Source organism: Andrographis paniculata, unplaced genomic scaffold (assembly GCF_009805555.1).
Source record: "Andrographis paniculata isolate CXL003 unplaced genomic scaffold, ASM980555v1 Contig83END, whole genome shotgun sequence".
In the NCBI taxonomy this organism is placed as follows: Eukaryota; Viridiplantae; Streptophyta; class Magnoliopsida; order Lamiales; family Acanthaceae; genus Andrographis; species Andrographis paniculata.
The window spans coordinates 2,935,010-2,995,957 of NW_026137621.1; the positions used below are offsets into that span (position 1 = coordinate 2,935,010).

Consider the following 60,948-nt stretch of genomic DNA (forward strand, 5'->3'; position numbering starts at 1 on the left):
GATGCTTCTAGAATTTTAAGTTGTAAATTGGAACTTCAAAATCCCTCCAGCATTAATTACCCGGAGGAAAACTGATTTTTCCACATCCACATCTTTTGTTCTTCAATAGTAGCTTTTATATACTCCTTTTTGCCCCACCTTTTATATCTAAATAATTTAACTAAAATTAAAATAAATTAATAATTATACAATTTAAAATATAATTAAAATAGATAATTATTTTTTTGTAAGAAATGAAAAGACAAATAAGATAGAATTGAAAAAAATAAAAATAATGGACAAATAAGGTGAGACGGATAAAATAATATTTTGTAAGAAAATAATAGTATTCTTTTAGTCCAAACTACTGTATCCAAGTTACTATAGACATGACATTTTATAAAAAATATAATTGGTAAATAATTAAGAATATATGAATAAAATTAATTATTGTATAATAATATAATATATATTAAAATTAAAATAATTAATTAGTTTAATTAAAATAAAAAAATTATAAAATAAGATTTTTAAAATGAGATAAAAATATATAGCCTATATAAAAAATAATATAAAATATGAGATATGCAGAAATGTCATTGTGAACTGAGACCTAAGAAGTATATTTTTATATAAATCAAGATAGTTATGGGGAACATTGAAATTAAATTTAAAAAGAACTTACTTTTTATTTACCAATTTTTGGATCAAGATGGTCCATTAGTAATTATTTTCTTTTTGTTTGGAATTTTGGCTTTGCTTTCATGCTATTAATCTATTTTTACTTTTTTTTTTTTCAAGAAATCATCGTAAAACATAAATATATATTACCAAAAAACATATTTTAATTAACAAAATTTCTATTTACAAACCCTCTGTGAAGAGGGTATTCGGACTTTCTTTAAAATCAATTGGTTCTAAGTGGAATAATTCTTCATCTTTATAGACTAGGGGAGTGCTGATGTAAGATAATATTCAACACCCCCTCCTAGATGATAATCTCACAAATTCATACAGGATCAATACGCATCATGACTCTGATACTATATTAAAAAGAAATTAATACTTTCAATTTAAAATCAATTGGTACTACATGGAGTAGCCCTTCACCCTTATAAATCAGAGGAGCCCCACCATATCAATTTCAATGTAGGACAATATTCAACACAATTTTCATACAGTACCAGAGTCTTAAGTCTCGAGTTTAAGTCCCATCGTCCCCCATTTGTCGTCGTCCACAGAGAAATTTTGTTTAGTGATGTTTATCCCCTTGCCCGTGAGGGAGGGTATTGGTTGACCCCGTGTGTAGATAAATAAATAAGTGATACGATATCATAATAATTTAAACTTTTAGGCGAGTCGCCTACTTTATCTAACACCTTTAATCCAAAAAATCCATTTCGTTTAGTTTCCAATGGCAATTTGATAACAATGTACTCTCTCCGTCCCGTCACAAATGATCCATTTTTCCTTTTAATACGTCCACAAAATATGACCCCTTTTTATTTTTGGTAACTTTATCAATTTTAAATATATTTAACAAATATAAATCAATTTAATTAAACTTCTAACATTTTACCTATAGGACCCACTCAAAACCCCTTTATTTCTATCTCTCTCCTCAATTAACATAATTTTTTTTTATCTATATTTAAAACTCGTTATTTTTTATAAAACTAATTTATGGTTATATAAAATTTTATTATCTACAAAATGATATCCATATTGCATATATTTTTTCGAGATATAATCTTAAAATATTTTAAAATACTAATAATATTATTAATATAAAAAATAATAAACTAATATAATAATTTATTATTAATAACTTATACACTGCCTAAAAAAATCCGTGTCTCTAATAAAAGAATTCATCCATAGCGGGATTGATGGAGTATTTAATAAGCATGTAACAAACTGTAAAAGAAGTTTAAATAATACTCATTCATCCCACTTAATTTGTCATTTCTTTCTATTTTCGTTCGTCCTAGATAATTTGTTATTTTTTTTTTGAAAATATAATTATATATTTTAATCAATTTTAAAATATATAATATATAATTTTATTTTATTTTAATTAAACTAATTACTCATTTTGATCTTAATTTATAATTATTTTTTATTAAATTATAATTATTTTTATTAATAGAATTTTTAATTATTTATTAATTACACAACTGTAAAATTCAATACATAGCTAAAGTAAAACAAATCAAGTGAGGCAGATTGAAATAATAATAATAATAATAATAATAATAATAATAAGATTTCAATTATTTGGATTTTTTTCCGGGAAAAATCACACCAACCGATGAAATAATTTACATGAAATATTAATAATACACAAAACGTACATGGAGCCATGTGCTTGCACACAATTTGAATTTTCTATCGTTAAAATATTCCGCAAGTTTAGGGTTTTGTTATTTTGGTTTAAGTTTGGATTATTTATTTGAATTTTAATTAAAATAATATTTTAATTTAATATTTTATAAAATAAAATAAAAAATAATTTATTAAGAATCATCGGCCTTAATTATTAATTATGGTTTGAAAATTAAAATCATATAAATCTTTAAACCTGACAGTCTTTCCGTCCATTAACAATATATCTATTTTTTTTTTTATTTTGGACAAATAATTTATTTTTTTTAGTAATTGTACTATCTACCTAACATTACAAATACTCTTTCAATTTAGAATATATTACATAGATGTCATTACTTTTATATCATACAGTACTAATAGGGTTAATTTAATTTTTTTTACCTTTATTTCTACTTTATCTCAATATAATACTAATATTTCTAAAATTTCGTGCAAAAAACAAATAGATATATAGATATGGGACCAAGGGAGTATATTAATTTTCTTTTTATTATTTTTATAAATCTTATTCCCTCCGCCCAAAAGAGTTGTCTTGTTTTTGCATTTTCGTTCGTTCCAAAACAATTGTCTCGTTTCCTTATATAGTAACTGTGGTCCCTATTTTATAACAAAATTATTTCTACTTTTCCAAACTATCCCTAATTATTACTCTAAACTATTTATAAAAATTCTTCAAAAAGTAAGAATATTTTAGTATTTTAGATTCTATTTTATATCAATTTTTAATTAAATACTATTATTCTTTAATTCTCGTGTCAATTCCTGATAAGCCGTCTCTTTTGGATGGAGGAATTATTATTTTTAAAAAACCAGATAAAACCATTTTTTTATGTGCAAAATAATATAGGTATCTATTTGTTTGGCAGAGGATCACATGCTGAAATTAATCATACAACACGTTGCCGAAAGTCATTAAAATAAATTATTGTAATTATATTAATGATACATTTTAATTATAAAAATTAAAATAATTCATTTCTAAGTACTATTAAACATGGATGCTCAATATAATTATTCAACCTGTGATCCAGTCTGTTTGATTGTATTTTCTTTTTACTATTTATAATAATTAAATCATTTTTTCCAACAATGTCACATTATACATCTATTTCTTGTTTACTATATTCTCTCCGTCGTTTGTTAAAAGGGTTTTTCGGAATTTTACAGTAGATTAAAAAATAATAATATTTTATTAGTTAGATATTTTAACATTTTTTTAATATAAAAAGTAAGTATATGTACAATGATATGTTTTAACTTTAAATAAAAGTTAACAGTATTTTGGTATGAATGTATGATTGTTTTTACTAAAGAAAATGAATATTTTGAAATAGTACGAACGAAAATAATAAAAATAGTATTTTAAATTGAGACGAATGGGGTATTTCATACAAAAAAAATAAAATATATTCCCTCCTTCCGGTTAGAAAGTATACATATTTCTATTTTGGACGTTCAATTACAAAGTAAACATTTCATTAAATACATCATTTTTTTTCCACAAATACCCTTTACTTTACATCACATCATTACTTTTATACCAAAAAGTAAGGGCAAAAATATCATTACACTACTTTTAACTATCCACTGTAATTAAAATACTATTATTTCTTAAATATCGTGTCAAAAATAAATATTTTTACTTTATATGTGGACAGAGGGAGTATATATATATATATAAACATATTATCAAGTACTCACGTGTATTACATCAATCAATTAAAATTTTTATTATTTAAAAAACACATAATCACGAGAACACAGTTAACCAAAACACAAAGAAACAATATATATATATATATATATACTAAAAAAATAATTAATAGGAATTGAAAAAACTCTAAAATAATATTCCCTCCGTCCCACATATCATGTTCACGTTGCTGTTTCTGTCCGTCTCACATTCCATGTCACTTTTATTTTTTGAAAAATAATTATACACTTTAATCTCATTTTAAACTTTTTATTTTTTATTTTTTATTTATTTAATTTTAATTAAACTAATTAGTTATCTTAATCTTAATTTATAATTTTTTATATTATAGATAATTATTTTCACTAATACATTCTTAATTATCTACTAATTACACCCCTCATAAAATACCGTATCTACAGTGTAGCAGACACGGTATGTAGGATGGAGGGAGTAATAATAATAATACTCTTCCGTCCTTTGTAATTATATTAGATTTTCTTTTGAATGTCAAGTTAAATTTATTCCTAATTTATTTATTATAAAAAAATTTATTATATTTTTAAGTTATTACGTTATATTTTTTTTTTATTCAATTCTTTAATAAAATTTTTATAATAGCTCATTTTAAATTTTACCTATCTTACTTTATATATATATATATTTATATATTTTAATTGTACCTAAATAAAATGACATAATTAGACATAATTAGCTTGAACGCAAGAGAAATAATTTTGGATAAATTATATAACACCTCTCGTGTGTTTGTGAAAATGCACAAAACATATTGTATTTTATTTATTGCGTGAAACTCTTTTGTGTTAACGTAAAGTTTGCACATAATATCTTCTTTGTCTAAAATTGATATTTGATTATAAATACGAACCTAAATTATGCAAACTTTATACAAGGAACGAGATAAAATATCTTAAATGGTCTTTTTAATAAAATAAATAAGTAAATAATTAATCAATTCTTCATTTTAATAGTTTTATAAAAATTGAATAACAAATTATCTTAAAAAAACTACAAAAATGGATGATTAATCGATTATTTACTTATTTATTATATTGAAAAATGACTAATGAATATATTTACCTCTTTTATTTGCATAAAATTTGCATAATTATGTTCATATTTACAATTAAATATTAGTTTAAACAAGGAGGGTGTTCTGTGCAGATTTTACATTAAAGTTTCACATAATAAATAAAATAAAAAAAATATTTTGTGCATTTTCACTAAACACGAGAGGGTGTTTACTACAAGAAAAAATTATTTTTTTGTCTTTAAATCTATTTTTTCCGTTACTAATGACATTAGAGACGGAATCAGGAATGAAATTACGTTAGCTACGTGAACTTTAGGGACGGAATTCCGTTACAAATATATTATTTTTTTGCAGTGGTTGTATAATTTTCCCAATAATTTACGTACAACTAGCCAACTAGGTATACAAAATTAACAAATTTAAATCACCCAAGTAAAAATTACTTTTGTTCCATACTTTTTTTATTATATTTGTATGTTGCGTAGTTAAAAATATTTATTTTCTATTATAATAAAAATAATTAAATATTAATATTAAAATATTCTTAATTTTTACATAAATTACAAATATATTATTATACATATGTTTAGTTATTCTACTCCCAATGTATTGTGCCCTTTCTATATCGATCAATCACCATCCGACATGTGTATTTAAATTTTTTATTTTATTAATTTTTTTGTTTTAAATTTTTTATTTTATTAAATTTACATACACATGGCAGATGGTGATTGGTCGGAATCCAATTATATATATATATATATATATAGAAAGGCAATCAACCTAGCTTATAGGCAATTAGGTTTAATCGGGATTTACCTAAAGCGCACTAATCGAGCAGCAATTGCAGGTTTCCACGTTATCTATGTATATATAAAGGATAAAAAAATCAAAATCATTTTACACATATCCACACGCTAATAAAATACTAATTCCATGGACTTCTATAAATCGGCTCTTCTTTCACATGTACATTCACTTCCTATCATCTTCCCAATCTCAATCTCAATTTAAATCTAGATCGATCGATAAATTAATAAGTAATTAAGATGAAGAGCATCAAGAGCTTATCGACAATGCATGCCGCAGCTGCGATACTAATATTGCTTGCGGCACACATCAATAATGTCCAAGTGGCCGATGGCGCGCCGAATTGCGACGTGCAGGCACTGATGCCGTGCAAGACGGCGCTCTTCTCGCCGGGTACGAAAGCCGACAGTAAATGCTGCATTGCCTTAACCCAGCAGCTTGTAGATAGTTGCTATTGCAAGTACAACAACAACCCCATCATTAAGCCCTACATCAATAGAGCCAACGAGATCCTTGTCGACTGCAAACGCAGTGTCCCCAAAACTTGCTGATCTTTAATTCATATATATATATATATATGTGTGTGTGTGGATTTGGTATGTCTGTTTTCTGATGTTGTATCTTTTAGTTTAGTTTGGGATGAATAAAAGAACCTTTTGGTTTGGGTTTTGCTTACTTGTGTTGTGTGTGTATGTACGGTATTACTCTCTCTATCCTGTAAATTTATGGTGTGTATGTTTGGGCGTTTGGATTTTGAGTTGGGATTTAAATAATAAAAATTTTGAATTTGAATAGTTGTATGACGTGATATAAATAGTTGTTAATGTAATGTTTTGAATATAAAATTGATTTTTAGTATAATATAAAAAATGAAAAATAGGTGTTTAATACGATGTTTTGGGGGAGAGGGGGGGAATGGGATGAATAGTGGATTTAAAATCCAATCCCCCAAACAAACACACCCTTAGAACATTTGGATACGAGACGGGGATTAAAAATAAATAAATACTACCTCCGTCCACCAAGGAAGTAAACACATGTTTTTGCATTTTTACTTAACATTAAAAATATCCTTATATTTGTATAATTTACTCCAAAAATATCATTGTATTTATATTATAAGAGATGTATTTTTGTCATTTTCTCTTTATTTATATTACGTTTTGATATAATAATTAATAGGTTTTGATTGATCTCAATAACCAAAAAAATACTTCATTCGTCCCAAAATAATAGAGACATTTGTATTGGACATGAGAATTAAAAAAATAATAGTATTATATTGATAGATTAAGTAAAAATATTTTTAAAAGACCAAAATACTCCTATTTTATGTAATTATTATGAAAAAAGTAGGAATAATTTTGTAAAAAAGTAGAGACCTAATTACCAAATATAAAAATGAGACTGTTATTTTAGAACGGACCAAAATAACAAAAAGAGACTATTATTGTTGTGAAACTGAAAAAATATTATATTATATTATTTTGTTTTACAAACATCACATAAAAATATTATAATAACATAAAGTCAAAAGGTTGTTACACAAACTCAAACAGAACTAACTTTTGATTTAATAATTATATTTTAAATTGAAATAATTATTTAATTTGACGTCTTTAAGTGAAAAAATTACCATTACTTATTTTGGAATATAATACAAAATTAACAAGCAATATATATAACGACAACAAAGAAAAATCTATACATAATTTTAGTTAATATTGAAAACTATTAGAGCTTGAACAATAGCTCGATGAAAAAATCAACAATGTTGTAGATTCATTCATAACCTCAATTCATTTATTCAAACCCAACAAGATAATCAAGGAAGACTCTTTCCGTTTAGACAGAGATTTTTGAAAATTTTTGAAATTTTAAAATTTTTTAAAAAATATAAAAAAATTAGTATTTTTTATTTGATATTTCATGAAAGAAAATATATACTTAATGTGATATTTTTTAAAACATAAATATTATCAAATGAGTAAAAGTTGATTGTATAGTTCTTCCATCCCCTCTATGGTGAAGAAATTCTATAACGTTCTATAGTTCTTAGTAGCTTCCTTCGAACTTAGGTCCCGTTTGAATTAGTTGTTTAGCTTTTTACTTTTGTTTATAAAAAAGTTATTTTATGTCTATTTGTATTGATTTGGATCCGATCTCAAGTCCAATATTCTTCTTCATATCAACTTCGAATTCAAGTTTAAGTCAATGTGTAAATTCCACTAATAATTGTAAAAATCTGGAAATTAAATTTTAATGAATTTTCCAATTTAAATATAAAAATAATTTATTTTATAAGAAATTATAATGTCAAAAATTATACTAAATCATATAATATTATTTTTTCATACTAATTCTAATTGTATGTTAAACTTACGCATAATGTATTTATAGTAAATATTTTTATCCGCTCATAATTTCATTATCTCTACTTTAACAAATAATAACTAATTTGTTACTAATTTTTCTACTCACCCCACTATTATTGTTATTATTATTATTGTTGTTATTTTATGAACTCTTTAATAAATTTTCAATAATACTCCCATTTTTACATTAAAATGTTCTTTTCGTCTGCTTGGTAAATCTATATTATACTTATTTTTGTTATTCAAACATCAAGTATTATTTTATTTTTTTTAGTATATATGAATTTCATTACATATTACAAATATACTTATATTTATATTTATTTATATCAATATTTTTATATTAACTTTACCCATTGTAAGATAAAATAGTTTTTATGCACAAAAATTATCACTAATAATTATTAAATTTTCTGCAAAATGTAAATTGTCGACATAATTTTATACTAATTAAAAATAATTAAAAGCTAAACCAAACAAGACACAGAAGTAATTAAGCAAACCCCAAAACTAAAGGGTCATTTTATTCATCCCAAAAGAAATGGAAAAAGGAACAGCTACCAGCACATATATATTTAATTAATTATTTATTTATCTAATGAGGTAGCTAATTAAGCTAGCATTTTTGGGTAGGGACTTTGAGTTTGCATTTGGTGAGGATCTCTTTGGCTCTGTCGATGTGGGACCCAATGAAGGGGTAGTACGTGCAATAGCAGCTATCGATCAGACTCTGATTTAGGACATTGCAGCATTTTTGTTCGGGATCGGTACCCGCCGCGGAGTTGAGCGATTTTTGACATGGCAGCAGCACCAGCACGTTGCAACCGGCGCCAATGGCCACTTGGACATTGTTCGCCACGAGCAAAATCAGTATCGCGGCGGCATACAATGCCGATACGCTCTTTTTGCTCTTCATTTTGATTAATTTCTCGATCGAACTATCGGCGTTTAATTAATTTTCGAGATTGAGATTAGAGATGAAGATGATGATAGTAGATAATTGTGAATAGGTGAAGAGCCAATTTATAGAAGTACTCCATGGAATGAAAGAGACCCTACACTACAAAAATAATAGTATATTTGTAACGAAATTTCGTTTCTAAAGTTCACGTAGCTAACATAATTTCATCAATAATTTCGTCTCTAATGTCATTAGTAATAAAAAAAATAGATTTAGTGACGAAAATATTTCGTTACAAAAATGATATTTTCTTGTAGTGAAATTTTGTTTAAGTAATTACTCCATTCGTCCCGACTACGGTGGTTTTTTTACTGTAAACACGATAATTAAAAAGAGTTATAATAAGTAAATAATTATCGAATAATAAAAATAATTTTAAATTAAAATTAAGACTGAGATAACTAATTAGTTTAATTAAAATTTAAATAATTATAAATTAAAAATTTTAAAATAAAATTAAAATGTATAATTTTTTCAAAAAAAAAAGTGACGGAATAAATTAGACAAATGAAAATGAAAATATGGACATGATAAATAGGATGGAAAGACTATTATTTATTTTTTGTAAGAAGTTTAATAAATATTGTATTTTAATTATAATCAGTAATGGTTTGGTATGTAAAGAGTATTTTAACTTTGTGTTCCGTAAGGGTTGGTGGTGTAGGAGTTGGACTTGTGACCGTGAGATCATGGGTTCAAATCTCCACACCTAGTTCGTCTAGTGTGACTTTCCTGTCGGGCCTGGTTTGCAGGGTATTAGGTTCGACCGAGAGTTTACCGGTGTGCAATTTCGGATAGCGGCTGCGGATTTTTACATTATCAAAAAGAAAAAAAAAAGTATTTTATTTAGTGGTTCATATTTAGTAAAAAAAGAAATAAATATATATTATACATTTTATTTAAACAACTAAAAATGACAAACCGTATATTTACCAAATGGACAAAAAAAAAAAAAAAAAAAAAGTAATTAATTACTTTGGTGTACTTTTTAATTTTAAGAATTTAGTAATTTTGTTTACAGTTTTTTTTAATTAATTACTTTGGTGTACTTTTTAATTTTAAGAATTTAGTAATTTTGTTTACAGTTTTTTTTTTTCGAATTGTTTACACTTGATACTTACTTTTTATTTTATTGAATCTCAAATTTCGTGAGAATTTATTAGATGAAGACATGTTACATATCTAGTTGGCTAGTAGTACTAAAATTATATACTCTCTCCGTCCCATAACTAAAAATTTATTTGCTTTTTTGCATGTAGTTTTAAAAATATTAGTATTATATTGGAATATAGTAGAAATAAAGTAGAAATGACTAAAATAATTTTATTAGTATGTGTAATATAAAGGTAATGACATTTGTGTAATATATTATAAGTTGTAAAGGTATTTGTAATGTAAGGTAGACAATACAGTTACTTGAAAAAAAAAATGGATACTTTGTTATGGGACGGACTAAAATAGAGAAATAGATACTTTGTTATGGGATAAAACGAGTATTTGGAAAACTTCACCCAATAATTTATTGAGGGGTGAATATTATGAAAAATATATTGACTCCGTTTATTCAATAATTTTAAATTAATCTATTTTTATAGTGGTAATAAAAATTGTATAAAAAATATAAAATATATTATTTTAAATTATATATCTTACTTTTGTAACGATTATTTAAATATAATTTTTTAAAAGTACTTTTTACTTTTTAGTATTATTCTTTAGAATCAAAATTTAAAAAATAATGTTTGAAGAATAGAGTCATTATTTACACACATGTATACAATATACATAATATATATTTTATTTTTACTTATAAAAAATTAATATTTAATACAGAATATTACTATTATTTTTTCTATAACGTGGGAATTTGCAGTCGTTATCCGAAAATACGCACAAGACACATTAGACGAACTATGTGTGGCAAGTGACTTGAGACATCGGGAGTTTGAACCCGTGATTTCACGATCACACGCCAAACCCCTACACCACGGCCATCGCCGACAACTTTGACCCAATTTTGGATGCACGAAAAGATAAGAGTAGCTATAATGCATTGAAATCCGGTTATAAGATCACTTCAAATCTACATTTCATTAATAAATTAATAAAAAAAGAATCTTACCATGTGATTTTCTAGATCCAATTTGTTGTTTTTAATTGACCTTAATATTCAAAATAAAATGCTCTGTACATCCCAGCTAAATTGTTTCATTTAATTTAGACACAAAATTTTAGGTATTGTTTAATTAGTAAATATTAAAAAAATATATTAATAAAATAATTATATACGAAGATTAAGATAAATTTAATTAAAATAAAAAAATTATAAATTATAAATTTTAAAATATGATTAAAGTGTATAATTATATTTAAAAAAAATGATAAAATATATGAAAATGATGAAAATAGAAAAATGAGATAAATTAAGTGAGAATAGTACAAAATAACTATGATCACCCATTACTTTAATTATTCATTTTTGTATTTTTAGATAAATATATTTTGTATAGAAGATTCATAAAATTATATTAGTAATATAAAAAAAATAATATTTTATATTAAATTATTATATTTTTTAAGTGAATAAAATATATATATTATATATACAGTTTTAATATGCATGAGTATTGTATTTTTTTGTATAATATTTATAGATAATTATTTCTTTTTACTATTTTTCTCTAATAAACTGTTTAAAAAAATCAATTGAAACTACTCCACTCCAAGCAATTTCATAATTGTTCGAAATATTTTTATGATTTTCAATAATTAATAACAAAAATCTCGTAAAATCTAATACATTCTCTATTTTTTGTTTTTAGATAAATATATTTTTATATCAAATATAAAAAAAGTGTATTAATAATATAAAAAAATAATATTTTATATTAAATTATTAATTTTATGCGAGTGAATATAATATATAATTTGTATATGCATATTATATAAATTGTATGAATGTATATAATATTCATCAACATTATTTCGTTTGGTTAAGTTTGAGAAAAATTGGTTTAAATTTGATATTAAAATAATAATCCTTTCGTTCCATAAGTAAATATTCATTTTTTTTACGTAGTTTAAGGTATATTAATATATAGTAGGAATAAAGTAGAAATGACTAAAATAACATTATTAGTATTGTGTGATATAAAGATAATGACATTTGTGTAATATATTGTAAGTTGTAAGGGTATTTGTAGTGTTTGATAAATAGTACAATTACTAAAAAAATGAAATGAATACTTTGTTATGGGGAAAATTGCAAAAAGTATCTCACACGTATACTTCATTATCACTTTTGTCCTGTATTTATCTTTTTAGCAAAATATATCCTACATGTTTTCAAAAGTCACTATTTCTATCATTTGACCGCGCGTGGCCGCGCGTGATTGCGCGTAAGGGCGCGTGGTGTGAATTTCACGTGCGAGAAAATGACATAAATAACGACTTTTGTAAATATGTGGGATATATTTTGCCAGGGAGATAAATACAGGACAAAAGTGATAATAGGGTATAAGTGTGAGATATTTTTTGCAATTTACTCCTTTGTTATGGGACAAAGAGAGTATTTGATGTGATATTTTGTGAGAGATAAAAAAAAAAAAAAAAAAAACTTAGAATTCAAATAATAAAATTTGAAAAATTTTTGTTAAAGAAACATAATGTCAAAAAAAAATCTATTGGATGAATAAAAACTATTACAAATTGAAAGTTCGTAAATGATTTCATAAATAAATAAATAAAACTGTTAAAATACTATTATGAGTAGTATTTTAAGGTTTGATTTTGATCTGTACTATTGGGAAGAAATTTTTCTCTAAAAATAATAAATTTAATATTTATGTTTTATTTAACATATTATATAAAAAATATTTTTTATTTAAAATATCATACTCCCTCCGACCATTTAAAAGTATATATTTGTTTTTTATATAGAGTTTAAAAAATAATGCTAGCGCAAAAATAATTTTACTTTTTTTATTTTTTTGTGTAAAAATAATAATACGATGATAAAACAGAGGTATTTATACAAAAAAAAAAAAAGTAAAATTCATAGTTATTAAAAAAAATGATTAGATTGTAATTGTACAACTTAAAATAAAAAATTTATACTTTGCAAATGCACGGATGGTGCATCAAATACCTGCTTAGATCACATTAAATATTACTCTCTCCGTCCCACATACTATGTCCACGTTGCCGTTTCTGTCCGTCTCACATACCATGTCACTTTCCTTTTTTGGAAAATGATTACACACTTTAATCTCATTTTAAACTTTAATTTTTTTAAAATTTTAATTAAATTAATTAGTTATCTTAATCTTAATTTATAATTATTTATATTATAAGATAATTATTTTAACTAATGCATTCTTAATTATCTACTAATTACACCCCTCATAAAATACCGTGGCTACAGTATAGCAAACACAATATGTGGGACGGAGGGAGTATTTTTTTTGTGTGCCAAATTATGTCACTCTTCTTTTTTGTTAATTTGTCCAAATTTATGCACAATCTATTAATAGTAAGCGATTTTATTCATCCACAATTATATTGTTTTTACTTCAACAAATGATAAATAATTTAACACTACTTTTTCTATTTATCAAATATATTTTTATCACTCATTGACTAAATTTTACCTATCTCAACTTAATATTAAAATGTAATTATTTTTTAGTCTTTCATGTCCAACCAAACTTATACTCCCCCGTCTATAAACTAATATTCTATTTTTTTATTTGAAATGTCCAAAAATGATTTAACTCTTTCTATTTTTATACATAAAATTTACTTTTTTATCCTTACTTTATTTATTTTTTTATATCTATATACAAAATAAAGGATTATTTTGTCAATTTACAACCAAAAAACTAATTACCTAAAAAAGCGTGTAAATATCACTTAATACATTAGAAAATGGACGGAGAGAATATAATTTTACGGGAGGAATGGAGTATAATATTTTTTCTTAATCACTTATTATAGTATATTTTTTTCTCAATAATAATTTATGTTTTAATTTCTTAATTAAATTTATCTATTAAAAGTTTTTAAATAATAATATGATTTTTTTTTTTGAATAGTTAGTTAATGAAAATATAAAATATATCCATAGTTTCAAGTCTTTTTTTCATAGCTAACTTATTTTTACACTGAGGTTCCTCAATTGCAATTTTGTAAAATATTTATTAGTTTTGTTAATTATAGCTTTATTAATTTAACATATATTTAATCATGAGTATTTAATACAAATATTTATTAAATAATTTCCTGGATCTGGAATCTTGTTTGGATCCGATCGATCGAGTCCTGACCCAGATCCGTTTTACATGATTTAGATTGGGTATGTCTAGTTTTGATCCGAAATAAATCCGATTCGGATTATCTATTAATATATTTATATAATATTATAGTCGATATATAATAGTCTCCATCCCACATAATTTGTTTATATTTTTTATTTTCGTCCGTTCCACGTAATTTGTATTTTTTTTTAAAAAAAAAATAATTATACGCTTTAATCATATTTAAATTTCATATATATATAATTTTTTTATTAATTTTAATTAAACTATTTAGTTTTCTTAATCTTAATTTATAAATATTTTTATCATACAATAATTATTTTTACTAATACACTTATTAATTACTTACTAATTATATTTTACCTAAATTTTGGTACCTATGTACCCAAAATATATGGGACAGAGGGAGTATTAGATGTTTAATACATCTCTTTGGCATTATAATTTTATTCTTAATTAGATGAGTTTTGTATTTAAATTAAGATGGCCCATTATTTCAAATTTAATTGCCGTATTTTTTAAAGTATTGGTGGAATTTATACATTAATCTGAACATGAATTCGAACTTGATATGTATAAGGATATAGAACCCGAGATGGATCCAAACTGGACGAGATTCGACAGCACCCGGATCCCTTGAACAATTTTTAAGTTCCAAAAGCTGGTGATAAATTTATTTATAACTAAGGTTAACAAACACATGTGTCATTTTCTACTTTGTATTAATTCATATTAATTACTTTGACATTGAATTGTTATTATTACAAATTTACCATTTGATAATTGTTGCGATTTTTTATTGTATAGTTCATAACACTATTGTGCATTTTTTCCGACAGAGTAAATCTCTTATTTTCCAAGAAATTATATTTATTTGTCCATTAGATAAGGATGATGAGACTCAAACTCGAGACCTACAACTCTGATATCATATTAGATGATTTTATGATTGTCTCATTTAAAAGTTTGAATTATTAGAAACACATTTCATTAATTTATTTATCTAGATACGGAAGTTAACCAAAAATTATTATTAGTAGTAATAGTCCTTTAGAGTATGTTTGTGTTTTGAATTTCAAAATGATAATCATGAATAGAAAATATATATTTTCAATGTATTGTTTTGTTTGTATAGTTGTCGGATGTTTAAAATAACCGTTTCACCTAAAAGTTTAAGCTATTAGGGAAATGTATCATTAATATATTCATCCGTAAGTGAGAGTCCCCAACAACTAGGAAATAACGATATCGATGTCAAAGTAGATGTGAAAACACAAACAACAAACCCTATTAATTAATCCTCTTAGCAAATTTAATAAAATTAGAAAGATAGATGAACAAACAAGACATACAACACCATAAAACATAAAATTCAAATCAAATCTAAAACCCCCAAGGGATTGAAGGTTATTTATTCATCATCCTTAAATTAGAAGAAGGAGTAACAAAGGATGAAGCATTCGTGATAATACTAAATCAAACGATCGTAAATCAGCACTTCGGGATTTTGATTTTGCACGCGCTGAAGATCGTCTTGGCTTTGGCGGCGTATTTTTTGAAGCTTGGGTTCTTGAGGTACTTGCAAACGCACTTATTAGCCACCTGCTGCTTTATCGTCGTGCAGCACTTAGTGGTGGGCTTGGCTGTTGAGAAGAGCGCCGCCTTGCACGGCAGCAGCTGCAGAATGCTGCAAGTCGCTGCGTCGCTGCTCGCCACTTCGCCGCTAATTATTATTAGAGCAATTGCACACATTGCCAGCCATGCTTTCTTGGTGTTCATCATTTTTTTAGGGTTTAGTTTGGAGAATCTCTAGGGTTTTTCTTTTTTTTTTTTTATCGGAATCTCTAGGGTTTTTCTTTGTTTGGTGATATGTGGTGAGTGTGGAGTTTGTGTGGATTGGACATCTCAATTTATACAATGAGATTTGGGAATTTCGAGTTGGATTGTATGTTAAGTGATTTGTACATATTTTTTTGGCATACTTTCGATGTAATTTTTTGGTGTTTCTTTACGCATTCGATGTATCTTTATGCATTCACTACAAAGAATTAATATATTTGTAATAGAATTCTATCCCTAAAGTTCACATAGCTAATGTAATTTCATTCCTAATTCCGTCTCTAATGTCATTAGTAACGGAAAAAGTAAACTTAGAGAAAAAAAAATTTGTTATAAAAATAATTTTTTCTTGTAGTGATTCAATAAAAATAACATTTCCTTCATTCCAGAAAATTTGTCTATTTCACTGTAGAGATAAGAATTTATAAACAAATATAATTAATGAGTAAATTAAATAAGAAGTATATTATTAAAAGTAGCTATTGTATAATAAAAATAATTCTAGATTAAGATGAAGATGATTAGATAATTTAATTAAAATTAAAAAAACTATAGATTATGAAATTTAAAATGTAATTAGTATGCATTACAAGAAAATATCAATTTCGTGACGAAATTTTTTCGTTCTTAAATCTATTTTTTTTTTTGTTACTAATGATATTAGAGACGGAAGTAGGGATGAAATTACATTAGGTACGTGAACTTAAGGGACGGAATTCCGTTACAAATATATTATTATTTTTTGTAGTAATCATTTTTTTTTAAAAAAAAAAGACAAATTCTGTAGGACCGACGAAAATAGAAAAAAATTGACATTTTATGTGAGACAGACGAAAATAGAAAAAATTGACATTTTATATGAAACGGACGAAAAAAAAAAAAAAAAATTAACGTTTTATGTGGGACGGAAATAGTATAATGGTTTTTTTTATTATTTAAAATGAGTGGCTAGGGTGCTAATTTCAATTAATTAGTATATAAACAAATATTTTTCAATATCTGATTGAAATTTAAATAGCATGTACAGTGAGAATTAGATTATATGATTAGTTTACTAAATATTTTTTTATTTTAATATAATTATATATTTTAAGAGTAATATGTATTGTCAATTTATATTATCATGTATTATTATAGTGAAATCAATCATGGCATGTATTTCCTAATAATCACATTAATCACAGTCTTCTTTAACATAAAATACAATGTGATACATTATATATGTATGTAATTAATATATTAAATAGAAATAAAGTATTTAATTTGATCATTAGTTTTTGAGGAAAAGATTTTACGAATAAGATAAAAGTAGAACTAAAAAAAATAGACCCAATATTATTTAATAATGTTGCATAATCATATAAGAAAAAATGCATGTGATAAAATGATTATTTTACATAATAAAATATTTTGTTGACTAAAACCATGCAACTTTCTTTAACAATATGATCATTTTCTTCTTATTATTATTATTAGTTAAGTACAAAATAAGCATGGTCGAAGTAAATAATAATAATAATAATAAGTGAGAAAATAAAAGATAAAAAAAAAAAAAAAAAGAAGAAGAGCAAGACTATGCACGTGGTTGCATTAAACTTTGCAAATTTAGTGGGGATTATATCGTTGACTATTGTGATTTTTTTTTTTTTTTTTTTTTTTTTTTTTTTTTTTTCTGAGGGAACCTAAGGGCGTTATCCGATATTCAAAATTGTGCACTCGATAAACTCTCGGTCTAATCTAATATCCTGTAAACTAGATCCGACAGACTATTATGATTTTTTTTACTAAACCAAATGTTGGTAAAATATGTTTTCTCTCCCCCGTAAATTATGTAAGTTTGGTTGGATATAAAAAATAAAAAAATAAATATATTGTAATATTAAAATAAGATAGATAAAAATTAATTTGAGAGTATAATAGAAAATTTATTAAAAGATTAATAAATAGATATTGTAATAAATAGAAAAAAATAGAAACAAATTAGTTATTATGTATTAAAACAAAAATAATAAAATTATAGGGGAATAATTTTGCATACATTTTTTTCTTAAAAAAATTACATAACGGCGGACCGAGAGAATATATATATGTATATTTATATAAAAGCTCTCATAATTTTTTAAAAATTATTTGTTACTCTTACTTGTGAAATTTAGGATGTTAGGTTTTTTTTATCTACATTATTTTTAGTTTTTGTTTAGAATATTTTTTAAAATTATATAAGTGGATTAAAAAAAAAGAATTATGTAAAAAAAATAAAAAATTGGCATTTCACGCTAGAAAAAATAGATGAATATTGTACCTAGAGGAAGAATTATTTTGGTTAATAAATGAAATGGAAATAAATTTATATCTTATATATTGGAGTGCAAATCCAAGTTTCACATTGGAAGTTGTGAAGAAAATTATACATTTTATAAGTCTCAAATGAACTCCACTAATAAGAGGCCTCTTGGACAATATCCAAAAACAAATCCGTGCGAGCTTAGCCCAAAGCGGACAATAGAGTTGACCTAGTCTCAACAGTGTTATCAGAGTCCAGTTAGATGGTGAAGTGGACTGGGTTAGTTGTGGTGGTGGGCTCGCCCTCGAAACCTTTTGGAAAATATCCAAAAACAAATCCGTGTTGAGTCGACCCAATCCAATATTATATACTTATTATCATCATTTTAATGATTTTTATATATACAAGTGACAATTCATAAATTAACACATGGAGGTTGACAATGATGCTATTAATATAAGACCATTAGAGCAAGATTGTCATACATTACGTAAATGACCAAAATTATAAAAATACTTTTAAAATGACAAAAATTGCAATTTTTTCTAGATAATTTATTGAGATTGGAGAACACAAAGACTTTTTATTTTTTTTTATTATTTTTATTTTAGCTTTACGATAAATCTAGGTTTTGACACATTTTATATTGTACATTTGACTCTTAATTTGTTATTATTAGAATTATAGTTAAAAGAATCGAAGTTAATTCTAGAACCCCAATAATATTATAGCCACCAACAATAATAAGAAAAATTTATAGTTGTTTTCGTTACTTATGTTGTGACATTTGATTTTAAAAAGTTACAAAAATTATATTATGACAATATCTGTAATAATTTAAAATATTGGAAATATTTTGGTTATTTTTGCCGCAACTTAAAATAGTTAAGAAAAAATTTCGTGACAATTTTTGTGACGAAATAGTCAAAAGATACGGAATAGAAATATCTTAGACATTGTCGTTACATAAGCCGTTACTTTAAATAGTCACGGAAAGTTATTTGTAACTTTTTCTGCAAATATTACTTACGGAATAGTTAAAGCAAAAAGTTGTGATATAAATTTGTCACGAAATTACTTTCTGTGACTTTTAATTGTCACGGATTAAAATTTACGATAAATTTTCGCAATTATCAACTTTTTTTCTAGCTATTAATAGCAGGATAAAGATATGCATAGTTTACTCAAATAGTAAAAAAATATGGTCAATTTATTGGAAAATTGATTAATTATATAAGCGATATATAAAATTTAATTTTGAATTAAATTTATAATTTTCGAAATCGATTGTTTGGTGAGTTGAAATGCATCTGAGTTATATAATGATTATTAAAAGTTCAATCCACCCGGACACCCGAGCATGAATTTTATCTCCGGCTCAAAAGTCTTGATCGTGGTCGCGGGTTTACGCTTGGGTTCGGTGAATGCTAAACTTGACGAAATCTATCATGCACCGAAACCAAATCGAAACTACAAAATATTTTATTGAAGTCCAATAAAATAATATTTATATATAAAAAAAATATACTTAAAAAATTATAATAATATACATGTATGATAAATGATTGTTTAAACAATTTATATGATTATTTGAACAATCTATTTTTAATTAGAGTCGATAAGAGCATTTTCAACCTACTGCATTTACGATGATTTTGGGGAGTTTGGGCTCTAACCCAACTTGATTTGTAACTCCATAAATGAGGTTGAATGTATGAATAGCACTAGACCTGTCAAAACAGGTTAGTGGGGCGGATTAGCCCACAATCCACCATAATCCGCAAATAAGTGGATTGTTTGCAGACCAACTCACTGCGAAGTGGATCAAAATTTCATCAACCCAACTCAACTCACAAGCGGGTGACGAGCTAAGCGGGGTAGCCCACGGATTTTTAAAAAATATTAATATTATAAATATTTTCGTAATTAATATTTAAAAATAGTTGAAAATAGTTTTATTTTAGAATTCAAATAATAAATATTATAAAATAAATAACAAATATAAAAAATTCTTGATTTTAAATATTATTAGTTATTGTATTTTAAAAAATTAATAATAAGAACTATTTTACAAATAAATTATAATTAATTTTATGAATCTGTGAATAGATTCTACAATAAAAAATATTACAAGACAATAAAATGGAAGACGAACAAAATAAATAATAAAAAATCGAAATAAATAAAAATGACATTGATATCTGAGTTAGAAAAGAAAGCAACGTGTATATAATATTGATTAATTTATTTAAACTAATGATAATAGAAATATTAGTTTATTCATCTTAACTAAAAATATATTTTTTTCAGTAAATTAAAAATAATAATATTTTATTTATTAAATTAAAATGTACAAGATAATTTTGATATTTTTTTACTCTTTGTACGTTATTTATAAATTAATTGTATTTATAATGGTATATTTGTAATTTATATAAAATTAAAATATATTCTGATATTAATATTTGATTACTTTTACTCCCTCCGTCCCGCAACAAGAGTGGCGTTTGTTTTTTGCACGTAGATTTTTAAATATTAGTATTATATTAGATTGTAGTAAAAAAGACAAAAATACTCCTATTAGTATGCTGTAATATAAAAGTAATGCCATTTGTGTAATATATTGTAAGTTGAAAGGGTATTTATTATGTGAAGTAGGTAGTACAATTACTAAATTAGGAAATGGTAACCTTGTTTTGAGACGGACGAAAATGGAAACCTTTCAATGGGACGGAGAGAGTATTATAATTTTTTTAATATGACAGTAAAAACTGATAAAAAAAAAATATATTTAGTTGAGTATTATATTTACTTAGCCCGCAGGCTAACCCACTCTCAACCCACGACCCGCGTGGGTTGGCCTGTTTAGGCCTGCATTTTAATGGGCTTACAAAATCGTAACTCAACCTTCCTTAAAAGTGAAGTGGAGCGGGCCAATCCGACGGGCTCAACCCATTTTGACGGCTCTAAATAGTACTGTATTTATTTCTATCTTTTGAGTTGAATTTTTTTATAATCTTGTTATTATTTAAGAGTGTATTATATAATCTTATTTTTTAAAAGAATAATGTATAATTTTATATTTTGAAAAGTGATATTTAATATTATTTTATTTTAAAAAAATAATACAATATATATTTTTATTTTTTAAAATGATATATAATTTTATTTTTAAAAAGGGTAATGTGTAATTTTTTTAAAAAAAAATATTTTGTTTTGAAAATAATTATACTCCATCCATCCCATAATTAGGTATTCGTTTACTTTTTACACGAAGTTTTAGAAATATTATTGAGATTTAGTAGGAATAAAGTAGAAATTACTAAAATAACCTTAGTATTGTGTGATATAAAAGTAATGACATTTGTGTAAAATATTGTAAGTTATAAAGGTATTTGTAATGTTATGTAGATAGAGTACAGTTACTTAAAAAAAAGAAATGAATATTTTGTTATGGGACGGATTAAAATGAAAAAATGGATAATTTGTTATGGGACAGAAATAGTATTATATATTTTTCATAAAAAAATAAGTGATAATGTAAACAAGTTAAATAGTACTCCCTCCATCCGCTTACAAAGTTTACATATTTCTATTTTGGGACGTCCAATTACAAAGTTTATATTTCATTAAATACCCTACTTTTTTCCACAAATATTTTTACTTTACATCACATCATTACTTTTACACAAAAAATAAGGGCAAAAATGTCATTACACTACTTTTAACTACTCACTATAATTAAAATACTATTATTTCTTAAATACCGCGCCAAAAGTAAATATAACTATTGTAAATAGATGGAGGGAGTATTAATTTGAATTTGAAGTTAAATATTAAAAACAAATATATTCTATAATTATTAGTCAAAATGCATATAAAAAATGAGTGAGATGTACATCTCACACAATTGTTTGAATACATACAACTTGTCTTGTAACACCTTTACAATGTCCCTTAAAATATGTTTTTCATAGATATATTTAAATATTTGTTACAAATCTTGCCATGTGAATTAGAAGATCCAAGTTAACTTTTAAATTCGAGTTCTAAGATACAAAATAAAATACTCCCTCCGACCCGGTGAAAGAGTGGCGGTTGCTTTTTGTACGTAAATTTTTTAACATTAGTATTATATTTGATTGTAGTAAAAAAAAGACAAAAATACCCCTGTTAGTATAGTGTAATATAAAAGTAATGACATTTGTGTAATATATTGTAAGTTGGAAGGGTATTTATTATATTAGGTAAGTAGTACCATTACTAAATTAGGAAATGGTAACCTTATTTTGGGACGGACGAAAATAGAAAATGACAACCTTTCAATGGGACGGAGAGAGTAACATAATTGAGCGAGTCATCACTAATATTCTTAAAAATTGGAACCATATGTTATAAACTATAACAAGTTGGAAATATTAGTGTTATTCGATTGTCAAAGATCACACTAAGACGTATTTGGCCATTAGCTTATAATTTTTAATTGTTAGTTAATTCGATTAATTGATTTGATTAGCTAGATATATTAGCTATTTAGTTTTTAACTGTTATAATTCGATTAATTGATTTGATTAGCTAGATATATTAGACATTTGTACTAAAGTGTCTATTAAACAACTATGTAATATTAATTGTTTATGCGTAAAGTGACAACTAATTTATGTTATATTTTATTTTTCAAATATAATTGTATTCTATCGGTGTATGTAATTTTTAAATTTTTTGTTATTAATTATTAGTGATTATAAAAGTGTTATTAAAATATTTAATTTTGTTATATTTGATTTGTTTTGTGATAAAAATAATATATTTTTATTGAAAATATGGGTAATTATGTTACTGAAAATAGTGTAAAATATAAAAATTTAAATAATTTGTATTATGTACTCCCTCCTTTCCAAACACCATGCAACATATGTGTTTGACACGGGAATTTAGGTTGAGAGTATTAAGTATGGTAATTTGAAATAATTTGGATATTAAGTTATGTGATTGAAGAGAGAAATAATTATTTATTTTTTTCTTTGAGTGATGTGATGAGATAAAGTAAAGTGTATATTAATATATGTATATAAATATTACTCCCTCCGTCCCCGATACTGTGTCGACTACACTGTAGACACTGTATTTTAGGAGGGGTGTAATTAGTAGATAATTAAGAATGTATTAATGAAAATAATTATCCTATAATATAAATAATTATAAATTAAGATTAAGATAACTAATTAGTTTAATTAAAATTAAATAAATAAAATTAAAAAATTTGAAATGAGATTAAAGTGTGTAATCATTTTCCAAAAAAAGAAAGTGACATGGTATGTGGGACGGACAGACAACGTGGACATGGTATTTGGGACGGAGGGAGTATTAATTGTTTCTAAATTTCAAAATGTTGCAGTGAATTTGGAACAAACAAAAAATGAAATGTTGCAGGGTGTTTGGGACAGATGGAGTATCTTTTTATTATTTTAAAATTTTTATATTACAAAAAATAATAAAATTAGTGTTTAATATTTTGCTTACTTTTAAAAAATTTAGATATTTTAAAAATAAAATAATTTACATGTAAAAAATTAATAATTTTAAATTTATAAGAATAAATTCATAACTCACTAAAAATGTTAAAATAGTTAACAAAAGATGTAATAAAAAATATATGATAAACTGTTTTTTAGTCCCGTACTTATATTTTTGTCTCGTAAGTGAAGTTAAGTGGAAAGTTTTCGTTGTTTTAGTCCTCCGGCGCCGGGGACGCCCGCTTGGCTCGCTGGAAGCCACGTGTCCACCAGGTGTCCCGCCAGATATCGACACTTGGCGGACACGTGGATTTTATTTTATTTTTTATTTTTATTAATTTTTTTTTCAATAGGACCAAATAAAAAAATTAAAAAAGACAAATAAAATAAAAAATAAATTTTAATAAAAATGAAAAAAATGCACTTGTGTATTAATTCACTGATGTAGGAAATTTGCTCGAGGCATCTTAGTCAAAATGGGATGTCCAAGTTGTATAAACACGGTTGTTGTATGTATGATTTTAAGGATGTATTTGGTAAAAAAAAAAAAAAAAAGAAATTTCGGAAAAATAGTACTATCTCCGTCCCATATCTATATATCTATTTACTTTTTGTACGGAGTTTTAAAAATATTAGTATTATATTGGAATATAGTAGAAGTAAAGATAAAAAAACTAAATTGTCCTTATTAGTATTGTATGATATAAAACTAATGACATTTGTGTAATATATGTAAATTGGAAGGGTATTTGTAATGTTAGGTAGACAATACAGTTACTAAAAAAATAGATAATTTGTTATGGGACGGACGAAAATGAAAAAATAGATAGATTGTTAAGGGACGGAGGGAGCAGTAAAAAATGAAATTATAGAGAAAATGAATTCGCTAGAGAATGAGATTGGATTATTTAATTTGGTAAAACAGATAATTCAGTTGAAAATTATGCATAAAAAAATATAAAGCATAAAAAAGAATACACTATACTATTAGTTGAAAAATATAAATCGATCGCTAAAATTATAAATTGAATAAAAAAAAAATATTATTGTATTTTTAATCTGATAATTTATTTTAATAATTATTTAGATATGATATTTAATGAGATTTGAATAATATAAGAATCATAAAAATTAAATAATACTAAAAAAATAAAACATAGCAAATAAATACAGATTATATTGTAAAAATTATTGTGTGCTTGGTGAAAAATTAAGAGCTTTTTATATTATTCATGTATATATTATATCTGAACATTTTAAATAAACTATTCATATTAATTTATTTTTTTAACATATTTAAATTTTTATCTTTTTTTTATTATTAAATATTTCATCAGATTAATTTCAAAGTATTTTTTTATTATTTTATCTGTTCACTTAAAGTATTTTTTTTCTATTACAGTAAAATTTACTAATCACATATTAATACAAAAATTACTATTTAACTTTTATATAAATTACAAATATACTATACACATATAATTAATTTATATATAAAGTAAAAATAACAAAAATATTAAAATCATCTTATAAACTTTCACTATTTATGGTGTATTTGTTTGGAGATTGGATTTTAAATTTACTGTTCATTTTATTTTTTCTCCCCAAAATATCAAATAAAACACATATTTTTCAAATATTATACTAAAAATCAATTTTACATTCAAAACATCACATCAACATCTATTTATATCACATCATACAACTATTCAAATTCAAAATTTTTAGTATTCAAATCCCAACTCAAAATCCAAATCCCTAAACAAACACACCCTAAATAATAAAATAATATACTACCCCCTTCCAGCCAGGAAGTAACCAGATATTTTTGCGTCATTATATTTAACATTAAAAATATCTTATATTTGTATAGTTTAGTCCAAAAATATGATTGTATTTGTATTATAAGATACTAATAGATGTATTTTTGTCATTTTCTCTTTATTTGTACTAATTTTTTATATAATAATTAATATTCAAATATCAACTCAAAAGATATCACAGTCTGGACGGATATAATATTAGTTTTTGATCTATTACAAAATCTCAAATGATTTTCTCCGAGTGGATGAATGAAGTAACATATTGTACGTAGTAGTGAGTTAATGTTTGTAATGTTTATTATATACTTAGGGTGTGTTTGTTTGGGGATTTGGATTTTGAATTGGTATTTGAATAGTAAAAATTTTGAATTTGAATAGTCGTATAAACAAGTGTTGATATGATATTTTGAATGTAAAATTAATTTTTTAATTTGATGTTTTTGTGAAAGAAAAATGGGATGAATAGTAAATTTAAAATCCAATCCCCCAAACAAACACACCCTTAATCAATCTTTGTTAATATACATAGAAACAAATTATTTCTATACCTTTACATTAAATTAAAATTTAAACCAAACAAACAAGCTCATCCTAAAAGTCTTAATTGGGCTTTTACATAAATGGGCTTTATAGAATTAAGGCCAATAATATTTTGTGATATGCCACTTCAAGCCCATTAAGGTCAATATACTTATATATATATATATATATTTATATGTAACCATTTCAGCCACAACCTCGATAAGCCTCGAATATTCGCGCACGACTGCAGAAAATTTGGGGGAGAAATCTCCGATCAATTAGAATGTTGCGGCATCTGACCAACGCGATCCGCGCTCAGCGGCTGGGTGCCCCTGCGACCGTCGCTGGTGGCGGGCTGCAGCGGATGTACCACGAGAGAGTGGTGGACCACTACAACAACCCCAGGAATGTCGGTTCGTTCGACAAGAACGATCCCGCTGTTGGAACGGGTCTTGTTGGAGCACCGGCGTGTGGCGACGTGATGAAATTGCAGATTAAGGTTGATGAGCAGAGCGGGAAAATAGTTGATGCGTGCTTTAAGACGTTCGGCTGCGGCTCCGCCATAGCCTCCTCCTCCGTTGGTACGTTGATTGACCGAATTGTGCGGTTCGTTGTGTTTTGTGATATATATATATATATATGCATTTTTCGTTTCTGAATTATTTCGAATTTGGTTATTGTGTTTGTGTTGGAATGGCGAATTGGAAAGGTTGAGACAATTTGGGGAAATTCCTTAGGGTTGGATGTGATTTACATGAAATTTAACCCGCTGGAAATTTGAGAATTCGGAAAACTTATTGTAGAAGTTGTATGGTCAAATTTGATCATAATCCGATCCAATTGTTTGCTGCCGTCGCTGAATTATTTAGAATCGTTCCTTTCGATTGTATATTTTATATGATATTGAACTTATGGTATGAGGATTAAAGTGTGTCTCCATTCCAAATTTATACAGGGAAGGTGAGGCAACATGATTCTTTTCCTACTGGGTGTGATTTTATCAAGAATAATTTTGTGCTTATGAATTTATTTGTCCTTCGTTAAGTGTTGGCAATGGAAATTTGCGCTTTGTTGTTTTGTTCATTACTATTTGCAATTGAGAATCTGTAGTCATTATCTGTTTTATGACATTGTATAAATTTATGTGGAAGCTTGTATGTTACATATCTCTTGGATAAGTCGGCGAAATGTTGTGTGTGATTTTCTTTTACTTGCTGCTGTGTATTGCCATCCATTAGTTAAGAGTTTGCTTTCACCAATTGTTGGAAAGCAATGTATTCATTCCATTATACTCACTCCGTCCCACATTGGAAGTCTTGGCTACTATGAATTCGAGAATTTAGAATGACTATAATTAGTAGATAATTAAAAATATATTAGTGAAAATGATTAACCTATAATATAAATTATTATAGATTAAGATTAAGATAACTAATTAGTTTAATTAAAATTTTAAAAAATTAAATTAGAAAATTTAAAATGAGATTAAGATGTGTAATCATTTTTAAAAAAAGTAAAGTGACATGAGATGTTAGACGGACAGAAACGGAAACATAGACATGGTAGGTGGGACGGAGGGAGTATCATGTTTTCACCTTGCGGATGAGATTATTGGAACTTCGAAACATACTTTGCTGGTTTTGTAAATTGTAATCCATTCTCACTCATATGTTAAAAAGAATGAACTTGTATGCCGAAAACTTTAAAATATGATGATCTTATATTCTTATTCTCTTCATGTACTGCTTTGAACTACTGTTGAAGTAAACCTTTTCCATTTTCAGCAACTGAATGGGTGAAAGGCAAACAAATGGAGGAAGTACTGTCAATCAAGAATACGTAAGTTAAATGCTTTTCTGATTTGTTTCCTGCATAGTTTATTCGCTGTGGTTTTTAACAGTATGCCCTTTCCATATTGCTTTGGAACAAGCTTTCAGTTAATTTTTATATTTTTACTAGGCACTCTAACGAATTTCTTTTATATTTTTACGTTGATGGTTTCAACTGTCTCCATGCTGAGCTAATTCTCTTGCCTTAAACTAGCAACTATTCAATCTTACTTTATAATGCTGAAAAAGTTTGTATATTCAATAATTTTCATATTGAGGTACTCCACCCTATGTACCAATATTCCTTCTACACCAGTTATGGTATGCGATGAGGATCAATTATGTCGTTCCATTTCTTGAGTTTGAACTTTCCATACTGATAGAAGAAGTTTGCTATGTACATATCCGTTATTTTAAACTTTATGTTATCCTGTTATAAGAAACATGTGGAAAGAACTCTTAAAGAGGAATTGCCTTTTTGGATGCATGTTTCTCACTAAAGAGGCATTCCAAATTACCCAATCTATCAAACCTAACTTTTCCAAAAGACATATGCATTCTACGATATTTATATGTGTGAAATAGCATGTGTTTCTATTTCTTAACATCATTTTGTTTCTTCTTATATGTGATATATTGCCTAATGATTAAATGATTTAATAGAAAATAGAAGTGATGATTCTGTGGTGCAAGACAAAGGATTTTGTGTGAATAGATTTGAGTATGAATTTAAATCAGACACTTATTGAATAAGAAGAATTCATGCGTGGTAGATTAGGTGTTTTGAAAATGTTATTATCTTGCAAGAGATCTAAACTTTGATAATATTTTATAGCAGATTGAATGATTGTTGTACAGTTGGTTTTATGCATTTATGCAAGGGACTTTATAATTTTGAAGAGCACATATTTGGTTGATTAGGTGTTTTGATAATATCATTGTCTTGCAAGAAATCTGAACTTAGAAAATATTTTACTATTTAGTTAGGTAAGAAAGTTTTTATTCATTTACTGTGGCCTAAATAATCCCAATCATTACATCCTTCTAAATCTTCCCTTCCCATTCCATCATGGAAGAAGGACGAAAAATTTCTGTTGTTTGGTAGTTAATAGTAGGGAAGAAAAAATTATATTATATTTAGGTAGAATGAATTGAAGAAAGGAGAAAAGTGGTTAAAAGTTTCATACTGAAAATTCGTTAAAACTTTTCTTGAGACAATACATGAATTTGTCCAGATGTTCTTGTCTCTCTTTAAACAATACAACACTATTTTTATAATTCTACTCCCTTCTCTTTCCTTCTTTTCCTTGGACACTCTATTGAAATTGATGAAAATGGCAGATTTGGAAATACTTCTCGCAGAAAGCTTTCCACCCATATTTGGACAGATGCTTGTGTGCCTTGTTGTCTTTTATTTTCGGAGTTATTATTTCTTTTTCTATTTTTCTTTTCTGTTTCCTATCATAAACACTTAACCTAGTTATAAAATTAAGACTACTTCTTTTCTGTATTAATCACTTGATCATATAAAACATATTAAATACAAATAAATAGAGGTTAACTAGTGTTTCATAATTAATTTATACAGGCAAATTATACTTGTCAAACATTCATAAACTTCTTGGACAATTTATGCTGATGTATAAAAGAAGTTGCTTTGATTGTTTCTTTAGGGCTTTGAAATAATTTGCGTCTTTCAAAAGATATATATGTGATAGATCTTCTTTCTTTATAAATCATATTAGCATTCAGAATGCCACATAGTGATCGGATGGTGCAATGGGTTTTATGTGACTTGAGTAGCAAGTTTACATAAGGAACATTATTGCAATCTGATTTCTTCCTTGATAACTGACAGAAAGGATTATGTTTGGTGAATTTTAGTATACACATGTCTCTGTATGTGATTTTTGGTTGGAATGTAAACCGAACAAATCAGATGAAGTTCAAGAAAATGTTTGTAGAAGTAACAAATATGTAAGGGAGAAAATGTTCGCAAACGGTACTGTAAAAATAACTTGCAATAAATATGCCTAATCTCGTCTGGTAAGTACTTTCTGTGAAGATAATATAAAGCCCCGACGCACCTCTAACATTACTCATTGCGTTTTATAAATTAAAGCTTCATTTAATAGGATTAATATCAACTTTTCATTTTCACTAACACTACATGCATCTTTTTCATTGTCTACTTGATTAAATCTCAGAAAATTTGGTTGTAAAATTTTATTTTAGGGAAATTGCAAAACATCTTTCTCTTCCGCCAGTGAAACTACACTGCAGCATGCTCGCCGAGGACGCAATTAAAGCAGCTGTGAAGGACTACGAAGCGAAGCAATCCAAATCGAAGCCTCTGTCTCAAGAGGCTGCTACCCCTGCTGGGGAGAAAGCTGCAGATGCTTGAACACTTGCTGTAAGTATACCGTATACCCAACTTTATTGTGTCGTAATGCTTTTTATACTTCTTGTTGACACCTTACGTCTTTTCCGGGCGTGTCCCGTCTCTCGTTTCTGTAATATTTTCTTGGGAAGTATTAGTTGTTATTACATTGTGGATTTTTTAAGTGTCTTAACTAGAGATCATATGGTTATTCTGCTTTAGGGAGTATTGTCATTTTCTGTTTTTTATTTTTGTCCATTGTCAAGTTTGGATACAGGTTCTTGGAGGATGTGTGTGTGTGTTTTTTCTTTTTAGTTTGAATTGGGAAGATTGGGCTTGAATTTTGTATTTAAATAATATTTGTGTGATGCTTTGTAAAAATAAATGATGTGTTTTTGTTTTCGAAAAATGTTGAGTCCAAATAGTAAAATTAGTTTTGAAAATTTTGGAAATAGTTAAAAATTTAGCATCTATGCGATATTTATAAGAGTAAATAGAAAGCTAATGTGTTATAATTTATTGTATTTAACATAGGTCACATTGGTTATATTTACCTTCGGTGTTATTGTATTTAACATTAAAAATTTTTTTTATTATTATATTTTGAAAAAATAATTGATATTCAAATATGAACGGAAAAAAGTAATTGAGATCCTTAGAATCGTACGAAGTAATAGTAAATGTAATTATACAATGTGATATGTTATATATTGTATTTATATTTGAGATGTGAGTTATATTTTGTGATGTTGTATATAATCCATTTATTTTACTATTTTGCTAAAATTAAAATATATTGTGCCGAAATTATAATTATATCTTTTTACATGTAATGATACTTTATTTGTTATAAAAATAGTTTCTACTATTTAACTTTTATAATTTTTTATAATAAAAATTATTTTATTTTATAAAATATTATATTTAAATTACTGTTCGAATAAAAAAATTAATTTAAAATTTAATAAAATAAGTAAAAGTTAATCAATTAAATATATTAATATTTATTTGTTAAAATATTTCTGATTCGATTTATTGTTTTATTATCAATTATTTTGTATTAGATATTTTCTTTTTATTATATTTTTCAAGTAAAATTTTTATTTACCAATATAATTTTCTTTCTTTACAATTTCTATCCTATCTCATTGCAATTTTATTTTATGTACCAAATACACTGTAAATCTTAAATCTTATTGCTGCTGGCTCTCCCTTCCTCTCTTTTTATAAAAGTTTGTAAGAAAATTAAAAATGATTGTATATGAATAAATACATTTATTTATTGAAAATGGATAGAAATAAATAAGTTTTAAATAATGATTTTGAGTGGGTCTTATATTATAAATCGGTCATGCCACATGGTATTTTTTATTTTTAGTAAATTTATTTATTTTAAATATACTTAACAAAAATATAAATCAATTTAATTAAATTTGTAACATAGAATTATTCAAATTCTCTTTATTTTTATTTTTCTCTTCAACAAACAAATATTTTTATTTATATTTACAACTTTTTATTTTTTATAAAATTAATTATAAATAGATATATATTTTTCATATTTGTATTATGTAAAATTTTTATTGAAATATAATATTGAAAATATTTATAAACAATATTATTATATAAAAAAATAAAAAAATAATATTATAATTTATTAACCTAAACTAATTAAAAATATTAAAAACTGAGAGTATATTGTCAATTGAAGTTAAGATGACAAGCAAATACTAAAAATTCTAAGTTTTGAATGTCACTATTCATGATTTTAATGTTTAACTAAAATTTGTATAAAATTACTTTTTTCATCCCATCTACTATGTCATAGTAGATACAAAAACTTAAAAAATATATGATTAATAAATAATTAAAAAAAATTATAAGTACAAAATAAATAAATAATAAACCAAATCTTATTGAAAAAGCATCGTGTGGTCAATTGACTCTTTAAAGCATTTCAATTTGGGCGTGACTCAGTCAGATTTTCCACAAAGAATTCATCAATTTGTTGAAAATGGATATTTGTTTCCTACCTCAATATTTCTTCTAATAAATCACAATTTAATTCTTATCTATATCTATCTTTATATATATATATATAAATAAATCAAGGACCTATCAATAATTCCATATTTTATATTGGATTGTTCAATGTGTTCATTAAAACTAATTATAAACTATGGATCCGTTCACGCAGCATTTTTTAATGAAATAAGTTTTAGTTAGGATAGGAGAAAATGTGTCAGATGTATAAAATATGCTCAATTCGTCCCAATACAATAGTCTTGTTTACTATTTTTGTCCGTTTCAAAACAATAGTCTTGTTTCCATAAATAATCGTATCACCGTAAAACTATCCCTATTTTTTCATTTTTATTACACAATTGCTACTACTTTTTACACTAATATTTTTTATCCATATTTTTTACCAACTACCAATATAATATCAATATTCCTTAAATCTCGTATCCAACCCAATTAAAATTATATTTATAGGACGGAGAGAGTATCATTTTTATATTGAATATTTAACTTTTTATAATGACTTTTTTATTTTTTTTATTTTTATAATGAATGACTTTTATATAAAATATTTAGTATTATTTATTATTATCTTTGAAAGTTTACAATTTAAAAAAAAAAAAGAAATAGTGCCGAAGTACAGAGCTAATTTGATTAGTTCAAATTTATAAACATGTTGTATAAATATATTTTTTGTGCTTAACTAAATAGTAGCGCATATTATATGAATTATTATTATCATTATTATTACTTGTAACATTTATATTAGATTATCCACCTTTCATAATTCTCATGCTAAAATTTAAAAACAATCATATGCCTTGCTAATAATTTCCAACAGATTTACTCCCTCCGTCCCATATCTATATATACATTTACTTTTTACACGAAATTTTAGGAATATTACTATTATATTTGAATGTAGTATAAATAAAAGTAAAAAAATTAAATTGCCCTTATTAGTATTGTATGATATAAATATAATGACGTTTGTGTAATATATTGCAAATGGAAAAGGTATTTATAATATTAGACATACAAAAATAGAAAAAATGGACAAGTTGTTAAGAGACGAGGAAGTATTACTTTCATGTGATCGTAATTTCTAACATTCATCAATATACATGAAAATAATCAAATGTTTATATATATCCAAATAAAATGTTAATAATCATTGAAAAGAATGTCGAACAAATCAGTAGTATGTATGTGTATATATATGTAATTAGCAGCAGAGTTAGCAAAATCTTCCTAATTGAATAAGCATGACAGTCATGTCATCTCTCGACCCTCTCGACACAGAAACATCCACAAGCTTCCGGCACGCCGCCACCGGCCGAGGTCGATCCACATTTACGCACATCGGCCGCGCAATATCTATAGCTTCTTGATTGCTTACCTGCGCGACCAAAAACCATCGATCCGATCAATATTTCAATTGTATTCGACAATTTTATCTTATCACTTATTTATTTTAGCTTAGGAATCGATCAAACTCCGGCGATATAATATTATAAATTTATCATATTTACGAAAATTTACTTTATCATAAACATTATAGGAATTGGTCTCCGTATTAGAATAATAATCTTGAATTTTAATCGTCCAAAGTTAACAAGTGATTAGATCAGATAAAATAATATTCTTCCTATCCCTTATATATACTTTTCTTTATTTGGACTCATGTTTTATCGTGATATATAATTTTAATTTTTTTAGGTTTTACTAATTTTTATTTACCTTTTATTTTGAATGATTTTATAATTATATTTTAAAAACTATAAAAAGTTTTTGCGAAGTTCTAAATTTAAAATAGAAAAGCATAATCCATAGCAACTTAAAGCTCTAAACCTCATTAAAACTCCGAAATTAAGCGTAATTGGACGAGACCACAAAATATCGTCCACCAAAATTATCCCACTATTCATTTTTTTTTATTGTCCACTAAACTTATATCAACCCATAATTTTATTATTTTTAATTTAACAAATAATAACTAATTTGCCACTGTTTTTTCTACTTATCTACTATTTTTATTATCAATTTTTTATTAAATTTCCTATAACACCTCTTTTTTTTTTGTTTTTATAAATTTTTATCAATCTTTTAACATTCAAATATCTTTATTTCTTAATTTTCGTGTTGAACCAAAACTTATCCATGTGCTTTCTGCAGTTTTAGAAATATTAGTATTATATTGGGATTTAGTAGAAATAAAAGTAAAAGACTAAACTAACCTTATCCCATAAACCATCGGAAGCCATGACAAGAAACTCGTGCTCGGGTCCGAGCCGGACAACCCGACTCTCCGGCTCGGCCGTCACCCATTGTTTCAGGTACTCATCTCCAATGCTTCGAGACACCGCCAACGACCCCAAAACTCTCCAAACACCGTTACGGCATTCCACAAAACCGCCCTACAAAAATACACTCGGCCGTCAGCTCCAAATCGCACAACGCGCCAATACAAACATATACATACATACATACATACATATATATATATATACACATCGAGGCGCTGACCAGAGCTTCGATTCTGTGCCTCTCGTCGTCCCGAGACGGGCAGTGATCCGACGTCAATGCCTCGGCAACCCCACCTCTGCTGCAGACTGCTCGACAGTCACCCGCATTGGCCACTACTAGATTACCGTTCCTGATCAGCGCCGTCACAGCGCACGACCCGCCCGGACAATCCGTTTTCAGAAACTCCGAATCGGTTTTGAAATAACCATTCTTCACAGCTTGTTCCGCGTCATCGTCGTCGTCGCCGCCGCCTCTTCTCCCCAGTTCGGTGATGATGTTCTTGTCCAAATTCCGCGCCGCAAATTCGGCAGCTTTCGAGCCTCCGTGCCCGTCGAAAACTCCAAACAATGCCTACATTACCATATATATTTAACCAATTTTCAAACTTGAAGCTCTTCAAATACATGGAAATTTTTTAGAATATCATATCAAATACTAATTTTTTACAATTTCCTATATTTTACAAAAGTTTAATTTTCTCATAAACGAAACTTCACCGTCTAGACGAGCCTACAAATCATTTTCCCTAAAATCAAACACATGGCAGCATCGAGAAACCGCAGATTACATACAAATTTGCACAGACAAGATCCTTACAAAATGTCCAAAACATTCGAACAAACTTAAGGAAGGTATTGCCGAATATTACCTGGTCGGAATCGCCTTGAAGCCCTACGGCAGCAGAGTATCGATCTTCCATCTCGCCTCTCCTCCCTCTCTTACAGCACACGGCATAGCCATCTCCCTCCATCTCCACCGCCTCAACCGGCGGCGGATCCGCCGCTACCGCCGCCGCCGCCTCCTCCACAAAGAACGCCGGAATATCCAGCCTCGGCGGCCTCTTCCTCTTCAGGACGGGGGATGAGTCTCCTCCGGTCAAGCACGTGACGAGTCCGCTCGCCTTGTGCAGGCGAATTAGTCGCGGGGAAGACGACTTTGGCGAGCAAATTGAAGCCGTCGCCGGAGTAAATACCGGCGAGCTCGAAATTGCGACGGTGCAAGACGACATCTGGATCGCGATGGACAGGAAAATCGTGAAAATGTCTCCAACGTTCGAATTTTGGGGATTTTAGGGTTTGGAAATTGGGAATTTGGGGTTTTTATAGTGAGTGGGAGAGCCGTTGGAATATCCGTACCGTGTGGAGGCTCATTTATTATTATGCGGTTTGTTTCTTTCTTTTTGTTTTCGATTTCTTTCTGCATTGACTCTTCCTAAATCTGTAATGTTAGAATGATACTTAGGCGTGTTATAGTAGTATTTTTGTAATAAAAAGTCCTTCTATTTATTTAATTTTGATTTGAAATTAGGATGGCAATTTGAATTTTAATTATATTTTAATATTATAATATTTTATTTAAAAATAATATTATTATGTGCTCACATAATATATATCTATTTTAAATTATTTAATTACAAAGTAATTATTTTAAAAATATCATATTTTTTTTTCTATAAATACTCTTACTTTATTATCATATTTCTATATTATAAAACAAAAACAAATTTATCTTTAAATTATTATAAATTTCAAGCAAAAAATAATTATTTAATTTCAAAATAAACAAAAAGATATTGTTCCCACTCAATCCCATAAGAAATGATATTATTTTTTATTTTTATTTTTGTCTGTCTCAAAACAACAATATCATTTTATAATTTAACAGTGGTAGTATTTATATAACATAATTAATATTTTTATAACTTTTAATATATCAATAAGGGTATTTATGTCTTTTAATTATAAATCAATATAATATTAATATTAAAAAATTTACGTACAAAAATAAATGATATTAATTTTATGTGACCGGGTAGTATTTTAATTAAAAACTTAAATGAATAGTATTTATTATTATTATTATTATTATTGTTATTATTATTTAAAATAAAAACAAACACAAATCTTTCTACTTTCTTGGGAGAATTTTCCATCTAAATACTCTCTCCTTAGGATAAAAAGTGAGTCGTTTATTTGAATTCGATACCCGAAATTAAAAAAGAAAAAACAAAAGGTTAATATTTTATTAAAATGTGAAAAAAAAAAGTTAATTTAGAGAATTTTTTGAAATTTAATTAATAATTAAAAAGTTAAAAATAAAATATTGTAAAAACAATAATTTTATTGTAAATAAACATTAAATAAAAAATAATAGATAAATAATAATTTTTAATTTTAATCAAATATAATAATAAAGTAAATTTAAGTGATGAACGAAAAATAAAAATAAAAATACATTTGACAAACATACAAAATAATTCTGTTTGGTTTATAATGTACATTATTACTATTTAAATTACTAATTTGTCCAATTTTTATTTTTATTTATAAAAATATCATCATATTATATAATTTTTTTTTTTTTCTATAACGTGGGAATTTGCGGCCGTTACCCGAAAATGCGCATTGTATAAAAATTTAAGGGTATTATTGATAATTCAAACTTAATCGAAAATGCATATTATTTTTTATTTTAAGTTTGAATTATATTTTCATATTAAATATGATAAAATATGTTGATAGTCTAAAAAAATAAATTATAGTAAATTATTTTTAATGAATAAAGCATATAGAGTATATTTTATTTGAAGATACACATTATATTTTTTATAATATTGCTTGAAAAATATGTCAAAAAAAAAAAAATGTTGAAAGAACACATGCTTATGTAGTAAATACTAATATAGAAAATATTTGATTTTTGACTTTTGCTTGACTTTGATTTTTTTTGTTTTTTTAATTTGAATTTTGATATTAATTTGTATAAAAAATAATGTATTTCTATTTTGTATAAATACAAAATTTAATAATAATTATTTTGATTTGAAACAAAAAATAATAAATTCACGATATTTTAGAAAATAAAACAATAAATAATAAAAAAATTAATACACAAAAAAAATTATGAAATATTTTATACAGTATTTTTGAAAATATATTATTAACAAATAATATCAATATATATATATCGAACCTTAATTTTGAATTCATATATATATATATATTTATATAATATTTACTTGACTTAGTCGAACAAGTATCTATAGTGACTTTTGAAAAGCCAAAATAAAAATCTAATTGATGGAGTCAAAAACCTTTTAAAGGTTGTGTTTTTTTTTTTTGTTTTTTTTATTTTTTTTTTGTTGGATTTACCATAAAATTTTATTACTCATATATATATATTTAAAAAAAAATCAAATTAAACAAATTTTTTTTTTTTTTTTTTTTTTTTTTATCTACAAATCTTACTTGTCACATATAATTAAATTCGACTGAAATTTATCCAAAATGTACTAATCAGATTCTACGTTATTAAAAAAAAAAAAATCTTTATAAATTATAGCCCAATTGCTACTTAAAATTTACTATGTTTTAATCTCCATAAAAATATATATATATATATATATATATATATAAAACTATTATATGGTTCCTGCCCCCATTCTCAAATGAACTATATGGTGTTTTATAGTAAATAAAATAACAATAATATTTTTATTAATTAGTGATAATATGTAAAATATTTTGATATTTTTGCCTACTGATATTCTATATAAAATAATTGTATGCATAATACAATATTTTTAATTTAAAGAAAAATTAGGGATATTTTATATTAATATAAAATTATTTTTTAAAAATAAAATAGATATTTTTGAATGTCACAGACGAAAATGATAATTAGTGCGAAATAAATATATAATATTTATTAAAAATCATATCGAAAAAAGAACAAAATCTTTATCTATCATTATTTCATTATTCATTCTTTAACACTCGCTGCTATTTCTTCTACTTGACCAACTACTTTGTTATTAATTATTTACTAAATTTCTTATAATATCCCACATCAATTTTTACTCACTATATTAAAATTTTATTATTTTTTTATTTTTTTGTGTCCGGAAATAGTGATATAATTAATCGGGACGGATTAATCATATTTTATACTTTCTCCGTCATTCAAATCTATACTTATTTTCTTTTTTTTTGGTTGTCATTCAAATTTATTTTCGTTTCATTTTTTAGTAAAAAAATACCACTTTTCTTCACAAAAAAAAAAAAATTATATTTTTATATATTTTTCTTAAAATCCGTGTCCTGTCAAATGAGCATGCAATTTGGTGACTGAAGGAATATTAATTTTTAACTTTTCATAAGTAAATAACACGTGTGTTTCATATGGTATGGAATTATTAGTTTATCCGTGCCACAAAAAATATCTATCTTCTTATAAACATTAGAATTTAGGTAAAATATAATTAGTAAATAATTTAAAATATAACACTCCCTCCGTCCCAATACAATAGTCTTGTTTACTATTTTTGTCCGTCTTAAAACAATAATCTTATTTTCATAAATAACCATATCACCATAAAACTACCTCTACTTTTTCATTTTTATTACACAATTGCCACTATTTTTTACACTAATACACTCACAAGGGCAAAAAAGTCTTTCATCTATACTTTTTACTAACTATCAATATAATATCAATATTCCTTACATTTCGTGCCCAACCCAATTAAGACTATAATTTTGAGACGAACGGAGTATCAACAATAATTATTATATAATAAAAATAATTATAAATTAAAATTAAAATAAAAAATATTTTAATAAAATTAAAATTATAAATTTAAAAATTTAAAATAGAATTAAGGTATATAGTTATATTAAAAGAAAAACAAATTATATAGAATTGATAAAAATACAAAAAATAAATACTTTATATTGAGAAACTCCTTCGGCCCAAATAAATTGTTCATATTTTTTATTTCAATCCGCTCCAACGTAATTAGACATTTATTTATTTAAAATATAATTATACATTTTAATCTTATTTTAAATTTTATAATTTTTTTAATTTTAATTAAATTATTTAATTAATCTTAATTTATAATTATTTTATCATATAATAATTATTTACTAATTATATTTTATTTTATATTTTCGTACAACAATTTATTTGGGACTAATTGAGTAATTTTCAATAATATTATCGTAACGGAAACGCAAACTAACGACTCAGAGGGTAATTTCGTCATTTCACATGCCTGGGGGAGAGGCCCACAGATTCTGTTCTTCTGCATCGTCGTCATTCACAAACCGCCCAACCTCAAACTATAAATCTATGGCTGATCAAAAATCAGTTAGCCCATCACCCACCGAATCTCCTCAACAATCCACAGGCGCTGTTTGCTTACTTCCTTTCTGTTGGCTCGCCTCCTTCTCCTCTCCTCTCTTCGCCATCTCCAACTATTAATTGCTTCTCCTTCTCCTCCAAGAAAACCCTACAAAATTCACACGCAAATGGTTTCCCCTAATCCCTAACTCTTCTGACCTAAGTTTAAGTTATTCGAGCTTCTTTCCAAGTGTGCTTCGCCTCCTCCGCAGAATGAATTTCGTAAGCTCTTTCTGTAATTACTTTTTTTTTTTAAATTTTTTTTCCTTGTTTGATTAATATCCATACGCAAGTATTGATTCTCTGGAATTTGATGATGTTATTTTTTGTGTTTCCTTTACTCCTGTTGGATCCTAATTGATTTCTTTCACTTTCAGATAAGTTCCTTCCCCTTCCCCTTTATTCCTCTTTTAATCAGAGCCGTTCTTCCCCTCTATTCGTGTTGATTTTTTACTGTCCTTTTCGGATTCTAGCTATCTAGCTAAGCTATTTATTGTATGGGGCCATGTTTGTTGTTAGCTGTTGCAATTTGGGGAAAGTCTTGCGGAGTGATTTCGAAGCTCTTTGACTAATTTTCATGGCTTCCGATTTAGGCCTTTAGATTCTTCTTTAGCTCGGAGCTTTTAGATTGGGGACCAAGTTAACTTTCAGGATTAGGTTCTGTATTTCTCCCAATAATAATGTGCACTAACAAACAAGGCTGCAAAGTCTTCTCTCCCTCAATGGATCAAACGAATCAGAGCTCGAAATATGAAGATTTGAATCTATGGGATAGTGGTGAAGATCAGGCCGTGAGAGATTCGTGCCCCTCCGATTGCGAGAGTGGGATTTCGGGGCCTGAAAATGATCGGCAGTCTCGAATATCTGATAGTAGTTTGATTAGAATTTGCGAGGGGGATACGGTATATGAGACTATTGAGGAAAAATTGGGGTCGGGTTTGAGTTCATGTGGTGTTAAGGATGTTCGAGTTGAGAGTGTTCATAGGGTCGATTATTCGGCGATCATAAACCGTGCCAAGCTCCATTGCTTTTGTATATATTCTAGAGCTCTGAAAATGAGCCGGGGCGATGCTAATGTCAAGTTTGCTTGGTATGGTGGCTCCAAGAATGAGATTTGTCGAATTCTTGCCCATGGTTTTGGCCTTCCGGATAATGCTCAGACACAAGATCGTGGCGTTTGTCTTTCTCCAGTTGATTGCCCTGTTGAGAGGTATCGCGATTTTCTCAACAGAAATGGAGCAATTTTTGTTGTCTTGATTTGCTTCTGCAGCTAATGTTATAGCACTTTTTGTACAGTTTTCATTTGTCGGCTGGCGATGATGATAGCGGTGTAAGTCATATGTTGCTTTGTCGAGTCATAATGGGAAAAATGGAGGCTGTTTGTGTCAGCTCCGGACAGTGTTGTCCGAGTTCTGGAGAATTCGACTCTGGCGTTGACGACTTAGTGTCTCCTCGGAAGTATATTGTCTGGTGCACGAATATGAACACTCATATCTTGCCGGAGTTTTTGGTCAGCTTCCAAGCATCGTATTTCCTTACAGGTGAACGATAGTTCAATGTTTTATCGATGATATGCAAATTGAAGTTGTTAGGACAAAATTTAACAATGTCTGTATTAACTTAGATCCAAGGGGCCCGCAGCCTCGAAGATCACCAAAGTCGGATTGGATGCCGTTTACAGCTCTGATCACCGAACTTTCCAAGTACTTACCTCTCGACGCTGTCAGGATGATCGCCAAACATCACTATGATTACAAAGTACGTATTTGTGCCCTGCCCTTGCCGGATTCTAACCATTGAAACCGCCGCAGCATGTCTGATCATGGGCTTCGTTTCTTTATCTTCAATGTGCAGAAAAGGAAGATTACGAGGCACGACATGATACAAAAGGTGAGACGCTTAGCCGGAGACGAGCTGCTGATGGAAGCCATTAAACTTTACGGCGGGAAGGTATAAAATCACGGTTCCCTTCTTGAGTTTTCTTTTTTTTTTTTCAATGATGTGCTTTCGTTTCTATATCCGTACTAGTCGATCTAAGATAATTTCGGTATTTTTTTATCTTCTCTAAATAAATAGTCAAATACGGTTGTGGTTAGGGCGTTGACTGACGCCCTACCGACAACACGTTGGATCTATATAAACAACACATAATTTATGTTAATATAATATAAGGGTTGGTTAGTTTGTTTGGGGTTCGAATTTTGAGTTGGAATTTGAATAGTAAAATATTTTGAATTAGAATCGTGGTATGATTGTGATATAAATAGGTATTGATGTGATGTTTTGAATATAAAATTTATTTTTTTTCTGATTTAATATTTTTGAAGAAAAAAAATTAATGAAAAATAAAATTTTGGTAGAATTCGCCAAACGAACACATCCTAAATGTATCGACGCATGACTGATAATTTAATTTGCGTAGCACATGAGCACATATAATATGTTAGCATAGCACAGTAGAGACAACATAATACAATGTAGCGTATGAATTTATAGCAAATAATAATAATCCACGGAACATATATCACAGTGAATTTCAGTACATAATACATGCTAATGATATGCGCAATACATTGTTTTAGCAACAATCATATGTTGTGCATACCTTTACGCTGTGATAATTGAAGTTAATCAGCGCTGTAACCCGTCATGTCCGATACCTATTTTTCATTTAAAGTTTCACATTCAATGGCCAACGTCGTCGAAACAACGACAAAACCGTAACACTTAAATCTTGGCTTGTGAGTAACTTACTATTGATCTATTTGGGCAGATTAAAGCATCAAGGAGCAATGCCTAAAGCAGATCATAGCAAATAAATTGAGTTTACAAAGAGAGGCCTTGATAACTAGACTGATCTCAGCTGACATTTTTCTTTGAGGATTATCTTTCAGGTATGTTTGCTTCTGCTTTTGCAGTCATCCTTGTGGATCAGATATATATATGTATATGTCTATGTATATCTATAATCTAATCGATTTTCCTGCGAGTTTGTGGATTATTGCCTGTCTTTGCTTGTTGGGATCGGTATTTGAATAATGAACACGGCCGTGTTTCTAATTTTTATTGGGCCAAGGAATGGGCCGGAAGTTTGTGTTGGGCCTTCATCAATGGACCTATTGAAGGGCCGACTGTTTTAGCTAGCCCTGTTTTGAATGGGCCTCACAGTAATGCTTAAAATAAATCTGGATAAATTTGACACGCAAAATAAATAATAATACCTCCGTCCACCTCTAAGGTTCCATTTACTTTTTGTGTGTTAAATATTTGAATATTAATTATTATATGAAAACGTAGTACAAATAAAGAAATTATGATTTCTTGGAACTCAGGTTAAAGGGAAAAGAGCAAAAATATTTTTAATGTTAAGTACAATGACACAAAAGGTAAATAGAACCCGTAGAGTCGGACGGATGGAGTATTATAATAGTGTAGAGTTACTTAATATGGAGAAATGAAGATTTGTGTTCTAGAAGCATTTGTTGTTACTCATATTTTACAAGAGATAGCTTACTTATAAGTTCTATTATATTAAGGTCTTTTTATTTCTATTTCACTGAATCTCTCTTTAAGATAGTACTCAGATCGTTAAGCCTTCGGTGGCAGGTCAGAATTTATCCGACAAGAATTTTTTCTACCTTAGGAAAATTATAGTTACGGCCGCCGTTCATGGAATGAACTTAGAATCCCAACCGGTATGAAATGAACTTATAATCCTGGATCATCAGATTATACGGCTATAAGTCACATGTACTATAATTATTCGAGGGCCAATGCCTGATTGCTGCAAATTTAATTGAAATAGCACAGTTCATAATAGTTTAACTCATTGGATCGTATCAAAATTTTAAAATTAAACGTATTTGGACGACGATAATATGAAAATGAGCGATGTCTTGAATATTTTCGTTTTAAAGAAAAAATTGAAATTTGTTATGACACATATTGTAGGTATCATTGCAAAAGGTTGCCAAGTGTATTAGTTGATGATTAATATAATGTACGATCATGTCTTTTTGTATTGTAAAAAAATATATTTTTTTTTGGAAAACGCAAATTTCAAAAAAGTATAGAAATATAAAATTTGAACAAAAAAACCAACCCTTTACGTAAAATACACATTTTTATTATATATTGCATCATTATCATTATATTTATATTTTGATATATTCCATAACAAAATCAATTAAATCTATAAAATTAGATGAATCTTTTGTCCAGATCATCTATGCATAATTATTTACAGACAAATGAACTGGCCAGCTTATTATCATATTCATTTATTTTATTTTATATATACCTATTATTATCATATATTCTTTCAGATATGGCTGTCCTTGTCTTCTCCACCCAAGTCGTCACAAACAATGCCGTGCCCTTTATCATCTTCCACAGTATTTACAAATCTACAAACTCACAATTTACACTAAAATGTCTTCAGCTTCATTGATCCATGGCAAAGATGGGATCTTTAGATCTCCAAGGCCCCCCCTTTCTCTCCCCCAAGACCCTACTTTCTCTATGTTCCATTTCCTATTCAGAAACATCAAATCAAATTCGGGTCTTCCGGCTCTTGTCGGAGCCGAAACCGGCGAGACGCTCACGTTTTCCGACCTAAAACATCGAGTCCTCAAGCTCGCCCGCGCACTCCGAAATCTCGACGTCTCCAAGAATGACGTCATCCTTATACTATCCCCGAATTCGATACTCTACCCCGTCGTGTTCTTCGCCGTCGTAGCGATCGGAGCCGTCACCACAACCGCCAATCCACAGTGCACGGTGCGGGAAATCTCGAAACAGGTCGAGGACTCGAATCCGAAGCTCGTCGCGACAATCCCCGAACTCTACGATAAACTCGAACACTTGAATCTACCTTGCATTATGCTATCCGATCCTATTTCTTGTCGCCGGGGTAGATCGAATACGGCGAAATGGTACTTTTACTCGGATTTGATCGAATCTTCCGACCCGGACGACGATTTATCGTTGCCTCCGGTTACCCAAACCGATACGGCAGCCATTCTTTACTCGTCAGGCACAACGGGAACGAGCAAAGGAGTCGTTCTAACGCACCGGAATTTCATTGCGTCGGCGATGATGGCGACGTCCGATCAAGAGGTCGATAAAAACACGAAGGATGTGTTCGTTTGCTTTCTGCCGCTGTTTCATATATTCGGATTGGCGAGTCTTCTTTACGCGCAGCTACAGAGAGGCAGCTGTGTCGTCATGATGGCAAGGTTCGACATGGAGAAGCTGCTGAGGGCTATGGAGAGGTACAGAGTGACACATTTGTACGCCGTTCCACCGGTCGTCGTCGCGTTGGCGAAGCAGAAAGAGCTCGTGAAAAGATTCGATCTTTCTTCGCTAAGGGAGATCGGGTCGGGGGCTGCGCCATTAGGCCCCGAAGTGATCGACGAATGCGCGAAAGGTTTTCCGCAGGCTGTTCTGTTCCAGGTACCTTATGATCGACTGAAAGTTTCGATTTTTTGTTGTTGTTGTTTTTTTTTTTTTTTTCTTTTTTTTTCGCGGTTTTTGCAATGTTCTTAGCTAATGCTAGGAAAATGTTATAAGTTTGATCTATTCTTAATTTTAGTGTGATCGAAATTTATTCGAATTTGAAGGGTGTTGTGTAGAGCTAAATACGAGTTAGAAGGTGCGAAGTTTACGCGTAAATAATACTCTCGTCGTCCCAAATCAAAGAAGTTTTTGGAGTTTCGTAGTAGATTAAGAAATAACAGTGTTTTATTAGTCGGTGTGTAAAATTTTTTGACATTTTTGCCATTTTATTTTTATGTATAAAGTAATTGTATGTATAGTGATATTTTTGTAATTTAAATAAAAGTTAAAGGTATTTTGGTATTAGTTTATTATTACCTTTTATAAAATAGGAATGAAATACTTTAAAATAAGATATACATATGAAAATAATAAAAAAAATACTTTGAATTGGGACGAAGAGTGTATCAAACATGAATTTGGCGGGTCGAGAGGTTGCGCCCCCTCGTGGCGGTCCCTAAGACATATTTTGAAGGAAAATGAGTATGTGTATTATTACAAGATTATATAATATGTAACTAATAAATTATTTTTTTATTAGCTTAAATTTTTAAGATTTTAAACGAGACGATCATTTAGTATTGCATAAGAGTGGAAGGCCTTATGTCTTCGCTTGGACTATCTAAAGTTAAGTTTGTGCAATTTGATTGCACGGGCGAATTATAACTTTTTAAAAATGTTCGTTTCACAATCCAATCCTCATCTTCGATTGTTCGTTCGTAATAAATTAAATTGATTGCACTGAGTTTATATGATAGGATCTATTGTCCCTACACTCAACCATTTGAATCTCATAAAAAAAAGACAATACCAAGTGTACAAGTATCGAAGAATAGAGTTCGATTATTGACAACATGTAAGAATATTTGCTATGCATTTTGTCCGGCGATAGGGCTATGGAATGACGGAAACAACGGGTGCTATTTCTCTCGAAGACACGAGATTGATATCGCGAAGCTCAAGCTCTACGGGGTTCCTTGATCCCGGAGTCGAAGCTCAAATAATCGACATAGAAACTATGGATCCTCTCCCACCTCTACATAAAGGCGAAATTTGGGTTCGCGGGCCGAACATTATGCAAGGTAAAAATTGTGAAATATTGCGGAGTCTCGCCAAGGCATTAATTCGTACTCAGGGTGTGTTTGTTTGGGGGTTTGAATTTTGAGTTGAGATTTGAATAGTAAAAATTTTGAATTGGAATAGTAGTATAATGTGATATAAATAAGTATTGATGTGATATTTTGAATGTAAAATTGATTTTTAGTATAATATAAAAAATAAAAAATAAGTGTTTGATTTGATGTTTTTGAGGAAAAAAATTTGTATGAATAGTATAAATCTTTCCTAATCCTCCAAACAAACACACCATCAAAGTTCGTACTACGTCGAGATATATATAATTTGATTTAATGTTATGTTTCGAATATATATTTTTTTTGTTTAAAAATATTATATCTAAAATCTATTTTAATTTACAAAATAATTTATAGAAATACTAATTTTTAATCTTAACATTACATCTAACACATATTCAATTCAACTTTAACTATATGTGAAAAGCCAACATTTCCAAAACATAGTAATAGACATATCTCCTCAAATATTTTCTTATTGTTTCTAATTTGAGATGATGTCTAAAAAGTTCACAAATTTTGTTTATTTACACAATTTTTTTTTTCTTTTAAATTTTTTTATTATTTTAAATATGATTTATAAAATTATTCGAGTGTTGTTCTTCCTTCTTCGAACATACTTTTTTCCTTTCCATAGGCTATTTCAAGAATGAAACCGCGACGAAACAAACTATAGACAACCAAGGTTGGTTGCACACTGGCGATTTAGGTTATTTTGACAACAAGGGGTGCCTACACATAGTCGATAGGATCAAAGAGCTTATCAAATGCAAAGGGTTCCAAGTAATCTCTACGATCTTTTTCAATACTACGCCCATTTAGTTTCGTTTTTTTTTTATATATTTCTAGTAAAAACAAACTATTTTATTTTACAAAATATTAACAGTAGTTTGAATATAATGTTTCGCCTCCAAGTCTGGTTTCTCTTACATAGTTCATTTAGTATGACTTGCTTTGTTAGCCTAATTTGCAGTCTATTAGTTCGATCGCAGGTTCCTACGTCATTTTAGTAAAAAAAAAAAAAAAAAACCTAAACTCCAAAAACTAACACACCCTTAGGCTTTTGAACATTACAAAAAGTTTAAAAAATATATTTGCTCGGCTGTCGCTGCAGGTTGCGCCCGCAGAACTTGAAGAGCTGCTTCTCGCTCATCCTGAGATAAACGATGCAGCAGTTATCGGGTATTTATATATATACATATACATACAAAGTTGTCTGAAATTCATCGAATCATAGACACACTGCATAGCTAATTAATTAATACAACTTTTACAACGTGGCTGATCATCTAAACAACATTGTACTGCAGATCGCCGGATGCTGAAGCCGGAGAGGTCCCGGTTGCCTATGTTGTCCGATCATCAACCAGTTCGATAACTGGAGAAGAGATAAAAGATTTTATTGCAAAACAGGTAAATTAATTCTGAAGAATTGCATATATATATGATCACTTAATTAATTATATCAAAATTTATTTAATTAATTAATGTGAATTTAGGTAGCGACGTATAAGAGGGTAAGGAGAGTGATATTTTGCGACGGCATTCCCAAGTCAGCCTCCGGCAAGATCTTGAGGAGGGAGCTCAGACAGGGACGACTTTTATCCAAAATATAATTTAATTAAAAAAATTAGGCTATGTTTATTTATAATTTTGACCTTTTTTTAATATATAGTTAATTAATAATATTTTTTCTTTTAATATATATTACATTTACACTAATTATTTTTCTTTTATTTAAAATATTATATACAAAAATCATTTTCTTAAATAGTTTACATTATATCAAAATGCTTATTAATTACTCCCGTCCGTCGAGGCTTAAAAATATCCTTATATTTGTATAATATTTTTGTATAAATATCATTCTATTAGTATTGTAGGACACTAATAGAAGTATTTTTACAATTTTTTTTTTTTTAAATTTGCACTACGTTTTGATATAATAATTAGTATTAAAAAATCAATACGCAAAACGTAAACCGGATGAAGCTACTATTATGTTTAAATTACAATCCAAAACACCATGGCATGTTTTTTTAGATTGTTTTTTTTTTTTTAATTATAAAATTTTTGGTTTGATTTAAACAGTACTATTTTATTTGATGTTTTTCTAAGAGAAAATACTATATATATATATATATATAATTTTATTATAATTGGGAAAAAAAATTAAAATTGTATACACTTCCAAAATTTTTTAGTTTTTTTTTCCCCCCAAACTTTTGTTTTAGTTATTGCTTGATTGTAATTCGAGCTGTATATTAAAATTGTGTACACATGTGAGACTATCATACTTATAGTAACACATTTATAACTAGAAACATTTTATTATTAAATAAGCATAAAATAAATTTTTGATCTATATTTCACTTCTTTTCAGGGGATGGTTATAATAATTATATTACTCTTTATTTTTTAAAGAATTTTGTAATTGCAAAATAAAATGATCAAAAAATATTTATTTTATTGAATTAGTTTGTATAATTTACTTTTAATTAGTTAAACTACCTTTACTTGATAATTTATCTAAAATTTGTTCAAATATTTTATTAAATAATTTATTTAATGTATTTCATTAACCGACACATTATACATCGATTTGTTTAAATCAATTTTGCCAATTGTTATGATCGACATTACATTGATGCTAGCAATTTCAATTAAGGTAAGAGTCATCGCGATCGATAAATATGTATACTATAGTAGCTCCAACAATCACCATAGAATATTATCAAACAAACATAAACCCAATTGTTAAACCAAACGAATTTTCACTAATATATTTTTAAAGAATCAATTACATATGGGACTGATTTATTTATTCTCTAATATATTCATCTCCAAGCAAGAATTGATTTCTAAGAAAGATGCTATTAATTAACATGAACACATTAACAAAAATTATAATGTGTGGCCTAGTGATCCGAAAGGTGAATTCGTAATCGTGTCGTCATGAATTGTCTTGCTTACTACATATGATTTCCTAATAATTTGTGTACGTAATGAATATGCTAAATTGATCAAAAAACATAAAAAAAAACCAACATAAAAATAAAAAATTCAAAAAGAGCAACTTGTGTCCTAATGCATATTTGTTTGATCATGATCAATTGGGGCGACAAACCACAGACATCTCTGCCATCTTCAAATTGCATGTGAAACCCCCAAATAAGTTAATAACATAATGCTATAAATATATATGGCGGCTACGGTGGCGTTGAACTTTAAAATTTAACACCATGCAGACAGCCGCACACGGTATTGCTACAGCAGCATACCGTATCTATTTATATAATACAAATACAATAGATAAATTAATAACACATACTATAGTCTTATACAATACACATACTGTTTTACAATACACTTGTAATTATGAACTAACAATACAAGTACAACATATAAACTAACAACATATGCTATAATTTTACGCAATATACCATATACTATTGTACAACACACTTATAGCACTTATAATTATGGACTAATAGCACATATCTTTATTATACACGCATGCATAATAAAACTGTGTACTATTTGTATCCGTTCCCTATATATATATATATATATATTGTGATATCCTAAATTGAACATGGTTACGCTGTCCTCCACATTTCCATACTTCTCTTCCGATCTCTTCACATGGAACTATGGGCGCGATCCCACACGACACTCAAACAATACTATATATATATTCCACAAAACCCTAAAAACTTGACCTATAAAATCCCCAACCTGCTAACCTAATTTCTCCATCAATTAACTCCCAAACCCTAATTCCATCTTTGATCACATCTTTCTCTCTTTCTACAATGGCTTCTAAAGCAGCTGCCCTAATTTTTCTCCTTTCGAATGTTCTCTTCTTTACATTTGTAGCCTCATCGTCATCTCCATGCCCACCACCACCACCAAAGCCAAAGCATCACGGCGGCGGCAGCCATGGCGGCGGCGGCAAGTGCCCGACTCTAAACTTGGGTGTGTGTGCCAATGTGCTGAACCTGGTGAAATTGAAGATCGGAAAACCTCCAAAGGAGCCTTGCTGCAGCCTGATCCCCGGCGTGCTCGACCTCGAGGCTGCCCTCTGCCTCTGCACCAACATCAAACTCGACGTCTTGAACCTTGTCAAGCTCAACCTACCACTCTCACTCGAATTGCTTGTCGGCCTCTGTGACATTAAGCTTCCCAAAGACTTCAAGTGCCCATCTTAATTGGAGATTTCGATCAATCTACCTCGATGTTTTGCAATATCTCTTTCTGCTTTTTGGTTGTTTGTTGATTTCTTTTTTTTGATCTGGTCTAGAGGTTTGTTGGTTGTCGTCATTATCTTCATAATGTTATGTTATTTTATGTATTCGGAGAATTATTGAATAATATTGTATTCATTATGCAAATTTTTTAATTTAAGTTTGTTTATCCATTGTTGTACAAATTAATTAGGTAGGCTGCCTGGTGTTATATATATAATTATATGATACATTAAACGAAAAAGAAATGTATGAGGTTATATTTTGAAGTGAAAAAAAATAAATTTACTTATATAAAAACTGAAAAACGAAAGGAGATCACAACCTTAGCTAATTTTAATTATTTTGCATTGACATTTTAAAGTGTTTTATTAATAATAATAAATAATAAGATAGTACAAAATTATTTTCATATACATGGTACATTAACATATAATAGTCCACACAATACACACAATAATTATTCTTAACACAAAATGTATAATAACATACCACACATATAAAATAATAGACAATACACAATAACAATCCACATAATATATGCTATATTAATTCAAAGAATGCATGAATTTTGGTTAATGTTGTCCGCAGGTGGTCTGATCAATGTTTGAATTCTGGTGGAGAGCTGTGACCCATTCAATATGGAGCAGTTAATCTATTTGTTGCCACCTGAGTTGACCAATCTGACATATCTAAAAAAAAGAAACATCGATTTTAGGGGATAATTGATTGAGAAAATATCCTGAGTCAATATATGGATTTATTTAGAATGATTTATTTTCATATTTGATGTTCTTACCTATGCGTTGATTATATTGGTGATGTGAAGAATATGTTTATAAAGAATACATAGTTGGGTGAAGAAGCTTGGGAGCCGTGTGAGATTGTAGAGATAATCCTTGGGGTAATAAATATCTCTATGATAGAAAAATAGAGTAGACAAGATTGTGTGTATATATAACTAGTTGAGCGACCATAGGAAGAAGGATTGTACTCTTGAAGTAGCATCTTATACAAATCTATTGTAAGTTCGATTTATTCTTCATGGAGAGTGATATTGTTTGGGTTGAAACCCCTCAGATTTAGGTCACGATTGAACCGAATTGGGTGAACAAATCGTGTGATTTATCTATTTTTTATTTTATATAGTTGTATGATTTATTCGTTAATTGTTTGATCAACGCACAAACTCCTGAGTTGTATTGCTGATCATTCAAGACATTTGGGACTAACAACACTATTAGTTTATACTTCATGCATTAAATTCAACATCCTAACCACCCCTGAATAAATTATAAAATTATGCAATTATTCATTTTTTGGTCATCCATTAAATTTATTTACAATTTATTTATAGTAAATAAATTTATGCGTTCATAATTTTATTATTATTGCTTTTATCAAATAATAATTAATTTGTCACTATTTTATTTTACGTATCCATTATATTTTATCAATCATTTACTAAATTTTTTATAATACTTTTACTTTACTTTTGACTTATCTTATTTTAATATTAAAATATTATTATTTCGCATTCAATTATACCTATATAAAAAAAGAGTAACTTATATCGGGAGAGGAATATATACACATATGTTGATTTTTTTCTAGATCTAGCTGACTTATGCTAAGATCTAGAAAATAATCACGATAATAATTAAAATTGAAAAGTTTGGCTTTACACGGTAAATAAAATTATGTTTCCTTCTAAAATATTTAAGCTTTAGTAAGTCGAGAGCTACAAAAGGAGCCATGTGCTTTAAGGCGAGAGAAAAATTAGATTGAAATAAAGGGTAGTAATTCACCATAATTGGATGATAAGCGATCTCATTGTGAGCGAGTAACAATGAGTAATACATTTAGAGTGCGTTTACCCTATTTTATAGGATGAAATTATATAATAATTATATACTAATTAATATACAAATATATATTCAATCATATCTTTTGTAGTAAATAACCCTTAAAGGGAATGATTAATTAAATTAATAGATTGAGAACTTAAGGTATATCAGTTCACCATATTTATAGAGTGTTCGTAACTTTCTAACAGTTTGAGCTTTTAGGTGAGACGGTCATTCTGCATCCGACATAGATGTTAAATCGATTTTCTTTGAACCGAAGGCCACTAAGGCTTTGTTCTTTTTATTATTTCTTTCTATATGTTTTTCCCCAAAATATTAATACACTACTCATATTCATTATTTTTATATTCTCTAAACAATTTTCTATATTTTGCATAAAAAAAAATTCATTTCCAACAATCTCACAGAGCAAATACATCTTAACTTACCAGCTAGCACAAAACAATAAGTGAGTTGCATATATATAGCTCTTCAAATTAAAAAAAAAAAAAAAAAATGGGAGTTTGAATAAATACCTTGTGAGATTTCTAGACCAATTGTGGTTTTTTTTGGATTTAATTTGAATTTTTTGTTTTTTTTTTTTGTTTTTGTTTTTATATTTGAATTTTGGTCTATATAGTATTTTAATGTAATATTTTATAATAAATAGTACTCCCTCCGTCCCAAATAAGGTGCAACATTTGTTTTGGGTACGGGTTTTAGGTGAGTAGTATTAAGTAAGATAATTTAGAAATTAGGTGATGTGATGGAGAGAGAAATGTATATTTTATTTTTTTTATTTGGGTGATGGGATGTGATAAAGTGTGGGATAGAGATTAAGTATAATTAATTATTTCCTATTTTGGAAATGTTGCATGGTGTTTGGGACATACCAAAAAAGAAATATTGCACAGTGTTTGGGACGGAGGGAATATATTTTTAGTAAAAATTGTACGAATTCAATGAAAGTAATTTTGGTTTGAAATTGAAACAAAACATACTACATTTTCACTAATTCATCGGGCATGATTTGCAAGGTATTAGGTTCGGCCGAGGGTTTACTCAGTGCGCACTTTCGGATAGCGATTGCGGGTTTCAACGTCATCCAAAAAATAAAAATAAAAAATTCAATAATGTATTTCTTAACGATCCTCAGCCTGCGAGGGATTGAACCCAAGACCTAACAATATAAAGGTATGAACGAGTTGATATATGCCATCTAATTTAATTCAAACCGATTTACTTCAACCTCTAGTAAAGTAGAGTGAACTAGTGACCGTAAAGAAGATTGTAGGTTTAAATTCTCGAATGACAAATAAGTATATCGCATGAGAATAAATATACGGTTCTTTAGATTGTCGAATAATTTTAAATAAACTATAAATTTACACGTTTAATATATATATATATATATGTAAACTAAAACCTTTGTTATATTAAATCATTTTAAATCCGAAATTGAAAAAGATATAAAATAAAACTAGCACTTCGATCCCTGACTTAAAAAATTTGATTTCTATTTATATTTTGGCAAATAAAAACCAAAAGTCAGAACAATTTGGGGTAAAAATGGATGCTTTTGACTAAGGATCGCTTAGATTAATTTAAAAAATAAACTTAATCACAAATATAAGTCAAAATAATTGTTTGTTGGTAATATAAAAAATAATATTTTGTATTGAATTGTTAGTAAGTATATATTATATATTTTATTAATGTGTTTATATTATAGTATTTTTTTTAATAATATGTATGAAAATAATTTAATTAAAAAATACTAAGTGAACAAATTTAAATCTATATTGTTGATATTATTATTATTATTATTATTATTATTATTATTATTATTGTTATTATTAGTTTATATGTTCGAAATTATCAACGGTTTTTTCAAAGTATTTTCTAAGATGCTTTTAAAAAAATTATTTTTGGAGTCAAAATGTCATTTATGTTTTTTATCAAATTAAAATCAATGCAAATAAGAATACATAGTTTTAAAATAACACTCCCTCCGTCCCACATAATTTGTTCCTTTTTCTATTTTCGTCCGTCCCACATAACTTGTTCTTTCAATTTTTGAAAATATAATTATGCACTTTAATCGCATTTTAAATTTTATAATTTTTTTAATTTAATTAAGCTATTTACTTATCTTAATCTTAATCTATAATTATTTTTACTAAATAATAATTATTTTTACTAATACACTTCTTAATTACTTATTAATTATACTTTACCTAAATTCTCGTGTCTACAGTAATACATCCATATTACATGGGACGGAGAAAATAATAATAAAGGAAATTTTTTAGAACTCGTCCAAATAATGTTTAAATATAATATTCTGAATATAAAATAAATTAATATATGTATACAATTTAATTGAAATGTGAATTAGTCTTCTCTCTCTATACATAGACCAATGGTCCAATACATACCTTGAATAGCATTTAATACAATATATACATCCTGTGAATTATTCTTACATATAATAACGGTCGAGAAATCCTCAAAATGTAGATGTTTAGACCGAACTGCATCAATAAATATCGTGTGTTATCTTGTTTATTTTCGAACTTTGTCAGTCAGAGGCAAATTTATTTCGTACACATACGAGGTATAATCACAAAACAGCTGCGCGTTTTATTGATGTGCAAACCGCTTGAAGTTTCTATTGAATATTGTCCCACATTGGATATGATGTCGGAAATCACTTGGTTTATAAGGGTGAAGAATCACTCTACCTATAATCAGTTGATTTTAAGTTGAAAGTCCGAATTATTTTTTAACATAGTATCAAAGTGATATGTTCATATTGAGTTGATCCTGTATGGACTTTCAAGATTATCATCTTGAGGAAAAGTATTGAATATTATCACACATTGAATATGATGTAGGAATTCTCTTAATTTACAAGGGTGAAAGACCATTTCACTTATAACCAATTGATTTTCGATTGAAAGTTCGGATTCCTTCTTAACAGTTCCGTCATTCCTCTGGCATAATAATACTTGGAGTAGTTCCGAAGATTATTTTCTAACAATATTGAATAAATGTTGTTGAGATATTTTAAATATTCAGTTTTAGATTTATATCTAGATTTGATATTATTCATAGATTAGATTATTAGATTTGAATTTATCGAATCCGTAAGACAATCTCATATTTTCCCCTATAATTTCTAACAAATGTTAACTATATGTTTTGTATGTAGTTATATATACAATAAGTATTAAAGATGTATTATTTATTATATTCTGATTTTCTCAAAACCAAGATTGAGTGTCCACATAGCATAATCTTTAGTACATTTAGTATTGTACTTTGTAAGAAGCTACGTATTATTTATTTATTTTTTAAAATGGTGGTCTAGAAAATATAACTAATGCTCTATACAATATATGTATATGTATAGTATATGTTATGTTTGTTTGGGGGATTATGAGAATTTACATTATTCATAAAAAAATTTCTTCAAAAAACTTCAAATCAAATATCTAATTTTCATTTTCTATATTATATTAAAAATCAATTTTATATTCAAAATATCACATCTAACACCTATTTATATCACATCATACAACTATTTCAATTAAAAAATTTTACTATTGAAATCTCAACTCAAGATTCAAACCACCCAAACAAACACACCTCATGTGAACTCTTGATCGGTGTTATCTGAACAATTTAACGATTTTTTCTGAAGACTTAAATAATACTATATAAGAAAAAATTATTAATTACGTATATTTTGTATAAATTATTGATACTCCATTCGTCCAGCTACAAATGACCTTTTTTTTCTTGTTTGTTTGTCTTACCAAAGATGTCTCATTTCTATTGGTAAATTTATTAATCTTAAATACACTTAATAAATATAAATTATAAATCAATTTAATTAAATTTCTAATCTCTTACATCTAAACTCACTCAAAACTCTTTTATTTCTATCTCTATCTTCAATTAACAAAATTTTTATTACCTTTAAATTATAAACTAATTTATGGTAATGATAAATAAATAAATATATTTTTTTATTTATTTGTATTATATAAAAATTTATTCTCTACAAAATAATATCTATATTGTACTCCCCTGTCTCATATAATTTGTCTCTATTTTCTATTTTCATCTGTCCCAAATACTTTGTCATTTCATTTTTTTCGAAAATATGATTATACATTTTAATCACATTTTAAATTTTATAATTTTTTTTAATTTTAGTTAAACTATTTAGTTATTTTAATCTTAACCTATAGTTATTTTTACTATACAATAATTATTTATACCAATATGCTTCTTAATTATTTATTAATTATATTTTGCCTAAATTCCTGTATATACATTAACATGCTCATATTACATTAGACGGAGGGTGTGTATATTTTATTGAAATATAATATTAAAAATATTCAAACATATATTTTAAATTTCTTTTAATAATTAATTAACTAATACTTACTATATAAATAACTCATCTATACAACTAAATTCCGGTGCTCAAACAAAAAGGTTCATTTCTACATACCAGGACGGAGGGTGTATTTTTTAAAGTTATAGTAAAATTATATTTCTATGAGTGTGTAATATTCCGAAGCTAAATAGAGATTGATAGAATTTAAGTTGGCTTTAATCTTTTGTTTGACTTTGTCGCATTTTGGAGAGCTTTGGTCTCCATGTGAACAATTTGATCACCGGCTTTGGATTTAATGTCTTCTTTAGACGATCCGAGAGTTTGATCTTTGCTTTGACTTTGCTGTTTTTGGAGAACTTTGGTCTCCGTGTGAGCGAGTTGATCATTAGCTTTGGATTTGATGTCGGCCAAGTGATGCTTTGGTGAATAACGCGATGAACACCTCGAAGCTTTGTGATGAACTTTGGATGCTCTTCCTTAACTTTGATGGATTCTTCAATGGATCAATTAAACTACTCATATCAATAAGATACTTACTCATTTTCCAAAATTCATTGGAGAGAACTAATCCTTTTTATTTTAAAGTTAAATATCAACTTTGATTTAAAAGCTAATCCATAACTTCGAATTAATTAATAATTTATTGATTAAAGCACTTGGACTTTTCAAGTAACACAAATTGTACGTTCCACGTCGACTACGGGTCAAGCCCTAATTAATATCCAAGCGTAACGACTACTTCATTTCTCTAACTATTTTTTGATCTGTAGTGGAAATCTCATGCTATATATATATATATATATATATATAGTGAAGACAATAATCTCATCCAAAACATTCAAATAAAATATATATTAAAAAAAAAATTAAAAAAAATTAAATATGGGTTCTTCCAAATCATTGATCTTTGTTGTTGTTACCCTTTCTGCAGTTCTTATGATTCAATTTATAAGTGCAGCCAGGGAATTGAAAAGCACTTCCAACACAGTGGACAAATGTAAGTAATTATCATTACCTATAATAGTTAATGTCATTACTTCTATTTACATACACTTGAAAATTATTTTTAAAATTATTCATTTATCATATTATATATTGTTTTTTAAAGAAATTATTTAATCTTGTAAAATAGTAATTCCTCCGTCCACCTCTAAGAGTCACATTTACCTATTGCGTCATTCTATTGAACATTAAAAATATCCTTATATTTGTATAATTTTTTGTATAAACATCATTCTATTAGTATTATAAAACACTAATGAAAATATTTTTGCAATTTTCTTTTAATTTGTACGACGTTTTGAATAATAATTACTATTTAAAGATCAAAACGTAAAAAATAAATCAAACCCTTAGAGCCGGACGGAGGTAGTATTACATTAACTACTCGATATTTTATTATTTTCCAAAATTTTCGAAATTTAAATCTTACAATAATTATATATATCCAAATGGAACTCATTTGTATAACATAACACATTCATTTGAGTTTTGAATACTACAAATTTTGTAATAGAATAGACGCATGCATGAGTTAATATAATTAGTAATGATACGATGCTTTTTAATGTAAAAATTAATTTTTACTATAATATAAAATATAAATATTTGATTTTTTATTTTTTTAAAAAATATGTTTTTGGTAAATAGCAAATATCCCCAAAAATCTCCAAAAAAATTCACAATAAATAGAGTATGTTTGGATATGGATTGAAATTAAATGTTGCTTTCACTTTTGATTTAAATAGCATCTTAATGAAATATTTTATATAAAAAAAATAATATATTTTTAGAGAAACTCATACATATTGAATAGTAGTATTGTTTTATTTAAAAAAAAGTACACCCATATATATTCTTCAGTTATGTAATTATATATATATATATATGTATATATATCATTTAGCTGCAGGAGTTTTCAAGGAGCCTCCAGAAGGCAAATATGATAGTGTTGGGAAAGACACATTCCCCACCCCCTACCTACTCCCCACCCCAACCTCCCCAGGCACCCCCACAACCTCTGTCATCCCAGTCGTATACCCAACCACCCCATACACCCCCCAAAACCCTGTCACCCCAGTCGTATACCCAACCACCCCAGGCACCTCAAACAACCCTCCTGTCCAATACATACTCCCCACCCCATTGCCAGCCTCCTCAGACAGAACCTATGGCTATGGTGGTGGATACACATACCCAATCGGTCCTAGACATCCTTGATATATTAATGCATGAACAAGACTCATGAGTAGTTAAACTAGCTAATTCAAAATAATGCATCCAATCTAAAATTTGAGAATTAAGTGTATGGCAGTTTGTTGAATACTCTATATAATTTCGTTTATATATATATATATGTGTGTGTGTATTTGTGCCTTTGTCGTATTAGAATTATTGTGTCAAAATTAAATAAAATGGATGCCAAAGTGAACATGATTTGTAGTGTTGCTTCACTATGTATAGGGTATGGTATGCATTGTTTAAACCTTTTTTGTTTTTGTTGAAGCTTTCATGTTTGAATGAGAATAATATAATGTTAGGAATGAAGAATCAAAGTAATAACATTTTAGAAAAAATAGAATTGGACAACTATTTATGTGGAAAATCCAAAATCTAGAAAAATAATAGGAAGGAGAGGAAATTTGTTGTAATGTATTTCGGACTGCTATAAAGATTTTAACAACTAAAACTATGCACAAGAAATAGAATGAGAACTAGCAAAAAAACATAAATTAAAATATTCACTCAAAAATGAAGAACTCATTGAGTTAAAAAAAAAATGTATTAAGGCTCAGCCCCTAAAACACTTAAATACAAGTGGTTCGAACACAAAACAACAAAGACCAAACCCAAACAACGCGATCTACATTGTCACCGCCCCGTATCTTCTCGTAAGAACAAATTAATTTCTTGTGATACCCCGAAGTTAATACACTACAACAAAAATAATATATTTGTAACGGAATTTCGTTCCTAATGTTCACGTAGCTAACGTAATTCCATTCCTAATTCCGTCTCTAATGTCATTAGTAACGAAAAAAGTAGATTTAGAGAAAAAAAAAATTTTGTTTAAAAAATAATTTTTTCTTGTAGTGATAGAAATGAGTCGGGGAGGGTGTGATAACTGAAGATAGCTAGGACAAGATATCGGATCCAAAGGCCCTAATTAAAATCGTTGTTCGGACAGTTAGAAATCAATATCTTGTCAGATCGGGCCTGGATAGTGTAGGCCACAAAATGTTTGGGCCAAT

At 27.5% G+C, this 60,948-nt stretch overlaps 7 protein-coding genes across 10 annotated transcripts; 5 read left to right on the forward strand and 2 right to left on the reverse strand.

Annotated features, from left to right (window-relative positions):
• The first annotated feature begins 6,163 nt into the window (after positions 1-6,163).
• On the forward strand, positions 6,164-6,475 carry LOC127241705 (probable non-specific lipid-transfer protein AKCS9). The gene has a single exon (XM_051260878.1). The coding sequence runs from the start codon at positions 6,164-6,166 to the stop codon at positions 6,473-6,475; it is 312 nt and encodes a 103-aa protein (XP_051116835.1).
• A 9,471-nt stretch (positions 6,476-15,946) lies between these two features.
• Positions 15,947-16,465, reverse strand: LOC127241771 (non-specific lipid-transfer protein 2-like). Its single transcript, XM_051260978.1, has one exon. It carries the CDS (start codon positions 16,355-16,357, stop codon positions 16,067-16,069), a length of 291 nt encoding a protein of 96 aa, XP_051116935.1. The 5' UTR covers positions 16,358-16,465; the 3' UTR covers positions 15,947-16,066.
• A 10,301-nt stretch (positions 16,466-26,766) lies between these two features.
• Positions 26,767-30,989, forward strand: LOC127241863 (iron-sulfur cluster assembly protein 1-like). The gene is made up of 3 exons (XM_051261095.1): positions 26,767-27,140; positions 28,344-28,398; positions 30,624-30,989. Exons 1-3 carry the CDS (start codon positions 26,843-26,845, stop codon positions 30,790-30,792), a joined length of 522 nt encoding a protein of 173 aa, XP_051117052.1. The 5' UTR covers positions 26,767-26,842; the 3' UTR covers positions 30,793-30,989.
• A 2,879-nt stretch (positions 30,990-33,868) lies between these two features.
• Positions 33,869-36,439, reverse strand: LOC127241619 (probable protein phosphatase 2C 2). The gene is made up of 4 exons (XM_051260763.1): positions 35,966-36,439; positions 35,317-35,667; positions 35,028-35,207; positions 33,869-34,189 (listed from the first exon to the last, which is right to left on the reverse strand). The coding sequence occupies exons 1-4, from the start codon at positions 36,323-36,325 to the stop codon at positions 34,028-34,030; spliced, it is 1,053 nt and encodes a 350-aa protein (XP_051116720.1). The 5' UTR covers positions 36,326-36,439; the 3' UTR covers positions 33,869-34,027.
• Positions 36,440-40,486: 4,047 nt separating this feature from the next.
• LOC127241620 (probable inactive poly [ADP-ribose] polymerase SRO5) lies at positions 40,487-43,560 on the forward strand. Of its 3 annotated transcripts, none has more exons than XM_051260766.1 (6): positions 40,487-40,722; positions 41,094-41,710; positions 41,797-42,041; positions 42,125-42,258; positions 42,355-42,450; positions 43,274-43,560. In XM_051260766.1, exons 2-6 carry the CDS (start codon positions 41,181-41,183, stop codon positions 43,298-43,300), a joined length of 1,032 nt encoding a protein of 343 aa, XP_051116723.1. In that variant the 5' UTR covers positions 40,487-40,722; positions 41,094-41,180; the 3' UTR covers positions 43,301-43,560. The 3 variants fall into 3 exon arrangements, with proteins under 3 accessions (XP_051116723.1, XP_051116721.1, XP_051116722.1); XM_051260764.1 differs by having other exon boundaries at positions 40,878-41,710; positions 43,274-43,501; XM_051260765.1 differs by lacking the exon at positions 40,487-40,722 and having other exon boundaries at positions 40,753-41,710.
• Positions 43,274-48,890, forward strand: LOC127241617 (probable CoA ligase CCL7). Of its 2 annotated transcripts, XM_051260762.1 has the most exons (7): positions 43,274-43,394; positions 44,942-45,954; positions 46,949-47,138; positions 47,827-47,972; positions 48,304-48,371; positions 48,500-48,602; positions 48,689-48,890. In XM_051260762.1, the coding sequence occupies exons 2-7, from the start codon at positions 45,022-45,024 to the stop codon at positions 48,803-48,805; spliced, it is 1,557 nt and encodes a 518-aa protein (XP_051116719.1). In that variant the 5' UTR covers positions 43,274-43,394; positions 44,942-45,021; the 3' UTR covers positions 48,806-48,890. The 2 variants fall into 2 exon arrangements, with proteins under 2 accessions (XP_051116719.1, XP_051116718.1); XM_051260761.1 differs by lacking the exon at positions 43,274-43,394 and having other exon boundaries at positions 44,932-45,954.
• A 2,038-nt stretch (positions 48,891-50,928) lies between these two features.
• Positions 50,929-51,609, forward strand: LOC127241760 (putative lipid-binding protein AIR1B). Its single transcript, XM_051260961.1, has one exon. It carries the CDS (start codon positions 51,005-51,007, stop codon positions 51,398-51,400), a length of 396 nt encoding a protein of 131 aa, XP_051116918.1. The 5' UTR covers positions 50,929-51,004; the 3' UTR covers positions 51,401-51,609.
• The last annotated feature ends 9,339 nt before the right edge of the window (positions 51,610-60,948 follow it).

What these genes read in the sequence shown, in the direction of transcription:
- LOC127241705 (XM_051260878.1), top strand. Translation starts at nt 6,164, where the DNA reads ATGAAGAGCATCAAGAGCTTATCGACAATGCATGCCGCAGCTGCGATA.
- LOC127241771 (XM_051260978.1), bottom strand. Translation starts at nt 16,357, where the DNA reads ATGATGAACACCAAGAAAGCATGGCTGGCAATGTGTGCAATTGCTCTA.
- LOC127241863 (XM_051261095.1), top strand. Translation starts at nt 26,843, where the DNA reads ATGTTGCGGCATCTGACCAACGCGATCCGCGCTCAGCGGCTGGGTGCC. An exon ending in CATAGCCTCCTCCTCCGTTG is followed by an intron (nt 27,141 to 28,343) that starts GTACGTTGATTG and finishes TTCCATTTTCAG; the next exon opens with CAACTGAATGGGTGAAAGGC. An exon ending in GTACTGTCAATCAAGAATAC is followed by an intron (nt 28,399 to 30,623) that starts GTAAGTTAAATG and finishes ATTTTATTTTAG; the next exon opens with GGAAATTGCAAAACATCTTT.
- LOC127241619 (XM_051260763.1), bottom strand. Translation starts at nt 36,325, where the DNA reads ATGTCGTCTTGCACCGTCGCAATTTCGAGCTCGCCGGTATTTACTCCG. An exon ending in TTCAAGGCGATTCCGACCAG is followed by an intron (nt 35,668 to 35,965) that starts GTAATATTCGGC and finishes ATGGTAATGTAG; the next exon opens with GCATTGTTTGGAGTTTTCGA. An exon ending in CCGATGGTTTATGGGATAAG is followed by an intron (nt 34,190 to 35,027) that starts GTTAGTTTAGTC and finishes TTGGTCGCGCAG; the next exon opens with GTAAGCAATCAAGAAGCTAT.
- LOC127241620 (XM_051260766.1), top strand. Translation starts at nt 41,181, where the DNA reads ATGTGCACTAACAAACAAGGCTGCAAAGTCTTCTCTCCCTCAATGGAT. An exon ending in GTTGATTGCCCTGTTGAGAG is followed by an intron (nt 41,711 to 41,796) that starts GTATCGCGATTT and finishes CTTTTTGTACAG; the next exon opens with TTTTCATTTGTCGGCTGGCG. An exon ending in AGCATCGTATTTCCTTACAG is followed by an intron (nt 42,042 to 42,124) that starts GTGAACGATAGT and finishes GTATTAACTTAG; the next exon opens with ATCCAAGGGGCCCGCAGCCT.
- LOC127241617 (XM_051260761.1), top strand. Translation starts at nt 44,932, where the DNA reads ATGTCTTCAGCTTCATTGATCCATGGCAAAGATGGGATCTTTAGATCT. An exon ending in CGCAGGCTGTTCTGTTCCAG is followed by an intron (nt 45,955 to 46,948) that starts GTACCTTATGAT and finishes GTCCGGCGATAG; the next exon opens with GGCTATGGAATGACGGAAAC. An exon ending in TCAAATGCAAAGGGTTCCAA is followed by an intron (nt 47,973 to 48,303) that starts GTAATCTCTACG and finishes CTGTCGCTGCAG; the next exon opens with GTTGCGCCCGCAGAACTTGA.
- LOC127241760 (XM_051260961.1), top strand. Translation starts at nt 51,005, where the DNA reads ATGGCTTCTAAAGCAGCTGCCCTAATTTTTCTCCTTTCGAATGTTCTC.